The sequence below is a fragment of the Pecten maximus genome, chromosome 4, assembly GCF_902652985.1.
Source record: "Pecten maximus chromosome 4, xPecMax1.1, whole genome shotgun sequence".
In the NCBI taxonomy this organism is placed as follows: domain Eukaryota; kingdom Metazoa; phylum Mollusca; class Bivalvia; order Pectinida; family Pectinidae; genus Pecten; species Pecten maximus.
Window position 1 is genome coordinate 50991206 of NC_047018.1, and position 72089 is coordinate 51063294.

The window sequence follows — 72089 nt, forward strand, 5'->3', positions numbered from 1 at the left end:
TAGTGAGTGAGGTTGTGAGAGAGTGTTAGGTAGTGAGGGAGGGTTAGGTAGCGAGGGAGGTTGTGAGGGAGGGAGAGGTAATGAGAGAGGTAGTGAGGGAGGGTTAGGTAGTGAGGGAGAGTTCGGTAGTGAGGGAGGTTGTGAGGGACGTAGTGAGGGCGGGTTAGTTAGTAAGGTAGGTAGTGAGGGAGATTGTGAGGGAGGTAGTGAGGGAGGGTTAGGTAGTGAGGGAGGTTGTGAGGGAGTGTTAGGTAGCGAGGGAGGTTGTGAGGGAGGGAGGTTGTGAGGGAGTTAGTGAGGGAGGGTTAGGTAGTGAGGGAGGTAGTGAGGGATGGTTAGGTAGTGAGGGAGGTTGTGAGGGAGGGTTAGGTTGTGAGGGAGGTAATGAGGGGCGGGTTAGGTAGTGAGGGAGGGTAGTGAGGGAGGATTAGGTAGTGAGGGAGGTTGTGAGGGAGGGTTAGGTAGTGAGGGAGGGTTAGGTTGTGAGGGAGGGTTAGGTAGTGAGGAAGGTTTTGAGAGAGGGTTAGGTAGTGAGGGAGTTAGTGAGGGAGGGTTAGGTAGTGAGGGAGGTAGTGAGGGAGGTAGTGAGGGGCGGGTTAGGTAGTGAGGGAGGGTAGTGAGGGAGGGTTAGGTAGTGAGGGAGGTTAGGTTATGAGGGAGGGTTAGGTAGTGAGGAAGGTTTTGAGAGAGGGTTATGTTGTGAGGGAGGGTTAGGTTGTGACGGAGGTTTTGAGGGAGATTGTAAGGGAGGTAGTGAGAGAGGATTAGGTAGTGAGGGAGGTTGTGAGGGAGGGTTAGGTAGTGAGGGAGGGTTAGGTAGTGAGGGAGGGTTAGGTAGTGAGGGAGGGTAAGAGAGTGAGGGAGGTTGTGAGGGAGGTAATGAGGAGCGAGTTAGGTAGTGAGGGGCGGTCGTGCGTGCGCTTGTTCGGGCGGTCGTGCGGGCTGGGTTTCGTGTGCGGGCGGTTGCGGGCGGGTTCGGTCGTGCGCCGGGTTCGGTTTTGCGGGCGGGTTCGGTTGTGCGGCGGTTTTGCGGCCCGGGGTTTGGTCGTGGCGCGTTGTGCGGGGGTTGTCTTGGGGCGGTTTGGTGTGGGGGGGTTGGTTGTGCGGGGGGTTCGTGTGGGGCGTTAGTGGGGGGGTTGGTGTGGGGGGTTCGCTCGTGAGGGAGGTTCGGTTGTGCGGGGGTTCGGTGTGGGCGGTTTTGGCCGGGTTCGGTTGTGCGGGCGGGTTAGGTTGTGCGGGCGGGTTTTTTTCGGGCGCTGTCCGGGCGTCGTCCCGCGGCTTCGGTCGTGCGGGCGGTTGTGCGGGCGGGTTCGGTCTTTCGGGCGGTTGTGCGGGGCGGGTTCGGTCGTGCGGGCGGTTGTGGGGCGGGTGCGGTCCGCGGCGGTTGTGCGGGCGTGTTCGGTCGTGCGGCCGGGTTCGGTGTGCGGGCGGTTGTGCGGGCGTGTTCGGTCGTGCGGCGGGTTCGGTCGTGGGTAGGTTGTGCGGGCTGTTCGGTAGCGCGGGAGTTGTGCGGGATGGCCGGGTCCCGCGGGAGGTAGTGAGGGCGGGTTCGGTCGTGAGGGCGGTTGTGCGGGGGTTCGGTCGTGCGTGCGGTCTTGCAGGGCGGTTTGTGCGGGCGGGTTCGGTCGTGCGGGCGTTGTGCGGGCTGCTCGGTCGTGCGGGCGGGCGCGGTCGTGCGGCGGCTGTGCGCGCGTGTCGGTCGTGCGGGCGGTTGTGCGCGCGTGTTGGTCGTGCGGGCGTGTTCGGTACGTGCGGGCGGTTGTGCGGCGGGCGCGGTCTGCGCGGTCGTGCGGGCGGTTGTGCGGGCGTGTTCGGTCGTGCGGGCGGTTGTGCGGGCGTGTTCGGTCGTGCGGGCGTTCGGTCGTGCGGGCGGTTTGTGCGGCGGGTTCGGTCGTGCGGGGTTGTGCTGGCGTGTTACGGTACGCGAGGGAGGTTGTGAGGAGTGTAGTTAGTGACGGGGGTTCGGTAGTGGGAGGTTGTGAGGGCGGGTTAGGTAGTGAGGGAGGTTGTGGGGGGTGACGTCGTGCCGCGGTTGTGCGGCGGGTTCGGTCGTTGCGGCGGTTTGTTGCGGGCGGGTTCGGTCGTGCTGGCGTTGTTGGGGGGTTCGGTCGTGCGGGCGGTTTTCCGGGCGGCCGTCCTGCGGGCGCGCGTGCGGGCGTGTTCGGTCGTGCGGGCGGTTGTGCGCCGTTTTCGGTCGTGCGGGCGGGTTCGGTCGTGCGGGCGGTTGTGCGGGCGGGCGCGGTCCTGCGGCGGTCTGCGGGCGGGTTCGTCGCGCGGGACGTTGTGGCGGGCGGCGGTTCTGGGGACGTGTTCGGTCGCGCGGGCGGTTGTGCGGGCGGTTGTCCGGGGTGTTCGGTCGTGCGGGCGGTTGTGGGGCGGGCGCGGTCCTGGCGCGGTAGTGAGGGAGGTTTTGAGGGCGTGTTAGGTAGTGAGGGAGGTTGTGAGAGAGTCTTAGGTAGTGAGGGAGGGTTAGGTAATGAGGGAGGTAGTAAGAGAGGATTAGGTAGCGAGGGAGGTTGTGAGGGAGGGAGAGGTAATGAGAGAGGTAGTGAGGGAGGGTTAGGTAGCGAGGGAGGTTGTGAGGGAGGGTAAGGTAGTGAGGGAGGTTGTGAGGGAGTGTTAGGTAGCGAGGGAGGTTGTGAGGGAGAGTTAGGTAGCGAGAGAGAGAGAGAGACAGACAGGCAGACAGACAGACAGACAGACAGACAGACAGACAGATGTATGGAGCCTTAAACGTCACTTAATAAAATTGCACGGTAAGTTATTACTCATCAATCAGATGTTCTATACAGGTGGTGGAATGTGATCGATTATGTTAGGGTGACAAAGCATATCAATGTTTTAGGTACACATGTATTCATCCTTCCGTCAGAGACGCCCCATTTGTCACGTGCGACTGTATCACACCTGTATCTTGCTTAATCAGCGATGAGATTACCTGTACATATATATACACTTATTTGAGTTTAAAGCAAAGTCAATAATGTCTATCGAATATAATTATAGTCCCTGTGAAAATAAAAAAATTACTAGCTTTTAAAGGAATCCGTCCATAAATACACAACCACATCGATAAGCATAGCACAGGGGCTTGGAACGAACACATGCCACATATGATAATATGTATGTTGTTACACAAACATTAAAGGTAATCGCCTGAAGATAGCCGATACGACCATTGAAATCGCTAGTGGTAATTAATTGAATTTTCCTTGTTTATTTATATTTATACGCTCCCTCACACACGCACACTCACATTCACACATGTAACTATAGCCTGTAGGTTGTTGTGACTTACCATGTAACTATAGCCTGTAGGTTGTTGTGTAACTATAGCCTGTAGGTTGTTGTGTAACTATAGTCTGTAGGTTGTTGTGTAACTATAGCCTGTAGGTTGTTGTATAACTATAGCCTGTAGGTTGTTGTGTAACTATAGCCTGTAGGTTGCTGTGTAACTATAGTCTGTATGTTGTTGTGTAACTATAGTCTGTATGTTGTTGTGTAACTAGAGCCTGTAGGTTGTTGTGTAACTAGAGCCTGTAGGTTGCTGTGTAACTATAGCCTGTAGGTTGCTGTGTAACTATAGCCTGTAGGTTGTTGTATAACTATAGTCTGTAGGTTGTTGTGTAACTATAGTCTGTAGGTTGTTGTGTAACTAGAGCCTGTAGGTTGTTGTGTAACTAGAGCCTGTAGGTTGTTGTGTAACTATAGCATGTAGGTTGTTGTGTAACTAGAGCCTGTAGGTTATTGTGTAACTATAGCCTGTAGGTTGTTGTGTAACTATAGTCTGTAGGTTGTTGTGACTTACCATGTAACTATAGTCTGTAGGTTGTTGTGTAACTAGAGCCTGTAGGTTGTTGTGTAACTATAGCCTGTAGGTTGTTGTGTAACTAGAGCCTGTAGGTTGTTGTGTAACTAGAGCCTGTAGGTTGTTGTGTAACTATAGCCTGTAGGTTGTTGTGTAACTAGAGCCTGTAGGTTGTTGTGTAACTATAGCCTGTAGGTTGTTGTGTAACTAGAGCCTGTAGGTTGTTGTGTAACTATAGCCTGTAGGTTGTTGTGTAACTATAGTCTGTAGGTTGTTGTGACTTACCATGTAACTAGAGCCTGTAGGTTGTTGTGTAACTATAGTCTGTAGGTTCTTGTTTAACTATAGTCTGTAGGTTGTTGTGTAACTATAGCCTGTAGGTTGTTGTGTAACTATAGTCTGTAGGTTGTTGTGACTTACCATGTAACTAGAGCCTGTAGGTTGTTGTGTAACTATAGTCTGTAGGTTCTTGTTTAACTATAGTCTGTAGGTTGTTGTGTAACTATAGCCTGTAGGTTGTTGTGTAACTATAGCCTGTAGGTTGTTGTGTAACTATAATCTGTAGGTTGTTGTGTAACTATAGTCTGTAGATTGTTGTGTAACTATAGCCTGTAGGTTGTTGTGTAACTATAGCCTGTAGGTTGTTGTATAACTATAGTCTGTAGGTTGTTGTGTAACTATAGTCTGTATGTTGTTGTGTAACTAGAGCCTGTAGGTTGTTGTATAACTATAGTCTGTAGGTTGTTGTGTAACTATAGTCTGTAGGTTGTTGTATAACTATAGCCTGTAGGTTGTGTAACTATAGTCTGTATGTTGTTGTGTAACTAGAGCCTGTAGGTTGTTGTGTAACTATAGTCTGTAGGTTGTTGTGTAACTATAGTCTGTAGATTGTTGTGTAACTATAGTCTGTAGATTGTTGTGTAACTATAGCCTGTAGGTTGTTGTGTAACTATAGTCTGTAGGTTGTTGTGTAACTATAGCCTGTAGGTTGTTGTATAACTATAGTCTGTAGGTTGTTGTGTAACTATAGTCTGTAGGTTGTTGTGTAACTATAGTCTGTAGATTGTTGTGTAACTATAGCCTGTAGGTTGTTGTGTAACTATAGTCTGTAGATTGTTGTGTAACTATAGCCTGTAGGTTGTGTAACTATAGTCTGTAGGTTGTTGTGTAACTATAGCCTGTAGATTGTTGTGTAACTATAGTCTGTAGATTGTTGTGTAACTATAGCCTGTAGGTTGTTGTGTAACTATAGTCTGTAGATTGTTGTGTAACTATAGCCTGTAGGTTGTTGTGTAACTATAGTCTGTAGGTTGTTGTGTAACTATAGTCTGTAGGTTGTTGTGTAACTATAGTCTGTAGATTGTTGTGTAACTATAGCCTGTAGGTTGTTGTGTAACTATAGCCTGTAGGTTGTTGTATAACTATAGTCTGTAGGTTGTTGTGTAACTATAGTCTGTATGTTGTTGTGTAACTAGAGCCTGTAGGTTGTTGTATAACTATAGTCTGTAGGTTGTTGTGTAACTATAGTCTGTAGGTTGTTGTATAACTATAGCCTGTAGGTTGTGTAACTATAGTCTGTATGTTGTTGTGTAACTAGAGCCTGTAGGTTGTTGTGTAACTATAGCCTGTAGGTTGTTGTGTAACTAGAGCCTGTAGGTTGTTGTGTAACTATAGCCTGTAGGTTGTTGTGTAACTATAGTCTGTAGGTTCTTGTGTAACTATAGTCTGTAGGTTCTTGTGTAACTATAGTCTGTAGGTTGTTGTATAACTATAGTCTGTAGGTTGTGTAACTATAGTCTGTAGGTTGTTGTGTAACTAGAGCCTGTAGGTTGTTGTGTAACTATAGTCTGTAGGTTGTTGTGTAACTATAGTCTGTAGGTTGTTGTGTAACTATAGTCTGTAGGTTGTTGTGTAACTATAGTCTGTAGGTTGTTGTATAACTATAGCCTGTAGGTTGTTGTGTAACTATAGTCTGTAGGTTGTTGTGTAACTAGAGCCTGTAGGTTGTTGTGTAACTATAGCCTGTATGTTGTTGTGTAACTATAGCCTGTAGGTTGTTGTGTAACTATAGCCTGTAGGTTGTTGTGACTTACCATGTAACTATAGCCTGTAGGTTGTTGTATAACTATATTCTGTAGGTTGTTGTGACTTACCATGTAACTAGAGCCTGTAGGTTGTTGTGTAACTATAGTCTGTAGGTTGTTGTGTAACTATAGTCTGTAGGTTGTTGTGTAACTATAGTCTGTAGGTTGTTGTGTAACTATAGCCTGTATGTTGTTGTGTAACTATAGCCTGTATGTTGTTGTGTAACTATAGTCTGTAGGTTGTTGTGTAACTATAGCCTGTAGGTTGTTGTGTAACTATAGTCTGTAGGTTGTTGTGTAACTATAGTCTGTAGGTTGTTGTGTAACTATAGTCTGTAGGTTGTTGTATAACTATAGTCTGTAGGTTGTTGTATAACTATAGTCTGTAGGTTGTTGTATAACTATAGTCTGTAGGTTGTTGTATAACTATAGTCTGTAGGTTGTTGTGTAACTATAGTCTGTAGGTTGTTGTGTAACTATAGTCTGTAGGTTGTTGTGTAACTATAGTCTGTAGGTTGTTGTATAACTATAGCCTGTATGTTGTTGTGTAACTATAGTCTGTAGGTTGTTGTGTAACTAGAGCCTGTAGGTTGTTGTGTAACTATAGTCTGTAGGTTGTTGTGTAACTATAGTCTGTAGGTTGTTGTGTAACTAGAGCCTGTAGGTTGTTGTGACTTACCATGTAACTATAGCCTGTAGGTTGTTGTGTAACTAGAGCCTGTAGGTTGTTGTGTAACTATAGCCTGTAGGTTGTTGTGTAACTATAGTCTGTAGGTTGTTGTGTAACTATAGTCTGTAGGTTGTTGTGTAACTATAGTCTGTAGGTTGTTGTGTAACTATAGTCTGTAGGTTGTTGTGTAACTATAGTCTGTAGGTTGTTGTGTAACTATAGTCTGTAGGTTGTTGTATAACTATAGTCTGTAGGTTGTTGTGTAACTATAGTCTGTAGGTTGTTGTGTAACTATAGTCTGTAGGTTGTTGTATAACTATAGTCTGTAGGTTGTTGTATAACTATAGTCTGTAGGTTGTTGTATAACTATAGTCTGTAGGTTGTTGTGTAACTATAGTCTGTAGGTTGTTGTTTAACTATAGTCTGTAGGTTGTTGTGTAACTATAGTCTGTAGGTTGTTGTATAACTATAGCCTGTAGGTTGTTGTGTAACTATAGTCTGTAGGTTGTTGTGTAACTAGAGCCTGTAGGTTGTTGTGTAACTATAGTCTGTAGGTTGTTGTGTAACTATAGTCTGTAGGTTGTTGTGTAACTAGGGCCTGTAGGTTGTTGTGACTTACCATGTAACTATAGCCTGTAGGTTGTTGTGTAACTAGAGCCTGTAGGTTGTTGTGTAACTATAGCCTGTAGGTTGTTGTGTAACTATAGTCTGTAGGTTGTTGTGTAACTATAGTCTGTAGGTTGTTGTGTAACTATAGTCTGTAGGTTGTTGTGTAACTATAGTCTGTAGGTTGTTGTGTAACTATAGTCTGTAGGTTGTTGTATAACTATAGTCTGTAGGTTGTTGTGTAACTATAGTCTGTAGGTTGTTGTGTAACTATAGCCTGTAGGTTGTTGTGACCTACCATATAACTGTAGCCTGTAGGTTGTTGTGTAACTATAGCCTGTAGGTTGTTGTGTAACTATAGTCTGTAGGTTGTTGTGTAACTATAGTCTGTAGGTTGTTGTGTAACTATAGTCTGTAGGTTGTTGTATAACTATAGTCTGTAGGTTGTTGTGTAACTATAGCCTGTAGGTTGTTGTGTAACTATAGCCTGTAGGTTGTTGTGACCTACCATATAACTAGAGCCTGTAGGTTGTTGTATAACTATAGTCTGTAGGTTGTTGTGTAACTATAGTCTGTAGGTTGTTGTGTAACTAGAGCCTGTAGGTTGTTGTGTAACTAGAGCCTGTAGGTTGTTGTGTAACTAGAGCCTGTAGGTTGTTGTGTAACTAGAGCCTGTAGGTTGTTGTGTAACTATACCCTGTAGGTTGTTGTGTAACTATAGTCTGTAGGTTGTTGTATAACTATAGTATGTAGGTTGTTGTGTAACTATAGCCTGTAGGTTGTTGTGTAACTATAGCCTGTAGGTTGTTGTGTAACTATAGTATGTAGGTTGTTGTGTAACTATAGCCTGTAGGTTGTTGTGTAACTATAGCATGTAGGTTGTTGTATAACTATAGTCTGTAGGTTGTTGTGTAACTAGAGCCTGTAGGTTGTTGTATAACTATAGCCTGTAGGTTGTTGTGTAACTATAGCCTGTAGGTTGTTGTGTAACTATAGCCTGTAGGTTGTTGTATAACTATAGTCTGTAGGTTGGTGTGTAACTATAGCCTGTAGGTTATTGTGTAACTATAGCCTGTAGGTTATTGTGTAACTATAGCCTGTAGGTTATTGTGTAACTATACCCTGTAGGTTGTTGTGTAACTATAGCCTGTAGGTTGTTGTGTAACTATAGTCTGTAGGTTGTTGTGACTTACCATGTAACTATAGCCTGTAGGTTGTTGTGTAACTATAGCCTGTAGGTTATTGTGTAACTATACCCTGTAGGTTGTTGTGTAACTATAGCCTGTAGGTTGTTGTGTAACTATGGCCTGTAGGTTGTTGTGACTTACCATGAAATTCGAAACAAACAGAAACGTCAGAATAAACCAGGAGACATTTGTAGGATAAGATCTCCAAAATCAAATTTGTTTCACAACTGGTCTAGAGCAATGATAGAATTTCAAAACAATAGGAATAATTATAGGACGTTTTGCTCAAGGTGTACCTAGCTTTATAAAATATTCAAATGGCAATGTCACTGAGGCAATCGAAATATAAAATTGTTCTACTAATATTTCACTAATAAACAAACCAATACGTAAAAGACAAATACTCGTGTGATCATGACTCCCCAGATTGGTACACAAACTTAAAACATTCACATAAGAAAAATTAGACAGTTATATTTTGACATTCCTCAAGCTGATATATATTTTTTTATAAAATCGTTTTTATTGAACTTAAGATGTCAACAAAGCTACAGGCCTCGATAATTTAGCCGCAACATTTGATGATGCAAATATTTAAAATTTGAGGAAGGAAAAAACTGTCAGGATTGCTACTAATAGATATGTGTCTCATTGCGCATTCACAGGTCAGCATTAATTAGCTGGTTACTGGTTTACCGCCTACAATGGAACATGACTCCGCATATACTTTTCATTATTCTAAACCCATTGCATTTTTCTCGCCCAGTCGTCTTTCCGCCACTTTCAAATTCGGAAAACTGTAAAAGTAAATGTTTCAAGAAAAGTTGTGTCTCTTCTGATACATGTGTCAGAATAATATCAGCCTGTTGAGTGTTTGATACGAGAGGACTGAAGGCATTCCTTTGATATACGCCAGATTTATTCGGAGAGCCACAAAGATCATGTAGAGACCCCGACCTCACTACAATGTGCTTTGTGTTGGGATGCGATCAGGGGATTACTGGAGTTAATATAGTAATAGATAGTATCTAGATTTAAGCCCGCCTCACTCAAATAGCTCGATTTATATACATACTATCCTTGGCCATCTTCAGAGATCAAATTATTCCCCACAACATTTGGTCTTTTGTCAAATTCCTCTCATACATGTACCATCAGTTCCTTTATACGTTCCCTTCACATCTGACAGCGGTGACTGGAAGGCCTCCCCTTACATCGCCACGGGTCGAATTAACTCGTGTACAATGATGAACGACTACATTTATTGAGAAACATGTAAAGTCTAAATTGTGATTTACTCAGAGGCTTGGTACGGACCCGAGTCGGGTTCCACTCCATACTTTGATAACCCTATATTATCAAATATTTGTTAATCATATTTCTGATTTGTTTACAGTAGAAGATGTCCCCACTGAATTATGTGATGGATTCTAAAATACAACAATGAAACATGTTTTACTGTAGTATCGAGATTCATAGGTGAAAATGTACTGTGTACAGGGTAAGTGTGAAACAGTGCTAATTGCTATTTTTTTTAGACATGGTTCGATTGAGACATGGACGTATATTGTTGTTTTCGAACTCCGTTTGTTTTGTTTTCCATGAATCAAAGCCTCGTCACGGACGTCATGACCATGACAGGCAGGTCATTTCAAGACTGATAAATAAAACCCAATTTTCATGCATTTCCAGTTCAAAATAAAGCGCCTTGATAAAAAAATACGAATAGCCTTAAGGAGAGGAACTAGCAGATCTAAGTACATTGTCTAGCCCAGGTATTGGACAGATAGACACATATCATTGAACAGGTCCGATTGATGATTCGGACCCCGATCGTCTGTGTGAAGTGTGGTGTCCACAAAGACCTACATTGTAGACATTAGTTAGAGTGTGAGAGCCAGGGTGTAATTTTACCTACCTAGCTCTATGAGTACGCTACATTAAACAATGTAGACGTGTTATTATGTCTGATCTAAAATGTGAATTGGACAATTCTGATAAGGTTCGGAATCGGTCTAGATGTTGAGGTCGGGGTTGGACCGATATAACGTACAGCAACAAGCGTAACCATGGAAACCAACAAGTATGACATAAGTATGGAGTGTGATGCCGGAAGTATGAAGTTTCAACTTCCGGTTTTGTGAAGAGATAGGCTGGTCCAGTATTACATATGTATGACATGATTTGCACGTGGTTACTGTTGTTGACCTTCACATTCAAGTGTCGCACATGTTGTATCCGAGATCATATTTAAGACCCGTCTATGATATGGTACGTGGATTTGATGAATCGGTTAAACTAAAACACAAGAGATAACCTTGAGCTTCGGTAGGTAGGGTTATCATGTTAATGATGTAAGTTGAGCTATCAGGGGAATGGATGTAATTCGTGTTCCTTAAATCGTCTGTACCGTGGCTATAGTTACGGAATGAGGGCTGGGTAGCAATGGATCATTCCTATAGAATCCTGCAGACTCTTGCAATTGTATTTCATCGGAATCCTGGAGACGCTTGTATTACACGTTACATTAGCGTTACACCCATAAAGTCACGTGATCAATGGTATACAAATAAAATGCACTGTGAATGACAAAACCGTACTATTTTTGGCATCGGGTATTGTATGTATGGTTTCCAATTTCATAATCTTTGCAAATTAATATTGGAAAACCGGTTAAATTAACATAAACATAAACGTACTAATATCCAGAGTGTTATGTAGTATCTTGTTTACGTATAGATGTAAATCACACAGCGAGTATGATCAGTATAATGACGGGGAGAATTAGTTTGAAATGTCCATCACAGAAAATTAAAAGTGGTTGTTTTTTGTCTGGGCAGATATTAAGGTATACAGAGAGCTATTTTAATTGTTGTTTAATTTTGACAACAAAACATGTACCTGTTTTGAAATGTAGGCATGACGGCGAATAATCAGTCGCTTCCATAGTAGAAATATTTATCTGTTTGTTGTTGTTGTTGATGAAAAATTACACCTATGGAAGGTCCAAAATGTTTAGTGTTTAGCGCCAACGGAATCACCTGTTTTGATATATATGTTGGTATTTTTTTATGTTTGAAGTTTCTGAAGGTACACAACTGTTTTTGTCTGGTTTGAAAGTATTCCCCGGAGAGTTAGCAAACCTGGACATGTACGCTATTCAATGTTTTGTATCGTTTAAATGAGTATTTTCAGTTGATAAATGAACGCTATGTACGGTGGAATGTTGGTACACGGAAGGCAGAATAACTCTGTATTCACCAAGACGGCGGGGAAGCAGTCCTTTTATACAGTACAATACTTAATACATACATTCTTCACTTTATGAAAACTCACTCGTCAGTTTAAAGTTACAGTATGATAAATTGCACACGGAGGCATGCTATGGCATAAAGAGGGTAAGCGTAAAGGTTCGTAATACAGATCTGACAGCATGGGACTAAATACCCAGCACTCGCTGGTCACTCTCAGGCCTGACACTGGCAATTTCACCAACACTAGATTAACATTTATCACGTTTTCTCGATTTCTGAAAAAAAAAATGAGATTAATAACCAGTCTATATTAATGGATTACCAAAGTCTGTTTACATGAATTACCAAGTCTAGTTGGTGGCCGCCAGATCTTATTGGTGGCCGGCAGATCTTATTGGTGGCCGTCAGATCTTATTGGTGGCCGTCAGATCTTATTGTGGCCGTCAGATCTTATTGTTGGCCGTCAGATCTTATTGGTGGCCGTCAGATCTTATTGGTGGCCGTCAGATCTTATTGTGGCCGTCAGATCTTATTGGTGGCCGTCAAATCTTATTGGTGGCCGCCAGATCTTATTGGTGGCCGTCAGATCTTATTGTGGCCGTCAGATCTTATTGGTGGCCGTCAGATCTTATTGGTGGCCGCCAGATCTTATTGGTGGCCGTCAGATCTTATTGGTGGCCACCAGGTCTTATTGGTGGCCGTCAGATCTTATTGGTGGCCGTCAGATCTTATTGGTGGCCGCCAGATCTTATTGGTGGCCGTCAGATCTTATTGGTGACCGTCAGGTAAGTGGCAAGTGCCACATAACAAGTTTCACTGGTTGCACTAGCAGGCTTTCGTAGCAGATGTATCAAGGATAACCTCTGCACGTGAAAATGCTTCTTCAGCAATATATTCCAGGTGAACAAGGAGACGATTCCCTGCCTATGTGTGTACACATGTGTCGCAGCTTCACACGATAACCAGCGTGGTACACAGACCCTAGTGGTACACAGACCCAGTGTGGTACACAGACCCTAGTGTTACATTGGTTATAAATTGGAATGACCGGGCACTTTGTTTCACGTGATGTTACAGACAATGACCAAACCAGCGGATCGTTTGTCATCCTTGTCACCTGTCATCATGCACGTGTCTTGATCAGGTGGGGAACATCATCGCCTATGTCTCACGGGTCGTTGACGGGTGTCCTCTCTCACCTATTGTCATGTGACAGGTGACCAATCTCAACCCGCAACCGCCACTAAATAGCATATAAAACGTTTCAGCGAACAGGAAGCGAGCAGTTTACACGAGTTAGACATATTGCACGGACAGGGGAGATAACTGATAGATATGCACGATGTGAAAGATGCCAATAAATTGTGCATGGGTGGGGTAATTCTGTTGATCCCAGTCTCTAGGTACAACTGTATGAGTTACATATCATTCCGCCGTGTGGGTGTTACACTCCTTGTGTGGTAGATCTTATCGGCCTGATCACACCTACACCTAATGAGTCCGCCATCAATTCTACCCAATAAAGCGCCCCTGGTCTCTAAGCACCCCAAGATTCTAAATATCTACATCTTTTATCCGGAGTCATATCATTTTTAAATGATATGTTCCAAAAATATATTGTACGTAGCATAGCCCATATCGCGCTTTTACAGCCTGTTTTTTACATTATTACGCCGAGAACTAGATCTGCTAGATAGTCGACGTAATGTATATATCCTCGTTAAAAGGCCACGGAACAAACTGAATTAAAATTTCAATTCACACATATACATTAAGCACATAACAACTGAATTTCATAGTTCTGCATTTCCAGGGGATAGTTAAGTGCTATAAATGAAAAGGTGAAAACAAAAATAACAAAAATAAAAACGGTGCGACTATGCAATAGTGGCAACGCGCGTTATTCAGCAAAAACACATAAGTATAGTTTTACGTGGCATGTGCCAAAACAAGTTAAAGCTAGGTCGGTGCTGTGTTTGATTTATACCCATTTGAGTATATGGTTGAGGGAGTTTCATAACACTGACATGAACGCTTGCAGGTTGGATATTTCTTTAGTCAGCTGGTTTGTATGTCCGTCTCTTCCTACTCACGGTTTATCGCCCTTGAGCAGCAAGATTTGTTTCAGGCGGGACCTCGATGTAGAAACTGGCGGCTTTCTTACTGGACAACACAGAAAAGGTCCGTCGCGTGCAATTCGCACGAACTGGGGACAGTGTCCTCCTGCTCTTAAAATACAAGGACGTTGATCTATATACACAGCACACATGATGATCGATATCAGAAAATTGAATTTCTTTATCAATCAAAATTTGAAACGTGCATGCTAAGCAACCTATGACGTACACAGCACAGAATTGTTCTATTTTAGAGTCCGTGCATGACCTATGACGTACACAGCACAGAATTGTTCTATTTTAGAGTCCGTGCATGACCTATGACGTACACAACACATAATTGTTCTATTTTAGAGTCCGTATATGACCTATGACGTACACAGCACATAATTGTTCTATTTTAGAGTCCGTGTATGACCTATGACGTACACAGCACAGAATTGTTCTATTTTAGAGTCCGTATATGACCTATGACGTACACAGCACATAATTGTTTTATTTTAGAGTCCGTATATGACCTATGACGTACACAGCACATAATTGTTCTATTTTAGAGTCCGTGTATGACCTATGACGTACACAGCACATAATTGTTCTATTTTAGAGTCCGTGTATGACCTATGACGTACACAGCACATAATTGTTCTATTTTAGAGTCCGTATATGACCTATGACGTACACAGCACATAATTGTTCTATTTTAGAGTCTGTGTATGACCTATGACGTACACAGCACATAATTGTTCTATTTTAGAGTCCGTGTATGACCTATGACGTACACAGCACATAATTGTTCTATTTTAGAGTCCGTGTATGACCTATGACGTACACAGCACAGAATTGTTCTATTTTAGAGTCTGTATATGACCTATGACGTACACAGCACAGAATTGTTTTATTTTAGAGTCCGTGTATGACACATGACGTACACAGCACATACTTGTTCTATTTTAGAGTCCGTATATGACCTATGACGTACACAGGACATAATTGTTCTATTTTAGAGTCCGTATATGACATATGACGTACACAGCACATGCTTGTTCTATTTTAGAGTCCGTGTATGACCTATGACGTACACAGCACAGAATTGTTCTATTTTAGAGTCCGTGTATGACCTATGACGTACACAGCACATAATTGTTCTATTTTAGAGTCCGTGCATGACCTATGACGTACACAGCACATACTTGTTCTATTTTAGAGTCCGTATATGACCTATGACGTACACAGCACATACTTGTTCTATTTTAGAGTCCGTGTATGACCTATGACGTACACAGCACATAATTGTTCTATTTTAGTCTCAATGTTTGACCTCTGATGTTTACAATATAAAATTGTATCTGTGTTTGACCACTGATGTGAACAGCACAGATTTGTTATATTTTAGTAACCGTGTGTGAACTTTGATATAGCAAATACAGAACTGTCTTCATTGCTGTCTGTGGTTAGCCTATAGTGTACACAATACAGAATTGTCCAATTTTAGTATACTGGTTTGGCCTGTGACGAGGAAAATACAGAATTGTCTTCATTTTGGTATCTGTGTTTGGGCTATGACGTACAGACTTCAGAATTGTTCTATTTTAGCATTCTTGTTTGTCGTGTGACGTACAATCTGTGTTCTATTTTCGTATCCAATTTGATGTACACAACATAAAGTTTCCACACCTACATGATTGTTCCGTCTTTCTATTTAAATCACTTCCTTCATTGTACTCTCCATTTAGAAAACCTTTTTTTGTCATTTGTCGTCACGATGTTGTCTGATCATAAGTCTATTCCTCGATGTGTGCGACTATATAACCTATAAAAACCTGATGTAGCACTTTTATACCCTGGTAAACATCTTTTAGAAAATATTTTCGATAACAGTTAACAAGCTTTGTTAAATTTGCTTATATATTTTATCTGAGAAATCAATCCTTTCAGATTTTAGGGCTATTGGGTACATTGTTTGATGGGTACCCGAGTAAAACGTTTACCTTTAAGTTCACTGTCCCAATATTAACCTGACCAGGGGCCATCTATCTTCTCCTCGGTAAAGATGACAGCTTCTTAAAGGCGTATGTCCGCGACCTCTTCTACGAAAAAAATGAATAAAAAGCTATCGCCATTTCACTCTAGAACTGCCTGTTTGTGACCTTGACTTGATATTCTAGTGTACTGGAGTGTGCAGGAACACAAACAATAGTGTTAGAGACCTAACATACGGTGACTTGTACAAGCATATTCATTTCTCAATTGATGAAATGAGTTTAATGGGACCTCTTGCGAGGTAAAATGAAGACTAAGTGACGGTTTTCATCACAAATTATAATTCAATGAAGGAGTTTGTTGGTCACATAACAAAAATACGTCAAACGTCATGATTCAAATATTATTTCAACAGGCGGCAGTGAAATATAAAAATTGACGATAGTCTCAACCATGCGCATGGCGCCAATTTGAAACAATGGTAAGTCATGATGATTACATGTGTGTTCATAACGCGGTTATTTGTTACTCTTACAACTGAATATACGATTAAGTATTGAATCAGATTTTTTTTAAATCTCAAAGATATGAGCTGCGAAATAAAAATTATTCCCTGCTCGTAAGACTCGTAATACAAACGGAACGCGTTGCTTTAAAAGTAGTTTGTGATACAATGATTAACGTACCCAACATATGCATCAAACATCGCGAAAAGATGCATGTGTAACTCTATACTGGGGCATGGCGGACGAACTAGGCGTAAGGTTTTGGTAGAAAGGTAAATTAAAATCCAAATTAAAATCCAAATATATATAAATAGAAGTCATTTCCCCAAAAGAAAATGTCAAATCTACGATTCCAACAGCAGAAATGTGTATATGATCCGACAACAGTCAAACGTAAACATTCCCCAAACTTTTGGCCAGCCCGAAACTAATAAGTGAACCTTTTATTCAATTCGAAAGCTGTTGAATACAGTAACACTAGATAATTTAGGAATTCGACCCAATGGCTTCACACTTCTGATGTGGCACGAGACATTTTGCCTTTGAAAACGATAAGGTAGATGATGAGATACGATGATTGAAGACGACGATAATGTAAAAGAAAGGGTATCGTATATCTGACAGCAACATTCGACATGTCCCTAGTCACCTCGTCTGATAAATCAACGCCGACCGAGACCAATATTAACATCAGTGCGTAACATGGCGATCGACATACCGACCATCTGTACTCGTACATACCGACCACCTGTACTCGTACATACCGACCACCTGTACTCGTACATACCGACCACCTGTACCCGTACATACCGAGCACCCGTACTCGTACATACCGACCACCTGTACTCGTACATACCGACCACCTGTACTCGTACATACCGACCACCTGTACCCGTACATACCGACCACCTGTACTCGTACATACCGATCACCTGTATATATCGACCACATGTACATACCGACCACCTGTACATACCGACCATCTGTACTCGTACATACCGCCACCTGTATCCGTACATACCGACCACCTGTACTCGTACATAGCGACCACCTGTACTCGTACATACCGACCACCTGTACTCGTTCATACCGACCACCTGTACTCGTACATACCGACCACCTGTACTCGTACATACCGACCACCTGTACTCGTACATACCGACCACCTGTACCCGTACATACCGACCACCTGTACTCGTACATACCGACCACCTGTACTCGTACATACCGACCACCTGTACTCGTACATACCGACCACCTGTACCCGTACATACCGACCACCTGTACTCGTACATACCGATCACCTGTATATATCGACCACATGTACATACCGACCACCTGTACATACCGACCATCTGTACTCGTACATACCGCCACCTGTATCCGTACATACCGACCACCTGTACTCGTACATAGCGACCACCTGTCCTCGTACATACCTACCACCTGTACTCGTACATACCGATCACCTGTACATATCGACCACATGTACATACCGACCACCTGTACATACCGACCACCTGTACTCGCACATACCGACCACCTGTACTCGTACATAGTGACCACCTGTCCTCGTACATAGCGACCACCTGTACTCGCACATACCGACCACCTGTACTCGTACATACCGACCACCTGTACTCGTACATAGTGACCACCTGTACCCGTACATACCGACCACCTGTACACGTACATACCGACCACCTGTACTCGTACATACCGACCACCTGTACTCCTACATAGCGATCACCTGTACTTGTACATACCGACCACCTGTACTCGTACATACCGACCACCTGTACTCGTACATACCGACCACCTGTACTCCTACATAGCGACCACCTGTACTCGCACATACCGACCACCTGTACTCGTACATACCGACCACCTGTACTCGTACATAGTGACCACCTGTACCCGTACATACCGACCACCTGTACACGTACATACCGACCACCTGTACTCGTACATACCGACCACCTGTACTCCTACATAGCGATCACCTGTACTTGTACATACCGACCACCTGTACTCGTACATACCGACCACCTGTACTCGTACAGAGCGACCACCTATACTCGTACAGTGACCACCTATACTCGTACATAGCGACCACCTGTACCCGTACATAGCGACCACCTGTACTCGTACATACCGACCACCTGTACTCGTACATAGTGACCACCTATACTCGTACATAGCGACCACATATACTCGTACATAGCGACCACCTGTACTCGTACATACCGACCACCTGTACTCGTAAATATTGACCACATGTACTCGTACATAGCGACCACCTGTACCCGTACATACCGACCACCTGTACCCGTACATAGCGACCACCTGTACTCGTACATACCGACCACCTGTACTCGTAAATATTGACCACATGTACTCGTACATAGCGACCACCTGTACCCGTACATACCGACCACCTGTACCCGTACATACCGACCACCTGTACCCGTACATAGCGACCACCTGTACCCGTACATACCGACCACCTGTACTCGTACATAGCGACCACCTGTACCCGTACATACCGACCACCTGTACTCGTACATACCGACCACCTGTACTCGTACATACCGACCACCTGTACTCGTACATAGTGACCACCGGTATTCGTAAATAGCGACAACCTGTACTCGTACATAGCGACTTCCTGTACTCGTACATGTGTCCGTTGGTTTTTGAAGGAGTATTATTTTGTCACCCTTTAAACATCTTTAAGTGCACACCTGTGTTTGGAACGTCCGTTTGTTTTATGTTTTGTTTTGGTTTGTTTCAATTACAGAACGTCATCACGCGCTCGTCTGCGTTCGATACAATGGACCTGCGAACGACGTAATTGACTTTTTGAATGCAATCTTTTGTCTCTCTCACTTGTGGAGCGCTTTGAAAGTCCGTTTATCTTCCTTGCGAGGCGCTTCAACTGAAATGTCCGTTTATCTTCCTGCGCGGTGAGCTAAAATGGAAAAATGAGTGTTATTAATAAAAGTGTATGTGACTTATGTTCGGTATAAGATCTGTGGATTCAACTCACAAGCACATGGACTTGAGAATCAGTTACAGTCTACATGTATTTGGACCTTCCCTAGTGTGTATAGCACATTTTGAGACGTTTTGCGATGCTAGATTAAAACTCGGTAAAATGACAAACTCGGGAACTACAAATACATGTAGACTATTATTAATTTCCAAGTGCCTGTGCTCACAAGTTTACTGGGTGAGTGGGAAAAAGATATCTTTGTGTTCGAAACTAAACCACGTCCCTCTTACATAGATACAAATGCAGCGTGTGTCTGCATATAACCAATATAAAATTTGGCAAGTTTTGATAACCAAGGGAACAAAAATGATGTATTTCTTATGTGTGAGTCAGGAGCCATTGGCGGAACGAGGACAAAAAATATTACATCGTTGTCCGAGCCGTCGGAGTAAAGGGACTAATATTTTCACGGGATTTGGTTTTCTTTTTATCTTAGTGAAACAGCAACCTTTCTATAGAAGTTTCCATGGTATTTATAGAAGTTTTCATTGTATTTATAGACGTTTCCATGGTATTTATGGAAGTTTTCATTGTATTTATAGACGTTTCCATGGTATTTATGGAAGTTTTCATTGTATTTATAGACGTTTCCATGGTATGTATGGAAGTTTCCGTGGTATTTAATATTTTAGGAAGAGCAGAACCATTAGACACACGTTTGTTTCAATACCAGGTTAACACAGTAATGATACACGATGTGTTTACATGTGTAATGGGAATTACATGAGAATAGTGGGGGAATCGTGTGAGTATCGTGTGAGTATCGTGTGAGTATCGTGTGAGTATCTTGTGAGAATAGTGTGAGTATCGTGTGAGTATCGTGTGAGTATCATGTGAGTATCATGTGAGAATCGTGTGAGAATCGTGTGAGTATCGTGTGAGTATCGTGTGAGTATCGTGTGAGTATCGTGTGAGTATCATGTGAGTATCGTGTGAGTATCGTGTGAGTATCGTGTGAGTATCGTGTGAGAATCTTGTGTAAAGGGTATTGTTGATTTAGATATTGTGGGTATTTTGTGGGTAAAGGGTATTGTTGATTTAGATATTGTGGATATTTTGTGGGTAAAGGGTATTGTTGATTTAGATATTGTGGGTACCGTGTGGGTAAAGGGTATTGTTGATTTAGATATTGTGGGTACCGTGTGGGTAAAGGGTATTGTTGATTTAGATATTGTGGGTATCGTGTGTAAAGGGTATTGTTGATTTAGATATTGTGGATATTTTGTGGGTAAAGGGTATTGTTGATTTAGATATTGTGGGTATTTTGTGGGTAAAGGGTACTGTTGATTTAGATATTGTGGGTATTTTGTGGGTAAAGGGTATTGTTGATTTAGATATTGTGGGTATCGTGTGGGTAAAGGGTATTGTTGATTTAGATATTGTGGATATTTTGTGGGTAAAGGGTATTGTTGATTTAGATATTGTGGGTACCGTGTGGGTAAAGGGTACTGTTGATTTAGATATTGTGGGTATCGTGTGGGTAAAGGGTATTGTTGATTTAGATATTGTGGTATCGGAAGTCCGAGGTTTATATTTTTTCTGCTTAACAACACGAAGTATTAACCGAAATCAAAAGACTATAACAGTGTTATTATAAGATGACTGTTGATGAAACACCTGTACATTAAATGATAAAAACGGATTTGTGAGGCAATTGTAAATATTGTATTGTATATTTTAAACACTACACAATCAAAAGTCAACAGGTATATTAAAATGCATCATTAAATACACAGACGCTAATTTAAGATTCTAACAATCAGATATTGTTTATAATATTTCCCAATCGGGCAAGATATTTCACATTGTCGAACAATACCAAAGGGAGTTAATTCATAATCTAATTTTAGAAACAGACAGTCAACCAGCACTTTTGATTAGTTTTTTTTTCACGGCCAGTTAATTTAACATTTTACGGGAATCATGTGACACTATCAGAGAGTGGGAAAAATATGATTGTATGATATAATTCTAGATTTCGTGGTATTGGAAACGCTGAGATAAGCCTAGATTTCGTGGTATTGGAAACGCTGCGATAAGTCTAGATGTCGTGGTATTACACACGAATTGCTGTGAAAAAATGCACTAAAAAACAAGTAACAACTGTCAAAATAAACAGTTTCCGGGGACAACATCCTGTGAAAAACACAGCCTATAATATATTATAATCCAATTACAACTTAAGAACTAAACATGCTCTTCGGCAATATGTCCATTGAAAAGTTTCGTGCCATTTTGCAGACAGTCAAACCTGGATGATTCGAACTTCGTTGATTCGAATTTCTCGCTGTATCGAACTTTTTTGCTTGGTCCCGAATTTCCTCACTATATACATGTAACGCTACTAACGAACCTATGTATGATTCGATTTTTTACAAATCGAAGTTTTCGATGTATCGAACTTTTTTCATGGACCGATGATATTATAGGTAATTGAAATCTCATGATTCGAACAAAAAAAATTACATGTACTGACTACTGGACAGGTGTTTGTCGTGACACCCGCATCAAGGTTTCAAACATCTTGCCATTAGTTCAAAACTTTGCTGTCGTCCTGCTTTATTACGATACCGAGGAGCTAGCTTTTTGTCGGATGGCACTACAAGGGGTCACGTGACACGTGTTTTATTTTGTATGCAGTGTGTCTTTAATCCACTGCTGCAGACAAGCGTGATTTTAAGTGAGATAAGGTTATATGAACAGGCGACGACAGGGGTGATTGGTGGTCTGATCGATATAACAGACACAGCCATGGCTCCGCCATTGTTAGTGCCACCCGATCACAAGGCAAAGATTTCATTTCAATATTTTTTTGCAAAGTCATGATCAGATTAGAACTTTGATCGGTTGTATAATTATGTTAAATAGTTATTGTATTTTCGGATAATAAACAAATTACCGACCGTTTGTTGGCGACAAGTCGAAAACAAATGACAACCCCATTATCAGAAGTATCTGAAAGTGATCTCGTCCCGGTACGGAACCAAAACGAAACTTTGATCATGCTCGGTTGGACCTACTCGTGCGGACTCATGATATTATAATTGCACCAATGGGCGATTATCTATGTAAACCTGAAACGTGAATTTTCATTGCGGTACAGTTATGTCTGAAACATACCACTGATACAGAGACAATGATACTGCCGAAGTGTAAAATAAGACAAGGATCAAGCCGAGGTGGTAACGTGGGTATTGTTGATACGGGCACTGGCATTGTGATACATTTGGATAATTAGCAACACGTGACCTCTTTAAACTATATGGGGACGATCTTAGTGCTTAGATATTGTTGTCATTATAGACAAAAATGGGGTCGAAAGGTAATTCAACCATTCGGATACTTTTAATCTGTGACCAGGTTTTCGTCCTATTGATACACGAAAGCTGCGATGTAGTTGGCGGACAAGACTAAGTTATGTCGTTATCGATGTGTAGGTCTTAATTGTGGACATGAGGGTGTTGTGCTGTGTTGTGTTGTGTTGTGTTGTGTTTTGTGTTCGATAATATTCAGGACCAAGTTGGCAGATATGGCGAGGTCGTAATGATGTTTTCAACATTGTGCAGGACCTTATGGAAGCTTATATTGGTCACCAGTTGTCAAGTTAGTAACTAGAAGTTGTAGTGCTTCCAAAGCTTAATATCTCAAAAGTCCACTGTGTCAATGTTGCCATGTTCATGTAACTAAATAGAGCTGTGTTATTTATTGTAACAGCTTATACATTAACGACGTGTTAATACACTCGACTTGACTGAGAAACTATAACTCGAGTTAAACTTAGAAAGATGAAACCAATTAAGTCGTCCAAATTTATGTCTTTGGTTACATGGGACCTAATTGGCGGACATGACGGTGTGGTACCTAGTTGGCGGACATGACGGTGTGGTACCTAGTTGGCGGACATGGCAGTGTGGTACCTAGTTGACGGACATGGCGGTGTGGTACCTAGTTGACGGACATGACGGGGTCGTACCTAGTTGGCGGACATGACGGTGTGGTACCTAGTTGGCGGACATGACGGTGTGGTACCTAGTTGGCGGACATGACAGTGTGGTACCTAGTTGGCGGACATGACGGTGTGGTACCTAGTTGACGGACATGACGGTGTGGTACCTAGTTGGCGGACATGACGGTGTGGTACCTAGTTGGCGGACATGACGGTGTGGTACCTAGTTGACGGACATGACAGTGTGGTACTTAGTTGGCGGACATGGCAGTATGGTACCTAGTTAGCAGACATGACGGTGTGGTACCTAGTTGACGGACATGACGGTGTGGTACCTAGTTGGCGGACATGACGGTGTGGTACCTAGTTGACGGACATGACAGTGTGGTACTTAGTTGGCGGACATGGCAGTATGGTACCTAGTTAGCGGACATGACGTTGTGGTACCTAGTTGACGGACATGACGGTGTGGTACCTAGTTGACGGACATGACGGTGTGATACCTAGTTGACGGACACGACGGTGTGGTACCTAGTTGGCGGACATGACGGTGTGGTACCTAGTTGGCGGACATGACGGTGTCGTACCTAGTTGGGGGACATGACAGTGTGGTACCTAGTTGGCGGACATGACGGTGTGGTACCTAGTTGGCGGACATGACGGTGTGGTACCTAGTTGACGGACATGACAGTGTCGTACCTAGTTGGCGGACATGACGGTGTGGTACCTAGTTGGTGGACATGACGGTGTGGTACCTAGTTGGCGGACATGACGGTGTGGTACCTAGTTGGCGGACATGACAGTGTGGTACCTAGTTGACGGACATGACGGTGTGGTACCTAGTTGGCGGACATGACGGTGTGGTACCTAGTTGGCGGACATGACAGTGTCGTACCTAGTTGACGGACATGACGGGGTCGTAATGATGTTTCGACATTGTGCAGGACCTAGTTGGCCTTTGTCATCTCTTGTGTTGTTACACGAATAAGATTTATCGAGATGAAATGATAACTTATTTCATACAATGAATGTGTACGTAAGCTTGTTGCTCTCCCCATCAAGTTTTAAGTTGACATCACCATTAATTTAACAGCATTATCCCTATCTGGGGGACAATCCCTGACAGCTACTGATTTCGAGAAAGATTGGAGATACGAGAAAGCTATGCTAATTTCTGGATAGGACGATACGTCAGGATGAGAGTCGACGTACTATAAACCCTCCATTACACGATCAAACTGCTTTCTTAGAATTTCCCATTTCATTGCATTTTTTCTTAAATGAAGTTGCAAATCTTTTTTAGATATCAGACTTTTAACAAAATGAGGACATTATTAGGGCGGAAGTGTTATCTCTGGACGATGAACAGAAACATAAATCAGGCGACATCCTGCCACATCGCCATCAAATCACAACGATATATTAGCTGGTATTGCTATGCGATAATGTTGATGAAATCTTCTATTTCAAAACCGCATACCGGAAGTGACAAATCATTTAAAATTAAAACAAATATACTTATTTCGAAAATTCATGAAAATAGATCATATATATTTTTCAAATGATAGTTTACTTCAATGCATAACGTTCACAAGGACAAGTCTGGCAGTATAAGGTGTCGAAGTGTATCAAGGTGTCACGGTGTATGACGTGTCACAATGTATAATGTGTCACGGTGTATCATGTGTCACGGTGTATAATGTGTCACGGTGTATCATGTGTCACGGTGTATAATGTGTCACCGTGTATGAGGTGTCACAGTGTATAATGTGTCACCGTGTATGAGGTGTCACAGTGTATAATGTGTCACCGTGTATGAGGTGTCACAGTGTATAATGTGTCACCGTGTATGAGGTGTCACGGTGTATAAGGTGTCACGGTGTATGAGGTGTCACGGTGTATGAGGTGTCACGGTGTATAATGTGTCACGGTGTATGAGGTGTCACGATGTATGAGGTGTCACGATGTATGAGGTGTCACGGTGTAGTATGAGGTGTCACGGTGTTATTTCAGGTTTTAAATTGACTTTTAAAAAAATGTGGGTTTTAATTTACGTTTAAAAACCGGTGTATATTTACTTTTAAAATAGTTACTTAAAAAATGTGGTTTATACGGGGTTATATTTAGGTTTATCAGGGATTGTTCATTTAAAGAGGGTTAAATTACGGGAAAGTTCCTTATAAAAAAACTTGTAAGGTAAATGTATACAGGTTATAATGACTAAAAAGGTCACTTAAATGTAGGTATAAATATTAAATTTTAATAATTAGGGTTTATAATTTCACTTTTTTTTAAACTGAAATAATGTTCTTTATAAATTACATAAATGTAGGTATGTAACGTTTATAGTTACTAAAAACTGTAAGGTTTTAAAATTTCATTTTATATACGTAAGGTTTGTATAATTAAATTAAAACTGTACAAAAAAAAATGAGGAAAGGGTTCCTTATAACTTTTAAAAAAAACTGTAAGGAAAATTTACGTTATAAATACTTTACTAAAACGTAAGGATTATAGTTATAATACGTTACTATAAATTAAGGTAAAAACATATAAAAAACTCGTTACATAAACTTAAGGGTATGTTACAGAAATTAAATCTTATATAAAAATTGATTATTAAATAAAATAACTCAAAACTATAATACGTGGGGTAGTATACAGTATAAAAACTACGTTAAAAAAAATGAAAGGTAGTAAGAATAAACTACGTACAAAATGTAAGGTATGTACATATATAATATTTTTTTAAAAAACTGTAAGGTATTTTACTATTAAAACACTTTACTAAAAACTGAAAGGTTATTAAAATATAAACTAAAACTTACAAAAACTGAAAGGTATGTAACATAAAATTTACGTACTAAAAACTGAAAGGTTTATACTATAAAACTCTTCTTAAATGAAAAGGTATGTATACATTAAAAACTACTTTCAAAACGAAGGTATGTAACGTAAAAAATACTTTACTTAAAACTGTAAGGGTTACGTAAAAAAACTACTCTATAAACTGAAAGGTATGTGTTTAAAAACAGTCTATAACTGTAGGTATGTAATTAAAAACTACTTTACTATAACGTAAGGTTTTAAACAGATAAAAAACACTACAAAAACTGAAAGGGTATGATACTTATAAACATTTACTAAAATGAAAGGGGGAGAAAAAAAAAACAAGTTACTTAAAGAAGGGGTTTTTAACGGGATAAAAGTCCAAAAGGGGGGGAAAGAAATTAAAAAAAAACGTAAAGGTATTTTAAAAAAATTAAAAATAATTAATAAAAGAAGGTTGTTAAAAGTAAATAAAAGTTAAAAAGGTTGAAAAAAGAAAAATGTTATAAAACTGTAAGGTATACTATATAAACTACGTTCTAAAAACGTAAGTAGTACGGTATAAAAACACGTTAAAAATGAAAGGTAGTAACATAAAAAAACACTTTATAAAACGTGGGGTTTCAGTATAAAAATATTCCCTAAAACTGAAAGGTTTTAATAAATTAAACTATTTTCCTATAAACTGAAGGTATTAACGTATAAAAACTACGTTACTTAAACTGAAAGTTTTATACTAATAAACATTACTATAAACGGGGGGGGGAGTATAATTTAAACTACTTACTAAAAACTTAATGTAACAGAAAAACTCGTCCCTAAAATTTAAGGTTATATGTATAAAAACTATTTATTTAAAAAACGTGGATGATACAGATATAAACTACGTCACTATCAAACTGTAAGGTATGTATACAGTATATAAACTACGTACTATAACTGTAAGGTATGTACAGTATATAACCTACGTTACATAAACTGTAAGGTATGTACATATATACATACGTTACTATAAACTGTAGGTATGTATACAGTATATAAACTACGTTACTATAAACTGTAAGGTATGTATACAGTATATAAACTACGTTACTATAAACTGTAAGGTATGTATACAGTATATAAACTACGTACTATAAACTGTAAGGTATGTATACAGTATATAAACTACGTTACTATGAAACTGTAAGGTATGTATACCAGTATAAACTACGTTACTATAAACTGTAAGGTATGTACAGGTATAAACTACGTCACTATAAACTGTAAGGTATGTAAATATAAAACTACTGTCACTATAAACTGAGGTATGTACATATATAAACTACGTTACTAAAACTGTAAGGTATGTATACAGTATATAAACTACGTACTATAAAAACTGTAAGGTATGTATACAGTATATAAACTACGTTACTATAAAACTGTAAGGTATGTATACAGTATATAAACTACGTTACTATAAACTGTAAGGTATGTATACGTATATAAACTAACGTTACTATAAACTGTAAGGTAGGTATACAGTATATAAACTACGTTACTATAAACTGTAAGGTATGTATACAGTCATATAAACTACGTTACTATAAACTGTAAGGTATGTATACAGTATATAAACTACGTTACTATAAACTGTAAGGTATGTATACAGTATATAAACTACGTTACTATAAACTGTAAGGTATGTATACAGTATATAAACTACGTACTATAAACTGTAAGGTATGGATACGTATATAAACTACGGTCACTATAAACTGTAAGGATGTATACAGTATATAAACTACGTTACTATAAACTGTAAGGTATGTATACAGTATATAAACTACGTTACTATAAACTGTTAAGGTATGTATACAAGTATATAAACTACGTCACTATAAACTGTAAGGTAGGTACAGTATATAACTACGTTACCTATAACTGTAAGGTATATATACAGTATAATAAATACGTTACTATAAACTGTAAGGTATGTATACAGTATATAAACTACGTTACTATAACTGTAAGTATGTATACAGTATTATAACTACGTTACTATAAACTGTAAGGTATGTATACGGTATATAACTACGTTACTATAAAACTGTAAGGTATGTATACAGTATATAAACTACGTTACTATAAACTGTAAGGTATGTACCGTATATAAACTACGTTACTATAAACTGTAAGGTATGATACAGTATATAAACTACGTTTACTATAAACTGTAAGGTATGTATACAGTATATAAACTACGTTACTATAAACTGTAAGGTATGTATACAGTATATAAACTACGTCACTATAAACTGTAAGGTATGTATACAGTATATAAACTACGTTACTATTAAACTGTAAGGTATGTATACAGTATATAAACTACGTTACTATAAACTGTACGGTATGTATACAGTATATAAACTACGTACTATAAACTGTAAGGTATGATACAGTATATAAACTAGTCACTATAAACTGTAAGTTATGTTACAGTATATAAACTACGTTACTATACACTGTAAGGTATGTATACAGTATATAAACTACGTCACTATAAACTGTAAGGTATGTATACAGTATATAAACTACGTTACTATAAACTGTAAGGTATGTATACAGTATATATAACTACGTCACTATAAACTGTAAGGTATGTATACAGTATATAAACTACGTCACTATACACTGTAAGGTATGTATAACAGTATATAAACTACGTACTATAAACTGTGAGGTATGTATACAGTATATAAACTACGTTACTATAACTGTAAGGTATGTATACAGTATATAAACTACGTTACTATAAACTGTAAGGTATGTATACAGTATATAAACTACGTTCACTATAGACTGTAGGTATGTATACAGTATATAAACTACGTTACTATAAACTGTAAGGTATGTATACAGTATATAAACTACGTTACTATAAACTGTAGGTATGTATACAGTATATAAACTACGTACGTACAAAAAAATGAAAAGGTTTACAGAAATAACTACTTTTCTAAAAAATTTAAAGGGGTATGTACAAAATTAAAAGTTACATAAACGTAAGGTATGTATATATAAAACTAGTTACTATAAACAAAAGGTATGTATACAGTATAAAACACATAACGAAAGGTAGTATACATTTTAAAAAACTACGTTCTAAAACTGTAAGGTTGTATACTTTAATAACTACGTTACTATAAACTGTAAGGTATGTAAAGTATAAAAACCTCGTCACTAAACTTAAGGTATGTACGTATATAACTACTTTAAAAACTTAAGGTGTTCTATAAACTACGTTACTTAAACGAAAGGTAGTAAAAATAATAAACACTTACTAAAAACTGAGGTATTTTACAGTATATAAACTCGTCTATAAACTTAAGGTAGTTACGTATATAAATACGTCATAAACGAAAAGGTTGAAACTATAAAAACTACGTTATAAAAACTGTAAGTAGATACTATATAGTATGTACAGTATATAAACTACGTCACTATAAACTGTAAGGTATGTATACAGTATATAAACTACGTCACTATAAACTGTAAGGTATTGTACAGTATATAAACTACGTTACTATAACTGTAAGGTATGTATACAGTATATAAACTACGTCACTATAAACTGTAAGGTATGTATACAGTATATAAACTACGTCACTATAAACTGTAAGTTATGTATACAGTATATAAACTACGTCACTATAAACTGTAAGGTATGTATACAGTATATAAACTACGTCACTATAAACTGTAAGGTATGTATACAGTAAATAAACTACGTTACTATAACTGTAAGGTATGTACAGTATATAAACTATGTTACTATAAACTGTAAGGTATGTATACAGTATTAAACTACGTCACTATAAACTGTAAGGTATGTATAGTATATAAACTACGTTACTATAAACTGTAAGGTATGTATACAGTATATAAACTACGTTACTATAACTGTAAGGTATGTATACAGTATATAAACTACGGTCACTATAAACTGTAAGTATGTACTAGTATATAAACTACGTTACTATAACTGTAAGGTATGTATACAGTATATAAACTACGTACTATAAACTGTAAGGTATGTATACAGTATATAAACTACGTTACTATAAACTGTAAGGTATGTAACAGTATATAAACTACGTTACTATAAACTGTAAGGTATGTATACAGTATATAAACTACGTCACTATAAACTGTAAGGTATGTATACAGTATATAAACTACGTTACTATAAACTGTAAGGTATGTATACAGTATATAAACTACGTTACTATAAACTGTAAGGTATGTATACAGTATATAAACTACGTTACTATAAACTGTAAGGTATGTCATCAGTATATAAACTACGTACTATAAACTGTAAGGTATGTATCAGTATATAAACTACGTTACTATAAACTGTAAGGTATGTATACAGTATATAAACTACGTTACTATAAACTGTGAAGGTATGTATACAGTATATAAACTACGTTACTATAAACTGTAAAGGTATGTATACAGTATATAAACTACGTCACTATAAACTGTAGGTATGTATACAGTATATCAACTAAGTACTATAAACTGTAAGGTATGTATACAGTATATAAACTACGTTCACTATAACCTGTAAGGTATGTATACAGATATAAACTACGTTCACTATCAACTGTAAGGTATGTATACCAGTATATAAACTACGTTACTATAACTGTCAGGTATGTATACAGTATATAAACTACGTTACTATAAACTGTAAGGTAGGTATACAGTATATAAACTACGTTCACTATAAACTGTAAGGTATGTATACAGTATATAAACTACGTTACTATAAACTGGTAAGGTATGTATACAGTATATAAACTACGTCACTATAAACTGTAAGGTATGTATACAGTATATAAACTCGTTCTAAAACTGAAAGGGTATGTACAGTATAAAATCGTTCTATAAATTTATATTACGAATAAACTACTTACTAAAAACTGTAAGGTAGATACATATTAAACACGTACTAAAACGAAAGGTATGTTACAGTATAAAACTACTTTACATAAACTGTAAGGATTACGTATTAAATATTTATTTAAAAAAGTAGGTATGTAAGATTAAACTACGTACATAAACTGTAAGGTATTTTAAATATAAAAATACTTATTTAAAACGTAAGGTATTACAGTATAAAAACGTTATTTAAAACTTAGGTATTACATTATAAACTACTTTACTATAAAACTGTAAGGTATAACTAAAAAACTACTTTACATAAACTGTAAGTAGAAACAGTATAAAACTACTTACTATAAACTGAAAGGGTTGTTACGAAAAAACTACTTTACAAAAACTTAAGGTTGTATACAGTAATAAACTACGTTACTATAAATTTGTGGGTATTTATACATATATAAACACTACTATAAACGTGGGTATGTTACAGTTTTAAAAAACGTTACTTAAACTGTAAGGTATGTTAGTATATAAACTAGTCACAAAAAACGGGAAAGGAATGTATCTTTAATAAACTACGACTATAAATGAAAGGGTATGTATACAGAAATAAACTAGTTATAAAACGAAAGGAAATTTACGTATTAAACTACGTTACTATAACTGAAGGTTTTTTACATATAAAATATTTTCCTAAAAACTGAAAGGGGTAGTTATACAGTATATAAACACTTTTACTATAAACTTAAGTTGTATACGTATAAAAACACTTTCTAAAAACTGAAAGGAAAATACCGATTAACTACTTACTAAAAAACTGTAAGGTATTACAGTATATAAACTACGTACTAAAACGTAAGGAGTTACAGTTTTAAAACTCTTTTTCTAAAACTGAAAGGAGTAACAGTATTAAACAAAGTTACATAAAAAAGGTAACATATAAAATCGTTCTATAAACGTAAGGTATGTAACGTATATAAACTCGTACTAAAACTTAAGGTATGTAACAGTATATAAACTACGTTACTAAAAAGGTGGTTGTAACAGTATTAAACTACTTTTTCAAAACTGTAAGGTATTTACATAATAAACACTTCTAAACTGAAAGGATTATACGATTAATACTTTTACTAAAATTTAAAGGTTTTATACGTTAAAACATTTTCTATAAACTGAAGGATTATACAAAATTAAACTACTTTTACTATAAACTTAAGGTAGTTACATAAAAACTACGTTACTATAAACGAAGGTATTAATTTAAATAAACACGCCTATCAACTGTAAAAATTATACTATAAAAAATACGTAACTATAACGAAAGGTTTTTAATACAGTTTAACACTTCACTAAAAACTAAAAGGGTATGAAACAGTATAAAAACTACTTTTACTATAAATAAAAGGTTGTTACATTTTAAAACTACGTATATAAACTGTAAGGTAACTTAATAAACTACGTATAAAAACTTAAGGATGATAAGTTAAAACTACGTACAAAAAATTAAGTTTAAATAAAATTTTATATAAACTGTAAGGATGTATCGTATATAAACTACTTTTATAACTGAAAGGTTGTATACAGTTTTAAAACTACGTTATAAAAATGAAAGGGTATGTATACATTAATAAATACTTACTTAACTGAAAGGTATGTACAGTATATAAACTGAAGGAGAAACATTTTCTTTTTAACTTAAGGTATGTTCGTTTAAATATTTACAAACTGTAAGGTTTACAGTTTTAAAAACCCCTAAAAAACGTTGTAATAAAAACGTAAGGTAGGGTAAAAAAACAAGGTTTATAAAAAATACTTACTAAACTGTAAGGGGTTTGTTACATTATAAATACTTTTATATAAACTGTAAGTTGTAACATTTTTAAAAACTAGGGGCACAAAATAAAAGGATGTATCGAAATAAAATACGTCATAAAAACTTTTAAGGTATGTTACATAATATAAACTACGTACTATAAACTGTAAGGTTATGGATACAGTATATAAACTACGTTACTATAAACTGTAAGGTATGTATCAGTATATAAACTACGTTACTATAAACTGTAGGTATGTACAGTATATAAACTACGTTACTATAAACTGGACGGTATGTATACAGTTATTAAACTACGTTCCACTATAAACGTGTACAGGTATGTATACAGTATATAAACTACGTTACTATAAACTGTAAGGTATGTATACAGTATAATAAACTACGTTCACTATAAACTGTAAGGTATGTATACAGTATATAAAACTACGTTACTATAAACTGTAAGGTAGGATACAGTATATAAACTACGTTACTATAAACGGTAAGGTTATGTATACAGTATATAACTACGTGACTATAAACTGTAAGGTATGTATACAGTATATAAACTTCGTTACTATAAACGGTAAGGTATGACAGTATATAAACTACGTACTATAAACTGTAAGGTATGTATACAGTATATAAACTACGTCACTATAACTGTAAGGTATGTATACAGTATAAAAACTACTCCTAAACTGTAAGGTATGTATCAGAAATAAACCTTTACTAAAACTGTAAGGATGAAGTATATAAACTACGTTCTAAAAAAAAAAACGTAAGGTATGAAGTATAACTACTTTTTAAAACGAAGGTTTTCATATTAAACACTTTAAATAAACTGTAAGGTATGTATAATAAATAAACACTTTTACATAAACTGTAAGGTAGTAAGTATATAAATATTTTACTATAACTGTAAGGTAGTTACAGTAAAAAAACACTTTATAAAAACTGAAAGGTATGATACGAAAAAACTACGTCATTTAAAAACGTAAGATTAAAGTAAAATAAAAAAACTTTTCTTAAACTGAAGGTATGTAAGTATAAAATTTAGTTTATAAACTGTAGGTATGTACGATATAACACGCACTATAAACTGTAAGTATGTATACAGTTTTAAACATTTTTATATAAACGGGAAATTATAAGTATTAAAACGTTTATAAACGTAAGGTAGACAATAAAACTATTTCTTAAAACGAAAGGATGTATCGTATATAAACTAGTTACAAAAACGTAGGTATATATACATTAAAAAAAAACTACGTTACTAAAAACGTAAGTATTTATACGTATATAAACTACGTCACTGTAAACTGAAAGGTTTTTACATATATAAACTACTTTACTATAAACGAAGGTATGTATACAGTATAAAAACTTATTAAAAAAAGGTTTTACAGTATAAAAATACGTTATATAAACTAAAAGGTATGTTACAGTATAAAACTATTTTACTAAAAATTTAAAGGTAGATCAGTATAAAACTACGCACTTAAACTGTAAGGTATTTTAACAGTATAAAAACCGTTACTATAAATGAAAGGGATGTTACATAATAAAATAGTCATATAAACGAAAGGTATGTTACAGTATATAAACTACTTTAACTATAAACTGAAAGGATGTATACATATAAAAACTACGTTACTTAAACTTAAGGTTTTTAAGTATTAAACTACGTTACTATAAACTGTAAGTATGTATACAGTATATAAACTACGTTCACTATAAACTGTAAGGTATGGTATACAGTATATAAACTACGTCACTATAAACTGTAAGGTATAGTACAGTATATAAACTACGTTACTATAAACTATAAGGTATGTATACAGTATATAAACTACGTTACTATAAACTGTAAGGTATGTATACAGTATATAAACTACGTTACTATAAACTGTAAGGTATGTATACAGTATATAAACTACGTTACTATAAACTGTAAGGTATGTATACAGTATATAAACTACGTCACTATAAACTGTAAGGTATGTATACAGTATATAAACTACGTTCACTATAAACTGTAAGGTATGTATACAGTATATAAACTACGTACTATAAACTGTAAGGTATGTAACAGTATATAAACTACGTTACTATAAACTGTAAGGTATGTATACAGTATATAAACTACGTTACTATAAACTGTAAGGTATGTATACAGTATATAAACTACGTTACTATAAACTGTAAGGTATGTATACAGTATATAAACTACGTTACTAAAAATATAAGGTAGTAACATAAAAAATCTTCTTAAACTGTAAGGTATGAAAACAGTATATAAACTACGTTCTATAAACTGAAAGGGATTAACAGATTAAACTACGTTACTATAAACGTAAGGTATAACAGTATTAAAACTCTTACTAAAAACGTAAGGTATTATAAGTATAAACACGTCACAAAAAACGTAAGGTATTTAATTTAAAATACGTTAATTTAAACTATAAGGTATGTATACAGTTATAAACTACTTTATAAAAGAAAGGGATGAAAAATAAAAAACTACGTTCATAATGGGGTATAATACAGTTAAAAACTACGTTCAAAAACTGAAGGTATGTTAAAAATATAAACTACCCCTTTAAAAACTTAAGGATATATACATAAAAAACTACTTTAAAACAAAAGGTATTAAATTAAAATACGTTACTAAAACGAAAGGTATGTATACAGATAAAACTACGTCCAAAAACTTAGGTAGTATACAGTATAAACTACTTTACTATAAACTAAAAGGGGTAGTAACATAATAAACTACGTCACTAAACTGTAAGGATAATCCAGTATAAAAACCGTTCATAAACTGAAAGGTATGTAACAGATATAAACTATTTCAAAAAACCGTAAGGATTAACAGTAATAAACTACGTCTATAAAATAAGGTTGAAAACGTATTAAAACGCCCCTATAAATTAGGGGGGAACAGAATTACACTTTTAATGTCCATTTTTTTTTGTCATTTCAATTAAGTAAAAGCGAAAACAATTTCGCCGAAGTCCTAATGTCGATACTTTTTAACGATATTGAAATTATCAATTAAATAAAGGAACTCCATATGCACTTTTGGCTCTAAAGACCCAATACCAGGGGTTTTTCCCTTTTTTCAGCAAAAGATTTTAAAGGGAAATTTCCCTTCGAATAGCTGATATTAACCTTAATTTTTAAAACATTTTGCTTCTCATTCTTTTACCAAAAAAGTCAGACATTTCCTAGATTTATGAAAAAAATGTGCGAAGATAGTCTGCCCTTGATGAAAAAGGGAAACGATATATCATGATCATTTTCACTTTAAAGAATCGGGGTAAAATTGACACAAGTTCAAGGGAACGAGTGATATAGCGGCATTGGTCACACAAGCGGCGTGTCACAATGTCCCACACGTAGGGGGCGTCACAATGGATTTCCCTGCTCGTTACTGTCAAAAGGAAAATTCGACAAATTGATTGGGAAACCATATTATAGGTATAATATACTTTCCGACCCCATGTTACAAAAGAACGTCTTTTTTTTGTCGCCCAACCGGTTTTTTCCCCTGACTGATAAATCGGCGATAAATTATCAAAAATGGGGGGTCCGGACGCCGTTGTTAAATTTGGGATTTTCACTGTTATCACAGTCCCATTCTAAAACCTTTTCTAATCTTACATTTAGCGACACTCAGAGGGAAATTTGTCCGTTTTTTACAAAATTTCTAAAAAATGTCCCCCTTTAACTTATTGGGAAAGTGCCTTTTACCGTTCATCACTGAAATTTTTCTATTCTTTTTTATGACGAATTTCATTTTTTAAAGATTTACATTACCTTTCTTTTCACTGATATCTGTTTCCGACCCGGCATTATTCTCACCGCGAAATATCACCTTACCATTAAAAAAGAACTAGGTCAAATTCATCATTGTATACCAGCTTCTAAAGTTACATCTGAAATTTCTACCCACAATTAACACAGTTGTTTAGATTATCAATCAGAAAAACAAAAGGTTTAATGAGATGAAAATAACTTCATGTTGAAATATTTCAATCGCAGATGTTTGTTGTCAGAGTATCCAAAGGTAACCTGTATCACTAACTGTATGTCAGGGTAACCTGTATCACTAACTGTGTGTCAAGGTAACCTGTATCACTAACTGTATGTCAGGGTAACCTGTATCACTAACTGTATGTCAGGGTAACCTGTATCACTAACTGTATGTCAGGGTAACCTGTATCACTAACTGTATGTCAGGGTAACCTGTATCACTAACTGTATGTCAGGGTAACCTGTATCACTAACTGTATGTCAGGGTATTCCTTGGTAACCTGTATCACTAACTGTATGTCAGGGTATTCCACGGTAACCTGTATCACTAACTGTATGTTATGGTAACCTGTATCACTAACTGTATGTCAGGGTATCCATGGTAACCTGTATCACTAACTGTATATCAAGGTATTGCATGGTAACCTGTATCACTAACTCTATGTTATAGTAACCTGTATCACTAACTGTATGTCAGGGTAACCTGTATCACTAACTGTATGTCAGGGTAACCTGTATCACTAACTGTATGTCAGGGTATTCCACGGTAACCTGTATCACTAACTGTATGTCAGGGTAACCTGTATCACTAACTGTATGTCAGGGTAACCTGTATCACTAACTGTATGTCAGGGTATTCCATGGTAACCTGTATCACTAACTGTATGTCAGGGTAACCTGTATCACTAACTGTATGTCAGGGTAGTCCATGGTAACCTTTCTCGGTACCTGTACATCACGAAAGGCACCTACACCCTTATATCAATGTATTGTACATTCTCTCCGGTATAGTGGTTTGTCGTTTTCCTGTTTTACTACATAAAGAATATAAAATGTGCTTCATCTGTGTCAGTTTATCCTGGGAATTATCTATCTCTATGACGCTGGGTGTGGATATGTGTGTATAGACATTACTGATTATAGAAATGGAATCAATTAAAAATTGAGTAATACAGATTGATTTAAAACAAAGACGTTATGACGTGCAATAAGTTGGGGGAAATCATTGAAGAAATACCCCGGGGTAGGTGTACCGAACGCCCCACATTGAGGATGTTTGTAGTCATTCCACAGATAACACCAATACCAGGACAGACGATACATCAAATTTGATAACATGATCTCGTCGCACGTGACACCTTGTCACCAGTCCGTGTACGCCCGAAATGCACCGTGATTGGCTGGAAAGAGCAGCGAGGCGGGATCTCTCCACAGACACAAACTCTAAAGACATACTCAAAATATCATCGTGGAGCCAATGCTGTCGCAGATCTGAAACTCAACACGAGACTCAATATATTTTCAGTGTTATCATCTTGGTTTAAAAATAGATATGATAACATTTCTGATAAAGTATATAGTATGACTTTGCTAAATCTGTCGTCACAGATAAATCATAGACACTCGCGGTGATGGCCGTATATTTAAACATTATACATTGAAATTACGATTAAAATAGCATATTTTTAATATAAAACTTTTTTTTCTAAATAGGTAGTATACTGTGTGACCTTAACATGACGAGGGGACCAGGCGCGTGCTGTTCCAGTATGTCCACGATCTCAACTATAGAGGTTTGTCCATGTATAGCATTGTAATACCCAACACAATGTAAAAGTCTAAAAAAATTAACAAAATTAGAATTTCAATGTCGAGCTGGTACGGCATTTGAATGTAGAATGTTTACATGGGCATTGTGTCAATGAGACACCAACAGCCATGGTCCTATGAGTACGAGTTAAATGAGACACCAACAGTCATGGTCCTATGAGTACGGTATAACTGAGACACCAACAGTCATGGTCCTATGAGTACGGTATAACTGAGACACCAACAGTCATGGTCCTATGAGTACGGTATAACTGAGACACCAACAGTCATGGTCCTATGAGTACGGTATAAATGAGACACCAACAGTCATGGTCCTATGAGTATGGTATAACTGAGACACCAACAGCCATGGTCCTATGAGTACGGTATAACTGAGACACCAACAGTCATGGTCTAATGAGTACGGTATAATTGAGACACCAATAGTCATGGTCCTATGAGTTCGGTATAACTGAGACACCAACAGTCATGGTCCTATGAGTACGGTATAACTGAGACACCAACAGTCATGATCCTATGAGTACGGTATAACTGAGACACCAACAGTCATGGTCCTATGAGTACGGTATAACTGAGACACCAACAGTCATGGTCCTATGAGTACGGTATAACTGAGACACCAACAGCCATGGTCCTATGAGTACGGGTTAAATGATACACCAACAGCCATGGTCCTATGAGTACGGTATAAATGATACACCAACAGTCATGGTCCTATGAGTACGGTATAACTGAGACACCAACAGTCATGGTCCTATGAGTACGGTATAAATGAGACACCAACAGTCATGGTCCTATGAGTGCGGTATAACTGAGACACCAACAGTCATGGTCCTATGAGTACGGTATAAATGAGACACCAACAGTCATGGTCCTATGAGTACGGTATAACTGAGACACCAACAGCCATGGTCCTATGAGTACGGGTTAAATGATACACCAACAGCCATGGTCCTATGAGTACGGTATAAATGATACACCAACAGTCATGGTCCTATGAGTACGGTATAACTGAGACACCAACAGCCATGGTCCTATGAGTACGGTATAAATGAGACACCAACAGTCATGGTCCTATGAGTGCGGTATAACTGAGACACCAACAGTCATGGTCCTATGAGTACGGTATAAATGAGACACCAACAGCCATGGTCCTATGAGTGCGGTATAAATGAGACACCAACAGCCATCGTCCTATGAGTTCGGTATAACTGAGACACCAATAGTCATGGTCCTATGAGTACGGTATAACTGAGACACCAACAGTCATGGTCCTATGAGTGCGGTATAAATGAGACACCAACAGCCATCGTCCTATGAGTTCGGTATAACTGAGACACCAACAGCCATGGTCCTATGAGTACGAGTTAAATGAGACACCAACAGCCATGGTCCTATGAGTACGGTATAACTGAGACACCAATAGTCATGGTCCTTTGAGTACGGTATAACTGAGACACCAACAGTCATGGTCTAATGAGTACGGGTTAAATGAGACACCAACAGCCATCGTCCTATGAGTACGGTATAACTGAGACACCAACAGTCATGGTCCTATGAGTGCGGTATAAATGAGACACCAACAGCAAGCGTCCTATGAGTTCGGTATAACTGAGACACCAACAGCCATGGTCCTATGAGTACGAGTTAAATGAGACACCAACAGCCATGGTCCTATGAGTACGGTATAACTGAGACACCAATAGTCATGGTCCTTTGAGTACGGTATAACTGAGACACCAACAGTCATGGTCTAATGAGTACGGGTTAAATGAGACACCAACAGCCATAGTCCTATGAGTTCGGTATAAATGAGACACCAACATCCATGGTCCTATGAGTACGGTATAACTGAGCACCAATAGTCATGGTCCTTTGAGTACGGTATAACTGAGACACCAACAGTCATGGTCCTATGAGTACGGGTTAAATGAGACACCAACATCCATGGTCCTATGAGTACGAGTTAAATGAGACACCAACAGCCATGGTCCTATGACTTCGGTATAACTGAGACACCAACAGTCATGGTCCTATGAGTACGGTATAACTGAGACACCAACAGCCATGGTCCTATGAGTACGGTATAACTAAGACACCAACAGTCATGGTCCTATGAGTACGGTATAACTGAGACACCAATAGTCATGGTCCTATGAGTACGGTATAACTGAGACACCAACAGTCATGGTCCTATGAGTACGGTATAACTGAGACACCAACAGTCATGGTCCTATGAGTTCGGTATAACTGAGACACCAATAGTCATGGTCCTTTGAGTTCGGTATAACTAAGACACCAACATCCATGGTCCTATGAGTACGGGTTAAATGAGACACCAACATCCATGGTCCTATGAGTACGGGTTAAATGAGACACCAACATCCATGGTCCTATGAGTACGAGTTAAATGAGACACCAACAGCCATGGTCCTATGACTTCGGTATAACTGAGACACCAACAGTCATGGTCCTATGAGTACGGTATAACTGAGACACCAATAGTCATGGTCTAATGAGTGCGGTATAACTGAGACACCAACAGCCATGGTCCTATGAGTACGGTATAACTGAGACACCAATAGTCATGGTCCTATGAGTACGGTATAACTGAGACACCAATAGTCATGGTCCTATGAGTACGGTATAACTGAGACACCAACAGTCATGGTCCTATGAGTACGGTATAACTGAGACACCAACAGTCATGGTCCTATGAGTACGGTATAATTGGGACACAAACAGCCATCGTCCTATGAGTTCGGTATAACTAAGACACCAACATTCATGGTCCTATGAGTACGGTATAACTGAGACACCAATAGTCATGGTCCTATGAGTACGGTATAACTGAGACACCAATAGTCATGGTCCTATGAGTACGGTATAACTGAGACACCAACAGTCATGGTCCTATGAGTACGGTATAACTGAGACACCAACAGTCATGGTCTAATGAGTACGGTATAATTGGGACACAAACAGCCATCGTCCTATGAGTTCGGTATAACTAAGACACCAACATTCATGGTCCTATGAGTACGGTATAACTGAGACACAAACAGCCATCGTCCTATGAGTTCGGTATAACTGAGACACCAACATTCATGGTCCTATGAGTACGGTATAACTGAGACACAAACAGCCATGGTCCTATGAGTTCGGTATAACTGAGACACCAATATTCATGGTCCTATGAATACGGTATAACTAAGACACCAACAGCCATCGTCCTATGAGTACGGTATAACTGAGACACCAACAGCCATCGTCCTATGAGTTCGGTATAACTAAGACACCAACAGCCATCGTCCTATGAGTGCGGTATAACTGAGACACCAACAGTCATGGTCCTATGAGTGCGGTATAACTGAGACACCAACAGTCATGGTCCTATGAGTGCGGTATAACTGAGACACCAACAGTCATGGTCCTATGAGTACGGTATAACTAAGACACCAACAGCCATCGTCCTATGAGTGCGGTATAACTGAGACACCAACAGTCATGGTCCTATGAGTGCGGTATAACTGAGACACCAACAGTCATGGTCCTATGAGTGCGGTATAACTGAGACACCAACAGTCATGGTCCTATGAGTACGGTATAACTGAGACACCAACAGTCATCGTCCTATGAGTTCGGTATAACTGAGACACCAACAGTCATCGTCCTATGAATACGGTATAACTGAGACACCAACAGTCGTGGTCCTATGAGTACGGTATAACTGAGACACCAACAGCCATGGTATTATGAGTTCGGTATAACTGAGACACCAACAGTCATGGTCCTATGAGTACGGTATAACTGAGACACCAATAGTCATGGTCCTATGAGTGCGGTTAACTGAGACACCAACAGTCATGATCCCACTGGTATGACGTCAATTAGACACAATCAAGCAGGGTATCGTAATTGAAGTGTTATATTTGGGCAGATGGTAAATTTAGGTTTTTTTTTCCAAATGTTACAGAAATAGAAAGTTATCTCATCCTGTAGTTGGTCCGTTTTTATGTAGCCTGCTGGGATTAACGTTCAACATACTTCTTAGGTCCCTGAGAAGACAGAAAAACCATACCGGGGTCCCGAGTGAAGAACATCAACCATATCTGATTATGTCTTCGTTCCTGCCCAGCATCCTTTACTGTTATTGAGTAAGATTGAGAGCCAGGTTATAGCTATGTATAGGTGTGTACTGGCGTTTTCTGGTGTTTACATTTCTTGATGACATTTGACAGAACTGGTACATGTTGCAGAAATAAAATACAGATATATTTAGAGTCTGAATGTTTTAGATCCTTAGGCCTAGCTGATTTACAGTGCGTTCCGTACCATTCACTGCAATTAATAAGATAACCGGTTCGTCAGCGTATCGGCTGACCACCTAGTGCCCCGCTATTTCGTTTCAGTTCGTATATTAAACATGTATACTTATAGTAATTTATCAGACGGAGTAAGATATCCAATGACTCCATAAACTAATTTTTGGAACTAAGGACTTGAATTGAAACGTTGCTCAGCTGAATATTTATAATGACGTCACACACTCTGTTTTAATGAACTATTTGGTTTCTCAATTGAACGTCATTTGCCGTAGATCTGGACCCTCCTCACCGAAGAAAGTAGAACGAATATTCATACCCTGCCTACACTGCTCTCCGGCAGGGTATGAAGTCCCTCCCATTGCCGATAGTGTAGCAAGCCCCGATGCGATTCACATCGGGCAGTATTAGCAGTGGTAACATTTTTCTCAGATAAAAAAAACACATGTAAATTGATGATTCTGGTATCTATTATGAATATTCAAGCAACAAACCTGCACATTACTTCAAATGTTTGACAATAAATAGTAAAATCCAAAACGAGCAAGACACACGGAGATATCAGTTCAAACATACCGCCATCTTTGATACAAGTGTAAAGGTCAATTTCCTTATAAGGAAATCAAAATAAGTTGATGCTAATGAGATTTCCGCGAGATTTCAACAGAAAAACAGATTCGGAGTAATATATCTCGGTAAGGAAGGTCAATTCATTCTGAAATTATTTAATTACGCAAAGTAAGATTCGCTTTCTTCACAAGAGTTACAAAAGAGTGGTTAAATTTCTCTGATTATGTATTTATTTATCGTAGTAGCTTCATCCATATATGGATCACATATTTGGGTTAGAATCCTCGCGAGAGTTCTTCGAGAAGTATCATGGCGGATCACGGAGACAACTCCAAACAGTATGATATCAGAATATGCGAATCAAAGATTTCTAGATTAGACGGTAGGCCAATACATTGCAAAATTGTATTAGAAATGTTTAATTATACGAACTATTACTCCAAAATTAAACGATATCCGCTATTTGTAGCATTTTCGAGGTTCACTGTTTTGCTACATTACGAGCAATGGGAGGGAATCGTAGCTCTGACGACGACCATCTGTCAGAAATTGTCCGTCCGTCGTCTAGAGCTACGTTATCGCAGCTACGAAGAAAGCTGCTAGTGTACAGCGAAGGTTTTTTTTATGTTCTAGATGAGGTTCGATAGTTTGGATTAGTCAGTCTGATTATTAAACACGATTACTATGTTAAATGCCGTCAAGATAAAATTCCATACTTGGAGTGCCAGATCCCAATAAGTCACATGATACTGGTAACTGGCAAATCCGTCCGCTTAAAAGCTACAATGAGAACCGTTTATATCATTATGTAGTTGGGGAACAAAACCATTACAATGTACAATTATCAGGTCTTTCCTCTCCGACTTGAAAATATTATATTTACTTGTACAATCTGCTGTCACCTTGTCTTATAAAATACCCCTCGTACTTTATCGGTAACAGATTTAGATTGTTTAGTTCATTTGCTCTGATTTTATCGATTTTTATTGAAAATTACGATTGGGGTAATGTATGTCGGTATTCTCTGCTATTTCTCTCCTTGTCTTATCGAGTTTGATTTAGAATTGAACTCCGTAAATGGGTAATCTCGACTTTTAGATATATTAGTAGAAAGTATTACACATCCAAAGAGTTGGCACGTGATTTGGACAATAGATATGACGGTTATGGTTCCTTTTATTCTCCAATATTCCAGGACGCGTATTTTTTTTAATGGAACCGATTCTGATAATCACACACACACCAAACTCTTCACGCCCCTCTGTCCGGCGACTTCCGTTAAACAAACGTGAGTGTTAATCATGTTCTCACATAAAGTATTGGATCTTATCGGACACATTATATAAGGATGGAACTGTTGATTATCACAATGCTGAGTCATAACCGTGATGACATCTGTGTGGATAGGAAAAATAAAAAACCCCCCTTTTTCGGACAAAAATTTTAATTTTTAAGGAAAAAAAGGAATGAGGAAATTTTCCCCAAAAGGTGGAAAAAAAAGGATCAAAACGTTTTACGAAAAATAAAAAAAAAAGTTAGGGGGTATGTCCGTGTAGAGGTTGGCCATCGTTAGGGGTATGTTCGTGTAGAGGGCGGCCATCGTTAGGGGGTATGTCCGTGTAGAAGGCGGCCATCGTTAGGGGGTATGTCCGTGTAGAAGGCGGCCATCGTTAGGGGGTATGTCCGTGTAGAGGGCGGCCATCGTTAGGGGGTATGTCCGTGTAGAAGGCGGCCATCGTTAGGGGGTATGTCCATGTAGAAGGCGGCCATCGTTAGGGGGTATGTCTGTGTAGAGGGTGGCCATCGTTAGGGTGTATGTCCGTGAAGAGGGCGGCCATCGTTAGGGGGTATGTCTGTGTAGAAGGCGGCCATCGTTAGGGGGTATGTCTGTGTAGAAGGCGGCCATCGTTAGGAGGATGTCCATGTAGAAGGCGGCCATCGTTAGGGGGTATGTCTGTGTAGAGGGTGGCCATCGTTAGGAGGTATGTCCGTGTAGAAGGCGGCCATCGTTAGGGGGTATGTCCATGTAGAGGGTGGCCATCGTTAGGGGGTATGTCCGTGTAGAAGGCGGCCATCGTTAGGGGGTATGTCCATGTAGAGGGTGGCCATCGTTAGGGGGGTATGTCCGTGTAGAAGGCGGCCATCGTTAGGGGGTATGTCCATGTAGAGGGTGGCCATCGTTAGGGGGTATGTCCATGTAGAGGGTGGCCATCGTTAGGGGGTATGTCTGTGTAGAAGGCGGCCATCGTTAGGGGGTATGTCTGTGTAGAAGGCGGCCATCGTTAGGAGGATGTCCATGTAGAAGGCGGCCATCGTTAGGGGGTATGTCCGTGAAGAGGGCGGCCATCGTTAGGGGGTATGTCCGTGTAGAAGGCGGCCATCGTTAGGGGGTATGTCTGTGTAGAAGGCGGTCATCGTTAGGAGGATGTCCATGTAGAAGGCGGCCATCGTTAGGGGGTATGTCTGTGTAGAGGGTGGCCATCGTTAGGGGGTATGTCCGTGTAGAAGGCGGCCATCGTTAGGTGGTATGTTCATGTAGAGGGTGGCCATCGTTAGGGGGTATGTCCGTGTAGAAGGCGGCCATCGTTAGGGGGTATGTCCATGTAGAGGGTGGCCATCGTTAGGGGGTATGTCCGTGTAGAAGGCGGCCATCGTTAGGGGGTATGTCCATGTAGAGGGTGGCCATCGTTAGGGGGTATGTCCGTGTAGAAGGCGGCCATCGTTAGGGGGTATGTCCATGTAGAGGGTGGCCATCGTTAGGGGGTATGTCCATGTAGAGGGTGGCCATCGTTAGGGGGTATGTCTGTGTAGAAGGCGGCCATCGTTAGGGGGTATGTCCGTGTAGAAGGCGGCCATCGTTAGGGGGTATGTCCATGTAGAGGGTGGCAATCGTTAGGGGGTATGTCCGTGAAGAAGGCGGCCATCGTTAGGGGGTATGTTCATGTAGAGGGTGGCCATCGTTAGTGGGTATGTCCGTGTAGAAGGCGGCCATCGTTAGGGGGTATGTTCATGTAAAAGGCGGCCATCGTTAGGGGGTATGTCCGTGTAGAGGGCGGCCATCGTTAGGGGGTATGTCCGTGTAGAGGGTGGCCATCGTTAGGGGGTATGTCCGTGTAGAGGGTGGCCGTCGTTAGGGGGTATGTCTGTGTAGAAGGCAGCCATCGTTAGGGGGTATGTTCGTGTAGAGGGTGGCCATCGTTAGGGGGTATGTCTGTGTAGAGGGTGGCCATCGTTAGGGGGTATGTCTGTGTAGAGGGTGGCCATCGTTAGGGGGTATGTCTGTGTAGAGGGTGGCCATCGTTAGGGGGTATGTCCGTGTAGGAGGCGGCCGTCGTTAGGGGGTATGTCCGTGTAGAGGGCGGCCATCGTTAGGGGGTATGTCTGTGTAGAAGGCGGCCATCGTTAGGGGGTACGTTCGTGTAGAAGGCAGACATCGTTAGGGGGTATGTCCGTGCAGGGCTCGGGCTTTGTGAGAGAGGTATTTCCTTGTAGAGGGTGGGCATGGCTAGAGAGCATGTCCGTAAGGTTGTTTCCTAGGAGGCCCGGAATCAGACACCTCTATGAGAACAAAATATCAAGTTCCTGAGAAAGCTATGTTTCTTTATGATGGGTAAGTTGTTCGAGGTTTGCAGTTTCAAAAGGTACACATGCATGTATGTTAACGAGGGATACCGTTATCAGACAGCACGAATATCTCTTTAATTTCCTAGTGATTCTTAGAAGCTCAATGGTTTAGATTTCCTTTCCATCACGATAAATAATTTCATTACATTCCATATCAGTTATATACTTTTTTAACATGAATTTAAAAGCACAAACAACTCATTAAAATGTCACTCATTCATATCCTCGACGTTTCTCATATTTCTTATCAGTCAACAGTCAAAACTCCTCCCCGAGATGGTGGGACCAACCTGATGGACTGTTTTGCGAAGCCGCAGAGAACATGAACAATCAAAAATATTGACCGGTGAACAGTCGGAAATACTCTATTTACATTTCCATAGAGAGGAGTCAGATGTCCATTCCACTTTTTGAACCTACTATTGGATAATTCCAATGTATGGTAAATCGACGTGGGATTAGTCTCTACTCTCCACGATCAAACACCAAATGGTGGCAGAGTGTTGATTTTGAGATTTTGAAGCATGCAATTTCTGGTTTTTTTTCCACATGAAGTGGTAAATGCACAGAGAAAAAGGATGAAATTTATAAGAATAAGATTGTTCGCTAAAACAGGTATTTATCAAAATAACATGTTCATGGGAATGTGCGGGACTTGATAACGAACTGAAATACTTAACTGAAGGGAGATTTTATGGAACATGTCTTTAAAAAGGGGGCGTGCTTCCGAGTAAATCGTGAAAGGGCGTGGTCACTCGTTTAGGCTATAGTTCAAAGAAGAAACGTAAGATATGGGGACAAGATGTTAAAACTCGTATCATTAAAATACTCTACTGACTCATTATACAAATAGACACGTACAGTAACTGGGGACTCGCTATTACTGAATGTGAACTAATTCACCCCAGGGCAAACTCCGACAGGTCATTGTAGACTTATTTCATTGTTCCCCTTATCAACTTACAACAATGGGTGTGAAAGGGTAAGGACCACCGTCATATGTTTTAGTTTCATTTAGAATCATTTTCAGAAGTTGTCGCTGAGGTACCTCTGACGAGATCCGGTGACCACCGGGCTAATGTTGGAGGTTTGATGGGACAAACCCTTATCTTTGAAATAGAAGATTTGACAGGATGGTGTGAAATTATACTCTCTGGAAAGTTAAGAAAACACGTATTAAACTCTCTTTGTTTGGTTTGACGAAGAGCGATCATGCAATTTCTATCTCACAGCTGAAATATGAGCTTAGATAGGCTTTGCTGTGCAATATTCTGTCAAAAAGATAACTCCAAAATTGATATGAATGGATAAATGTACTTGTAATATGAAATTGAACAATTTTCGTCTAAGATGACAATAACATGGGTGTTGTCCAGTTGTCGTCAGGTATAAAATGGTCTCATTACGCCTACTTCAATATCGTCAATTTTTTTATAAAGAAAAAAAACAACATATTGAAACGGGGTCAAGGTGAAATTTTACTTGACTAACTTGAAGCGATGTATAACCATTGCTACAAAAAAGCACGTGCCTTCAATGTGATATGATTTTCTTCCGACAAAACATTCCACTACGGGCCAACAGGTCGACGACAGCCTTAAGGGACACGTATTTCCTTTATAAATAATAATTAAAAAGTTTAATGTTCAATCTAACGAGATGTTTACAGTTACAGAAGTCCGACATCTCATATTAAATATGATAAAATTATGTCAGCTGTCGTTGTTTTAAGATGAACAGCCTTCGGCAGTGGCAAGAAATAAAAAGTCCGCTGTTCCACGTTTATATTACATTTATTGTAAACCAACCTCGGATTATATAACGTCAATTTATTTCACGTCAGATATATATTAGTAGGCAAGCATAGTCCTAATATTCGCACAAATATCATGAAAAACAGTCGGTTTTTTTTCGTTATTAATCAAGGGTCCATAACTCTGTAAAATAAAATCAGGCATAAGTGGTAATCGCCCTCGGCCAACTTCAGACTCTAAAAGGACCCCCCCCCCCCCCCCCCCCCCCCTCCGATTACAGAAACTAGACGGCCAGTTGACTACAACGTCTTATAGCATAGAGAATGGTATATATTATAATGATTTACATCACTGTCAATATAATCCCACAAAGAATATGTTTTCTAATAGGTAACTATTTTTCAGTAGTCGTCAATTGGGGCACCTCAATCATTTCTCGGAGACAAAATCCTGATTTGTTTAAGCCTGTCCCTCTCAAATCATGTTCTCGACAAAATGTTGTTGGAATCCACACCGAGACAGTTTAGAGGAGTAGCGTTACATCAAAATTAAATCATTTTCCCCGTGAAGGACCATTTCCCTGTCAACAGTCCTCAAATAAACCTTATCTAATTAAGGACCATTTCCCTGTCAGCAGTCCTCAAATAAACCTTATCTAATTAAGGACCATTTCCCTGTCAACAGTCCTCAAATTAACCTTATCTAATTAAGGACCATTTCCCTGTCAGCAGTCCTCAAATTAACCTTATCTAATGTTTAAAAATAGTTCCTTCTCCCGGTGATATTTCGAAAATTTGATTGGAATCTACATTTATGTTTATAGATAATGAACAGAATCAGAGTTTTAAACAAACATATAGCTGAGTTACCTTTGCCGCATCCAAACCTAAAAACACACACAAAAACAGAAACAAAAGCTCCGAGATATTTGAAAGAAATTACCGGCATGTTATGATTGTTGACGACAGCGCTTATGTTAAATTTATGTGTCCGTATTACCTGTAACGAATACAGGATTTAGATGTACGACTACCTGTCGACTGGCTTGTTCGGCGTAATATCCTCATCAATATTAAGTATTAAGACAAAAGGTTTGTTGATGATGTAGTTGTCATGTCTCTGCTTCTCTGGTTCCTTATTAAACTGATTTACATACAATTAAGTCTGTGTGATCACGTCACACTAAAAGTGCTCTCTCTCTCTCTCTCTCTCTCTCTCTCTCTCTCTCTCTCTCTCTCTCTCTCTCTCTCTCTCTCTCTCTCTCTCTCTCTCTCTCTCTCTAATGTATTTCGTTTCATTGTCTTCAAAACAAATCACGATCTTAAATGATAAACATAGTTTCATAGTGTACAAAACTTGGCGACAGTCATGGGTTTTACAAAGGTACATTATGTAGATCATTCTTTATTTTACTGACCTACAATATACAAATCAAATCTGAAGTTATAAGTTATTGAATACTCTACTAGGTTGAAAAAAAAATGTATTTTAATCGAGGAAGTTAACGAAATATTTTCTCGCTTCGATCGATATACTGGTCTATATAGTATAGTTGTATTCACGAAAGATAAACATGTATATAAAATGTAGGTACACTGACCGGGATGGGGGGGGGGGGGGGGGGGAGGGGGGGGGGAGCTAGATACGCGTCTGTCGTCATAGTTTCGCACGTGATTACCGTGGTTGTCATTGTGGCGCACACGAGCGCAAGGCTTACCAACTTACTAACCAGCATTACGTACGGTTTAAACGAGGAAGCTAGTTAAAAATGGATGCCAGCTTTCAAGTTCGAATGAAATAATGTCAATCCAGTTTTGAATTTGAAATTTTACTAAAGAGGTGGTAAGTATACGCCACCCCTATGACATCTAGCTTGGAGTGATGAAACTGTCACCAATAAAAAGTGGCGTGTTTCTTTATACTTCCGAGTCGTATTGTGTTTTGTGAGATACATTGTATTACACTAGTGTACATTATTCCTTACAGAAGCCCATAAGGCACATTTATCCTGCAACTGCCATCGCATTGTCGGAATACCGCCACCATATGCATTGTATATTTTTGCTGTATACGGCAGTTGCGGAAAACAGCTGTATTTTGGAATCTTAGAACGTGCGTCAATTCGACTGACCTACTGCTCACCACTTTTGTCTTTCTTTACCCTCGCCAAAATACAGCTTATATTTTTAGACACTGACCATGTATTCTCTATATATAGATTTTTTTGCCCACAGCGGCGAAAATATTTAATCTTACACGGGTCATTTAATCATGATTGTCTAATTATGATTTGATATTCGATACATACACTGTAGTTTATGATATTAATGTATTTCATCAAACTAGACAATTTCAGATTTAACTAATCACACTCTAGATCTCCAAACTCTAGACCTCCACACTCGAGACCTCCACACTCTAGATCTCCACACTCTAGACCTCCACACTCTAGATCTCCACACTCTAGATCTCCACACTCTAGACCTCCAAACTCTAGATCTCCACACTCTAGATCTCCACACTCTAGACCTCCACTCTCTAGATCTCCACACTCTAGACCTCCACACTCTAGATCTCCACACTCGCGACCTCCACTCTCTAGATCTCCACACTCTAGATCTCCACACTCTAGATCTCCACACTCTAGATCTCCACACTCGCGACCTCCACTCTCTAGATCTCCACACTCTAGATCTCCACACTCTAGATCTCCACACTCTAGATCTCCACACTCTAGATCTCCACACTCTAGATCTCCACACTCTAGATCTCCACACTCGCGACCTCCACTCTCTAGATCTCCACACTCTAGATCTCCACACTCTAGATCTCCACACTCTAGATCTCCACCCTCTAGATCTCCACCCTCTAGATCTCCACTCTCTCGACGTTCACACTCTAGATCGACACACTCTAGATCTCCAACAAACTCTAGATCTCCAAACTCGCGACCTCCACACTCTAGATCTCCACACTCTTGACCTCCGCACTCTTGATCTCCACACTCTAGACCTCCACACTCTAGACCTCCACACTCTAGATCTCCACACTCTAGATCTCCACACTCTAGATCTCCACACTCTAGATCTCCACACTCTAGATCTCCACACTCGAGACCTCCACACTCTAGATATCCACACTCGAGACCTCCACACTCTAGATCTCCACACTCTAGATCTCCACACTCTTGATCTCCACACTCTTGATCTCCACACTCTAGATCTCCACACTCTAGATCTCCACACTCTAGACATCCACACTCTAGATCTCCACACTCTTGATCTCCACACTCTAGACCTCCACACTCTAGATCTCCACACTCTAGATCTCCACACTCTAGATCTTCACACTTTAGATCTCCACACTCTATATCTCCACACTCTAGACCTCCACACTCTAGACCTCCACACTCGAGACCTCCACACTCTAGATCTCCAATCTCTAGATCTCCACACTCTAGATCTCCACTTTCTAGATCTCCACACTCTAGATCTCCACACTCGAGACCTCCACACTCTTGATCTCCACACTCTAGATCTCCACACTCTAGATCTCCACCCTCTAGACGTTCACACTCTAGACGTTCACACTCTAAACGTCCACACTCTAGACGTTCACACTCTAAACGTCCACACTCTAGACCTCCACACTCTAGATCTCCACACATTAGACCTCCACACTCTAGACCTCCACACTCTAGATCTCCACACTCGAGACCTCCGCACTCTAGATCTCCACACTCTAGACCTCCACACTCTAGATCTCCACACTCTAGATCTCCACACTCTTGATCTCCACACTCTAGACCGCCACGCTCTAGATCTCCACACTCTAGATCTCCATACTCTAGACCTCCACACTCTAGATCTCCACACTCTACATCTCCACACTCGAGACCTCCACACTCTAGATATCCACACTCGAGACCTCCACACTCTAGATCTCCACACTCTTGATCTCCACACTCTTGATCTCCACACTCTAGATCTCCACACTCTAGATCTCCACACTCTAGACATCCACACTCTAGATCTCCACACTCTTGATCTCCACACTCTAGACCTCCACACTCTAGATCTCCACACTCTAGATCTCCACACTCTAGATCTCCACACTCTAGATCTCCACACTCTTGATCTCCACACTCTAGATCTCCACACTCTAGATCTCCACACTCTAGATCTCCACACTCTAGATCTCCACACTCTAGACCTCCACACTCGAGACCTCCACACTCTAGATCTCCACACTCTAGATCTCCAAACTCGAGATCTCCACACTCTAGACCGCCACACTCTAGATCTCCGCACTCTAGATCTCCACACTCTAGATCTCCACACTCTAGATCTCCACACTCTAGACCGCCACACTCTAGATCTCCACACTCGAGACCTACACACTCTAGATCTCCACACTCTAGATCTCCACACTCGCGACCTCCACACTCGAGACCTCCACACTCTACATCTCCACACTCTACTTATCCACACTCTAGATCTCCACACTCTAGATCTCCACACTCTAGACCTCCACACTCTAGATCTCCACACTCTAGATCTCCACACTCTAGATCTCCACACTCTAGATCTCCACACTCTACATCTCCACACTCTACATCTCCACACTCTAGATCTCAACACTCTAGACCTCCACACTCTAGACCTCCACACTCTAGACTAGATCTCCACTCTCTAGATCTCCACACTCTAGATCTCCACTCTCTAGACCTCCACACTCGAGACCTCCACACTCTAGATTCCCACACTCTAATATCCACACTCTAGATCTCCACACTCGAGACCTCCACACTCTAGATTCCCACACTCTAATATCCACACTCTAGATCTCCACACTCTAGATCTCCACACTCTAGATCTCCACACTCTAGATCTCCACACTCTAGATCTCCACACTCTAGACCTCCACACTCTAGATCTCCACACTCTAGACCTCCACACTCTAGACCTCCACACTCGCGACCTCCACACTCTAGATCTCCACACTCTAGATCTCCACACTCTAGATCTCCACACTCTAGACCTCCACACTCTACATCTCCACACTCTAGATCTCCACACTCGAGACCTCCACACTCTAGATCTCAACACTCTAGACCTCCACACTCTACATCTCCACACTCTAGACCTCCACCCTCTAGATCTCAACACTCTAGACCTCCACACTCTAGATCTCCACACTCGCGACCTCCACTCTCTAGATCTCCACACTCGCGACCTCCACACTCGAGACCTCCACACTCTTGATCTCCACTCTCTAGACCTCCACACTCGAGATCTCCACACTCTAGATTCCCACACTCTAGATCTCCACACTCGAGACCTCCACACTCTAGACCTCCACACTCTAGATCTCCACACTCTACATCTCCACACTCTAGACCTCCACACTCGAGACCTCCGCACTCTTGACCTCCACACTCTAGATCTCCACACTCTAGATCTCCACACTCTACATCTCCACACTCGAGATCTCCACACTCTAGATCTCCACACTCTAGATCTCCACACTCTAGATCTCCACACTCTAGACCTCCACACTCTACATCTCTACACTCGAGATCTACACACTCTAGACCTCCACACTCTAGATCTTCAATCTCTAGATCTCCACTCTCTAGACCTCCACACTCTAGATCTCCACACTCTAGATCTCAACACTCGCGACCTCCACACTCTAGACCTCCACACTCTAGATATCCACACTCTAGATCTCCACACTCTAGATCTACAAACTCTTGATCTCCACACTCTAGATCTCCACACTCTAGATCTCAACACTCGCGACCTCCACACTCTAGACCTCCACACTCTAGATCTCCACACTCTAGATCTCCACACTCTAGATCTCCACACTCTAGATCTTCACACTCTAGATCTCCACACTCTAGATCTCCACACTCTAGACCTCCACACTCTAGACCTCCACACTCGAGACCTCCACACTCTAGATCTCCAATCTCTAGATCTCCACACTCTAGATCTCCACTTTCTAGATCTCCACACTCTAGATCTCCACACTCGAGACCTCCACACTCTTGATCTCCACACTCTAGATCTCCACACTCTAGATCTCCACCCTCTAGACGTTCACACTCTAGACGTTCACACTCTAAACGTCCACACTCTAGACGTTCACACTCTAAACGTCCACACTCTAGACCTCCACACTCTAGATCTCCACACATTAGACCTCCACACTCTAGACCTCCACACTCTAGATCTCCACACTCGAGACCTCCGCACTCTAGATCTCCACACTCTAGACCTCCACACTCTAGATCTCCACACTCTAGATCTCCACACTCTTGATCTCCACACTCTAGACCGCCACGCTCTAGATGTCCACACTCTAGATCTCCATACTCTAGACCTCCACACTCTAGATCTCCACACTCTACATCTCCACACTCTAGACCTCCACACTCTAAATCTCCACACTCGAGACCTCCACACTCTAGACCTCCACACTCTAGATCTCCACACTCTAGACCTCCACACTCTAGATCTCCACACTCGAGACCTCCACACTCGAGACCTCCACACTCTACACCTCCATTCTCTAGATCTCCACACTCGAGACCTCCACACTCGAGACCTCCACCCTCTAGATCTCCACACTCTAGACCTCCACACTCTAGATCTCCACACTCTACATATCCACACTCTACATCTCCACACTCTAGATCTCCACATTCTAGACCTCCGCACTCTTGATCTCCACACTCTAGATCTCCACACTCTAGACCTCCACATTCTAGACCTCCACACTCTAGATCTCCACACTCTAGATCTCCTCACTCTGGATCGACACACAATTTAAACCGCCTAGCTATGATATTTACGCTTGTTTCCTTCCATCTCCGTGTTTGCTGAGCTAATGGAAGAGTCAATACCGGAACAATGCTTCTTTGTTAGACAAGAATTTACCTTAAATACGTATATATACGTTAGGCATAGCGCTTTGAATTTTTTCTTTTCTTTTTTATATATTTTATATAGATTTATTATTTCATTTTTACGAGTAAGATAATCTAGATGAGAGTGCTTTAATTTTAGACAACTTTATCTGATTCATTTTTTTTTACCTGAGTTGGTATTTCATATTGAAACAGACTATAACTAAACTTCAAAGAACTTCCTACAATAACATCTCCCTTTGTCTTTACCAGAGTTGGTGTTCGGGGAATGAGACACAAAAAATCAACAAATACATTGCGAAGATATGAAATTACTGTTATGGTAGTCTGTACTATCTGGATGTACAAGATGATATTGTTCACATATTAAAGAAGTTTGTTCTGTCTTGACAACTTCTTTAATCTGTCGATGTCCTAAAAACTATCTTTTTCATGTACTGCATTTAAAATGGATTAATAAATATGTCTGTCCTTTGTTGTGATGTATTATTATGGTCAATACGCAAATATTTACAGCCGTTAACGAAAAATAATGTGTATGTACAACATGTCTACTGATGGCAGGCCCGACATCTGTATGCAAAATGTCTACTGATGGCAGCCCGACATCTTTTCAACATTCTACTGATAGGACAGGCCTCGTTGTGATGCATATATGTCATACGCAATATCCCGTTAGAAAATAATGATTTTAATCAAGGGTCCTGCAGCTGGAATTTAATGCTCAGATAGAATTTACTCTGGTCCAAACACCGGATGTTAGACATTTTGATGGGCAGGCCCGACATCTGTATGTCAAAATGTCTACTGATGGGCAGGCCCGACATCTGTATGTCAAAATGTCTACTGATGGGCAGGCCCGACATCTGTATGTCAAAATGTCTACTGATGGACAGGCCCGACATCTGTATGTCAAAATGTCTACTGATGGGCAGGCCCGACATCTGTATGTCAACATGTCTACTGATGGGCAGGCCCGACATCTGTATGTCAACATGTCTACTGATGGGCAGGCCCGACATCTGTATGTCAACATGTCTACTGATGGGCAGGCCCGACATCTGTATGGCAAAATGTCTAACGTCTGGTCATTGGTTGATAATCGTTGTTGACAGGTAAGGAATAAATCCCATTGGAGGAAAATAATAAACGGAGTAAAATTTACTGTCTACGGTCCACAAGTTAACGATACAACCACAGAGTGGACTAAAAACAAAACTATTAAAAACAAAATCGTTATTTTTAGTCACGTGTTTAGAGACTTTATACAGTGGATGAGACACCTTTGATTGTGATAAAGTGAAATAAGATCGCACGTACAGGTTAAAAAAAGTAATGTGTTTCAGATTGCTTTGTAATTATCAGAATCACATTGATAACTTAGATTTATATTGAGAATAAATTCAAAATTCATTTTAATTGTGGTAAATGTTGTAGATATGTAGAATTATAAAGGAATACAGCTATGTTTTAAAATGCTGTTTAATGCATTTTGATACATGTTCATTGCATATATATTTATTTATCTATTAGTTTTTTCAAATTTGCTGCACATCTATGATCGACCAATCTCTAGGACACAATATCTCGGACGTGTTTCAGGGCTTTGGGTCAAGGTCACTGTTACTATTACCGTGGGTCGGTAGGGGACAAACATTCGCGTGAAGCCTGATGTTCTTAGGCTCTGAATTAAATTCCGTAATTCAAAAGTTGTAACAACCACGAAGCTGCTGAATACATGTGAAATATAATTCTGGTGGTTAAGGTGTCCCGACACTTTATCACTAGCCCTCCACCTCTGGGTTGCGAGTTCGAAACCTACGTGGGGCAGTTGCCAGGTACAGACCGTAGGCCGGTGGTTTTTCTCCGGGTACTCCGGCTTTCCTCCACCTCCAAAACCTGGCACGTCCTTAAATGACCCTGGCTGTTAATAGGACGTTAAACAAAAACAAACAAACAAACAAAAACAAACCAAATTGTTCCGCGGCATGATCAGGTTCTCATCCCGAGCGCTGCTTCCGGTGACATCAGTTACGTCAACAAAAGTCATTTACCGCGCAAATGTTGGGAATTTCAATTTGATGATTTCAATCGCCGGAGTAAATTACTATGCAATCCATTGACATTTTCTAGATAAGAACTGCCATCATTTGTAATAAATCAGGCGATAATTTGTAAATAATTTCTTTGTTTCGCTTGACTTCACAATTACTAATTGAAATCAAACAATCATTTCATTTGTATCGCTTACATGAATAATTCTAATTTGTATCATAAGCTGAATGACTAATACACAGGTCATAAGTACGTTTGTATTTAAGCAGAATTTAACGGGTAAAGCGTGTTCAAGATTAAGACATTTCAGACATGGCGTTTATAACTATTGCCTATCATATCCGATGTATAATGGACTTATCGATAAAACAGATCACTGTGAAACAAATAGGAATTAAAATAGAGTATTTAAATGAATTATGCAGTTCGGAGGAAATACAAAAATCTTTTGGACCCGCCTGTGGCCTCGCCGTAATGTTATTGTTGAGTGCTTTTCAGATAAAATCTATAATATTTGTATTGAATAATAATTATGAAAGTCTTTTGGTTATTACAATGATCTTTTCCGACATAATATACTTCCGTTTATCTCTGTTCACCGTATAGTAGAAGAAATACAGAAGCAAAAACATGTCCGAATTTCAATCGGACTGTATGGTTAGTTTTAAATCTGGTTCGGACAGTGAGAAAAAAAAACCTGATAATTACAAAAATAACAAGTGTTAGTACATATTATTGTACCGAAAAAGAACTTCGATTTCCGAGAGTAAGGTTCTTACAAAAACCGTTCTGCCTTCAATACTGTTGGAATTTTGCTAATATCGAGAGTAGTTTTTTTTACAAGCTATGTATCATGATTGCCTTTCTTTTCTTTTCTTTTTTCTTTCATTTTTTATTGGAAATTATGTATTACATGTATTTTCATTATTATTGATATTTAAACTGATCGGATAAATGAAATAGCCTACAAGCAGGCGTCTTGAAATATGATATTGTCATCTCTAAATGTATATATCAATGTCGAACGAACTGTATGGATTTTACTAAAATATTGATGTTGCGGCCATCAGATGTTCTCAACTCAATTTTTTTCTATATGTACCTAACAGGCTTCCGTAATTCTTGGACGGAAAAAAATATTCAAAACCGAAACTTTGGTCACCCCAGCTGACAATGCCTCCGGAAACCGGACGCTGTTCTATCGCCGATATTTTATACTTAGCATAAATTAATGCGATACTTCAAAAGAGAGTGTTAGAAATGATGTATAGGGGTCGAAATAGGTATTTGTCCTCTGGTTTCGTTCCACATTTTTTTTGTGTCGCCCTGGCCCGTATTTTTATGTGCATCACATATAAATGCACGAATTTATACTCTTTAATGCGTTATGAATAATTCATCTATTTGATTTGACAGAAGTAATTTTTGCACCTCAGAAATTTTAATAGATTTTAATATTCATACAAATGAATTGATATAGCGTCGGTTAGATATAAACGAACTGCTGAATCTGTCAAATCAATCTCCTTTTAATATTCCTATGTTTTTTATAACTCCAGCTTCCGCTCTGTGAAAAATACCAACCTTGTACGAGAATCCTATAAAAGTATCTTTTAATTATTTGATAATAAAAACCATACAACTGCAACAAAATGGGTTGTGTTGAGGTCTCTAAAGATCTACATGTGTTAACACGAGATGCGAGTCAGTCAACCACACACTGTTTGTTTTTTCGGAGTGTTTGTTTGTTTTTATATTATCCCTACTATGTACATATGAAGACTTGATACCCAAACTAACATTACAGGCGGTAACAAGTGAAAAGAACGATTTCATTTTAAGTGCATGACAATGATAAGGTATGTGGACAATAGCCTTGTATATTTTAATCAATTATCCCTTAGACAAGACAACAGTGTTACGTCACATCCGGAGAAACACGTGACTATATACAGTCACGTGCATACCCCGGATGCGTTGAATTTCACAGAGAATAATGCGGCTTCTGTAGTTCGGAGATAAATTCGCACCCGGAAAAAGAGATAAAAATGACTGATGTCCTTCTAACCGATGTGATATAAAACAGTAATTGATTTTAATGGAGACTTGGCAACTATGATGTTCATAAAATTTAAACTGTGGGATCTGTGTGATAAAGGATAAAAGGGCCGAGCGTTATGTTACTGGTGACATAACACCGCCCTGGCGTCCCATTACGTCAGGCCACCCAGGGCACACCGTGATCCCACATCCCCCCTCCTGAATATATAAGCAGACTTTTACGAGGGGTAGAATCGAGTTTCGCTCCTCAGATTAGTAAGACATTTATTTGTGTACCGGAAATTTATTATTAATTACAATTTTGGGGTCAGTAATAAAGATTAAAAGATTAAACCAAATGTCCCCAGTGTCACGTGATCTCAAATATTCCTCGGATACTGTGATGGAGGTTTAGTCGCTATACGGTATATACTGAAAAAAAGTATGTATTAATGAGTGACGTCATTGAGTCCAATTCCTTGCCCGGAACGTATCTCCTCATCTTTGGAATTCCTCAGAAAAATCCGTGGAATTTACATGCGAAGAAATAAAGAGTGATACTATCTTTTAATGGCTCCCCTTCATGAATATTTATGAGGATGTTTTGATACACTGGTGAAATCCGCTGAATTACGTGTGAACATAGGTCTTCCCTGCTGCTATTTTATTTTCTACAGGAATTTTAATGTATGAATCGATAATTTTTACATTTCGCTACGCCCCTTTCAGAATTTTAAATCAAGTATCTTATGTATTCTGACTTTAAATGGTATAATTGGCTGTTAGAAGATACATAAGCACGTGGATTTTTTTCTACGTTCAGAACAGGAATGTCAGCATTGTCATTGTCGGCATTATATACCATACGTAATAATGCTTTACTGTATACACCATACGTAATAATGCTTTACTGTATACACCATACATAATAATGCTTTACTGTTTACACCATAAGTAATAATGCTTTACTGTATACACCATACGTAATAATGCTTTACTGTATACACCGTACGTAATAATGCTTTACTGTATACACCATACGTAATAATGTTTTACTGTATACACCGTACGTAATAATGCTTTACTGTATACACCATACGTAATAATGCTTTACTGTATACACCATACGTACGAATGCTTTACTGTATACACCATACGTAATAATGCTTTACTGTATACACCATACGTAATAATGCTTTACTGTATACACCATACGTAATAATGCTTTACTGTATACACCATACGTAATAATGCCTTACTGTATACACCATACGTACGAATGCTTTACTGTATACACCATACGTAATAATGCTTTACTGTATATACAATACGTAATAATGCTTTACTGTATACACCATACGTAATAATGCTTTACTGTATACACCATACGTAATAATGTTTTACTGTATATACAATACGTAATAATGCTTTACTGTATACACCATACGTAATAATGCTTTACTGTATACACCATACGTAATAATGCTTTACTGTATACACCATACGTAATAATGCTTTACTGTATACACCATAAGTAATAATGTTTTACTGTATACACCGTACGTAATAATGCTTTACTGTATACACCATACGTAATAATGCTTTACTGTATACACCATACGTAATAATGCTTTACTGTATACACCATACGTAATAATGCTTTACTGTATACACCGTACGTAATAATGCTTTACTGTATACACCATACGTAATAATGTTTTACTGTATATACAATACGTAATAATGCTTTACTGTATACACCATACGTAATAATGCTTTACTGTATACACCGTACGTAATAATGCTTTACTGTATTCACCTTAGGTAATAATGCTTTACTGTATACACCGTACGTAATAATGCTTTACTGTATTCACCTTAGGTAATAATGCTTTACTGTATACACCATACGTAATAATGCTTTACTGTATACACCATACGTAATAATGCTTTACTGTATACACCATACGTAATAATGCTTTACTGTATACACCATACGTAATAATGGTTTACTGTATACACCATACGTAATAATGCTTTACTGTATACACCGTACGTAATAATGCTTTACTGTATACACCATACGTAATAATGCTTCACTGTATACACCATACGTAATAATGCTTTACTGTTGTTGAAAGCATGCTGGGAACAATGGATCCAATACAAAAATAAATGGTATTTTTATCGTTCATTTCGTTTAAATGAGAAATGAGAAAATCTGACTACCATTAAAAAATCCCCACAGAAAATGTAGAATACTGCAGTCTATCACGAAATCTGACTACCATTAAAATATTCTAATAGAAAATGTAGAATACTGCAGTCTATCACGAAATCTGACTACCAATAAAGTATTCTAACAGAAAATGTAGAATACTGCAGTCTATCACGAAATCTGACTACCATTAAAATATTCTAACAGAAAATGTAGAATACTGCAGTCTATCACGAAATCTGACCACCAATAAAGTATTCTAACAGAAAATGTAGAATACTGCAGTCTATCACGAAATCTGACTACCAATAAAGTATTCAAACAGAAAATGTATAATACTGCAGTCTAACACGAAATCTGACTACCAATAAAGTATTCAAACAGAAAATGTATAATACTGCAGTCTAACACGAAATCTGACTACCATTAAAATATTCTAACAGAAAATGTATAATACTGCAGTCTAACACGAAATCTGACTACCAATAAAGTATTCAAACAGAAAATGTATAATACTGTAGTCTATCACGAAATCTGACTACCATTAAAATATTCTAACAGAAAATGTATAATACTGCAGTCTAACACGAAATCTGACTACCATTAAAATATTCTAACAGAAAATGTATAATACTGTAGTCTAACACGAAATCTGACTACATATACCAGTAGAATATTCACACTTAAAGTGCAAACCACATAATGATTATCTTCTCAAAATACATATGATCAATTTGATCAGATTGTAAGACTGTATCGCGGTATAGATAGTTTTTCATTTGAGATATGTGATTCTGTAAACTGTTAGAAAGTCTAGAGTACTCTGGCTTGTATAGTTGATGAAAAGCTGGGTACTTGTTTGGTTTGTTTGGTTTATTTTGTTTAATGTCCTATTAACAGCCAAGGTCATTTAAGGACGTGCCTGGTTTTGGAGGTGAAGGAAAGCCGGAGTACCCGGAGAAAAACCACCGGTCTACGGTCAGTACATGGCAACTGCCCCACAAACGTTTCGAACTCGCAACCCAGAGGTGGAGGGCTAGTGATAAAGTATCGGGACACCTTGGTACTTATCTAGTGAAGACGATACTTACTTCATAAACTACTTATTTTTTCCCCATTTTTTGTGCTTTTATTGTATAAGGTCAATATCGCGTTTATTCTGGAATACAAACGCATTGTCTCTGTTCAATAAACTTCCCTCTCGATTGAAATAATGTTAACCATTAACTTACTGAAAATCTGTACAAATAAGTATCAAGTCAAATGTCAAAACAGAACAAATAGATCAATAGCATTACGTAAAATCCAGTCAATAATGATTGATAACCTTGATAACTGTTATAGTGTACATGATCTGTCAATAATGATTGATAACTGTTATAGTGTACATGGTCTGTCAATAATGATTGATAACTGTTATAGTGTACATGGTCTGTCAATAATGATTGATAACCTTGATAACTGTTATAGTGTACATGGTCTGTCAATAATGATTGATAACTGTTATAGTGTACATGGTCTGTCAATAATGATGATAACTGTTATAGTGTACATGGTCTGTCAATAATGATGATAACTGTTATAGTGTACATGGTCTGTCAATAATGATTGATAACTGTTATAGTGTACATGGTCTGTCAATAATGATTGATAACTGTTATAGTGTACATGGTCTGTCAATAATGATTGATAACTGTTATAGTGTACATGGTCTGTCAATAATGATTGATAACTGTTATAGTGTACATGGTCTGTCAATAATGATTGATTACTGTTATAGTGTACATGGTCTGTCGATAATGATTGATAACTGTTCTAGTGTCATGGGCTGTCAATAATGATTGATAACTGTTATAGTGTATATGGCTGTCAATAATGATGATAACTGTTATAGTGTACATGGTCTGTCAATGAGATTGATAACTGTTATAGTGTACATGGTATGTCAATAATGATTGATAACCTTGATAACTGTTATAGTGTACATGGTCTGTCAATAATGATTGATAACTGTTATAGTGTACATGGTCTGTCGATAATGATTGATAACTGTTATAGTATACATGGTCTGTCAATAATGATTGATAACTGTTATAGTGTACATGGTCTGTCAATAATGATTGATAACTGTTATAGTGTACATGGTCTGTCAATAATGATTGATAACCTTGATAACTGTTATAGTGTACATGGTCTGTCAATAATGATTGATAACTGTTATAGTGTACATGGTCTGTCGATAATGATTGATAACTGTTATAGTGTACATGGTCTGTCAATAATGATTGATAACTGTTATAGTGTACATGGTCTGTCAATAATGATTGATAACCTTGATAACTGTTATAGTGTACATGGTCTGTCAATAATGATTGATAACTGTTATAGTGTACATGGTCTGTCAATAATGATTGATAACCTTGATAACTGTTATAGTGTACATGGTCTGTCAATAATGATTGATAACCTTGATAACTGTTATAATGTACATGGTCTGTCAATAATGATTGATAACTGTTATAGTGTACATGGTCTGTCAATAATGATTGATAACCTTGATAACTGTTATAGAGTACATGGTCTGTCAATAACGATTGATAACTGTTATAGTGTACATGGTCTGTCAATAATGATTGATAACTGTTATAGTGTACATGGTCTGTCAATAATGATTGATAACTGTTATAGTGTACATGGTCTGACAATAATGATTGATAACTGTTATAGTGTACATGGTCTGTCAATAATGATTGATAACCTTGATAACTGTTATAGTGTACATGGTCTGTCAATAATGATTGATAACTGTTATAGTGTACATGGTCTGTCAATAATGATTGATAACCTTGATAACTGTTATAGTGTACCTGGTCTGTGAATAATGATTGATAACTGTTATAGTGTACATGGTCTGTCAATAATGATTGATAACCTTGATAACTGTTATAGTGTACATGGTCTGTCAATAATGATTGATAACTGTTATAGTGTACCTGGTCTGTCAATAATGATTGATAACTGTTATAGTGTACATGGTCTGTCAATAATGATTGATAACTGTTATAGTGTACATGGTCTGTCAATAATGATTGATAACCTTGATAACTGTTATAGTGTACATGGTCTGTCAATAATGATTGATAACTGTTATAGTGTAAATGGTCTGTCGATAATGATTGATAACTGTTATAGTGTACATGGTCCGTCAATAATGATTGATAACTGTTATAGTGTACATGGTCTGTCAATAATGATTGATAACCTTGATAACTGTTATAGTGTACATGGTCTGTCAATAATGATTGATAACCTTGATAACTGTTATAGTGTACATGGTCTGTCAATAATGATTGATAACTGTTATAGTGTACATGGTCCGTCAATAATGATTGATAACTGTTATAGTGTATATGGTCTGTCAATAATGATTGATAACTGTTATAGTGTATATGGTCTGTCAATAATGATTGATAACCTTGTTATAGTGTACATGGTCTGTCGATAATGATTGATAACTGTTATAGTGTACATGGTCTGTCAATAATGATTGATAACCTTGATAACTGTTATAGTGTACATGGTCTGTCAATAATGATTGATAACTGTTATAGTGTACATGGTCTGTCAATAATGATTGATAACTGTTATAGTGTACATGGTCTGTCAATAATGATTGATAACATTGATAACTGTTATAGTGTACATGGTCTGTCAATAATGATTGATAACCTTGATAACTGTTATAGTGTACATGGTCTGTCAATAATGATTGATAACTGTTATAGTGTACATGGTCTGTCAATAATGATTGATAACTGTTATAGTGTACATGGTCTGTCAATAATGATTGATAACCTTGATAACTGTTATAGTGTACATGGTCTGTCAACAATGATTGATAACCTTGATAACTGTTATAGTGTACATGGTCTGTCAATAATGATTGATAACTGTTATAGTGTACATGGTCTGTCAATAATGATTGATAACCTTGATAACTGTTATAGTGTACATGGTCTGTCAATAATGATTGATAACTGTTATAGTGTACATGGTCTGTCAATAATGATTGATAACTGTTATAGTGTACATGGTCTGTCAATAATGATTGATAAGCTTGATAACTGTTATAGTATACATGGTCTGTCAATAATGATTGATAACTGTTATAGTGTACATGGTCTGTCGATAATGATTGATAACTGTTATAGTGTACATGGTCTGTCAATAATGATTGATAACCTTGATAACTGTTATAGTGTACATGGTCTGTCGATAATGATTGATAACTGTTATAGTGTACATGGTCTGTCAATAATGATTGATAACTGTTATAGTGTACATGGTCTGTCGATAATGATTGATAACTGTTATAGTGTACATAGTCTGTCAATAATGATTGATAACTGTTATAATGTACATGGTCTGTCAATAATGATTGATAACTGTTATAGTGTATATGGTCTGTCAATAATGATTGATAACTGTTATAGTGTACATGGTCTGTCAATGATGATTGATAACTGTTATAGTGTACATGGTATGTCAATAATGATTGATAACCTTGATAACTGTTATAGTGTACATGGTCTGTCGATAATGATTGATAACCTTGATAACTGTTATTGTGTTCATGGTCTGTCAATAATGATTGATAACTGTTATAGTGTACATGGTCTGTCAATAATGATTGATAACTGTTATAGTGTACATGGTCTGTCAACAATGATTGATAACCTTGGTAACTGTTATAGTGTACATGGTGTGTCAATAATGATTGATAACTGTTATAGTGTACATGGTGTGTCAATAATGATTGATAACTGCTATAGTGTACATGGTCTGTCAATAATGATTGATAACTGTTATAGTGTACATGGTCTGTCAACAATGATTGATAACCTTGATAACTGTTATAGTGTACATGGTCTGTCAATAATGATTGATAACTGTTATAGTGTACATGGTCTGTCAATAATGATTGATAACTGTTATAGTGTACATGGTCTGTCGATAATGATTGATAACTGTTATAGTGTACATGGTCTGTCAATAATGATTGATAACTGTTATAGTGTACATGGTCTGTCAATAATGATTGATAACTGTTATAGTGTACATGGTCTGTCGATAATGATTGATAACTGTTATAGTGTACATGGTCTGTCAATAATGATTGATAACCTTGATAACTGTTATAGTGTACATGGTCTGTCAATAATGATTGATAACTGTTATAGTGTACATTGTCTGTCGATAATGATTGATACTGTTATAGTGTACATGGTCTGTCAATAATGATTGATAACCTTGATAACTGTTATAGTGTACATGGTCTGTCAATAATGATTGATAACTGTTATAGTGTACATGGTCTGTCAATAATGATTGATAACCTTGATAACTGTTATAGTGTACATGGTCTGTCAATAATGATTGATAACCTTGATAACTGTTATAGTGTACATGGTCTGTCAATAATGATTGATAACTGTTATAGTGTACATGGTCTGTCAATAATGATTGATAACCTTGATAACTGTTATAGTGTACATGGTCTGTCAATAATGATTGATAACTGTTATAGTGTACATGGTCTGTCAATAATGATTGATAACTGTTATAGTGTACATGGTCTGTAAAGATGATTGATAACTGTTATAGTGTACATGGTCTGTCAATAATGATTGATAACTGTTATAGTGTACATGGTCTGTCAATAATGATTGATTACTGTTATAGTGTACATGGTCTGTCAATAATGATTGATAACTGTTATAGTGTACATGGTCTGTCAATAATGATTGATAAACTGTTATAGTGTACATGGTCTGTCAATAATGATGATAACTGTTATAGTGTACATGGTCTGACAATAATGATTGATAACTGTTATAGTGTACATGGTCTGTCAATAATGATTGATAACCTTGATAACTGTTATAGTGTACATGGTCTGTCAATAATGATTGATAACTGTTATAGTGTACATGGTCTGTCAATAATGATTGATAACCTTGATAACTGTTATAGTGTACCTGGTCTGTGAATAATGATTGATAACTGTTATAGTGTACATGGTCTGTCAATAATGATTGATAACCTTGATAACTGTTATAGTGTACATGGTCTGTCAATAATGATTGATAACTGTTATAGTGTACCTGGTCTGTCAATAATGATTGATAACTGTTATAGTGTACATGGTCTGTCAATAATGACTGATAACTGTTATAGTGTACATGGTCTGACAATAATGATTGATAACTGTTATAGTGTACATGGTCTGTCAATAATGATTGATAACCTTGATAACTGTTATAGTGTACATGGTCTGTCGATAATGATTGATAACTGTTATAGTGTACATGGTCTGTCAATAATGATTGATAACTGTTATAGTGTACATGGTCTGTCGATAATGATTGATAACCTTGATAACTGTTATAGTGTACATGGTCTGTCAATAATGATTGATAACTGTTATAGTGTACATGGTCTGTCGATAATGATTGATAACTGTTATAGTGTACATGGTCTGTCAATGATGATTGATAACCTTGATAACTGTTATAGTGTACATGGTCTGTCAATAATGATTGATAACTGTTATAATGTACATGGTCTATCAATAATGATTGATAACTGTTATAGTGTACATGGTCTGTCAATAATGATTGATAACTGCTATAGTGTACATGGTCTGTCGATAATGATTGATAACCTTGATAACTGTTATAGTGTACATGGTCTGTCAATAATGATTGATAACTGTTATAGTGTACATGGTCTGTCAATAATGATTGATAACTGTTATAGTGTACATGGTCTGTCAATAATGATTGATAACCTTGATAACTGTTATAGTGTACATGGTCTGTCAATAATGATTGATAACCTTGATAACTGTTATAGTGTACATGGTCTGTCAATAATGATTGATAACTGTTATAGTGTACATGGTCTGTCAATAATGATTGATAACTGTTATAGTGTACATGGTCTGTCAATAATGATTGATAACCTTGATAACTGTTATAGTGTACATGGTCTGTCAACAATGATTGATAACCTTGATAACTGTTATAGTGTACATGGTCTGTCAATAATGATTGATAACTGTTATAGTGTACATGGTCTGTCAATAATGATTGATAACCTTGATAACTGTTATAGTGTACATGGTCTGTCAATAATGATTGATAACTGTTATAGTGTACATGGTCTGTCAATAATGATTGATAACTGTTATAGTGTACATGGTCTGTCAATATGATTGATACCTTGATAACTGTTATAGTGTACATGGTCTGTCGATAATGATTGATAACTGTTATAGTGTACATGGTCTGTCAATAGATGATTGATAACCTTGATAACTGTTATAGTGTACATGGTCTGTCAATAATGATTGATAACTGTTATAGTGTTACATGGTCTGTCAATAATGATTGATAACATGGTAATTTATAGTGTACATGGTCTGTCAATAATGATTGATAACTGTTATAGTGTACATGGGTCTGTCAATAATGATTGATAACTGTTATAGTGTACATGGTCTGTCAATAATGATGATAACTGTTATAGTGTACATGGTCTGTCAATAATGATTGATAACTGTTATAGTGTACATGGTCTGTCAATAATGATTGATAACCTTGATAACTGTTATAGTGTACATGGTCTGTCGATAATGATTGATAACCTTGATAACTGTTATAGTGTACATGGTCTGTCGATAATGATTGATAACCTTGATAACTGTTATTGTGTTCATGGTCTGTCAATAATGATTGATAACTGTTATAGTGTACATGGTCTGTCAATAATGATTGATAACTGTTATAGTGTACATGGTCTGTCAACAATGATTGATAACCTTGGTAACTGTTATAGTGTACATGGTGTGTCAATAATGATTGATAACTGTTATAGTGTACATGGTGTGTCAATAATGATTGATAACTGCTATAGTGTACATGGTCTGTCAATAATGATTGATAACTGTTATAGTGTACATGGTCTGTCAACAATGATTGATAACCTTGATAACTGTTATAGTGTACATGGTCTGTCAATACTGATTGATAACTGTTATAGTGTACATGGTCTGTCAATAATGATTGATAACTGTTATAGTGTACATGGTCTGTCGATAATGATTGATAACTGTTATAATGTACATGGTCTGTCAATAATGATTGATAACTGTTATAGTGTACATGGTCTGTCAATAATGATTGATAACTGTTATAGTGTACATGGTCTGTCGATAATGATTGATAACTGTTATAGTGTACATTGTCTGTCAATAATGATTGATAACCTTGATAACTGTTATAGTGTACATGGTCTGTCAATAATGATTGATAACTGTTATAGTGTACATTGTCTGTCGATAATGATTGATAACTGTTATAGTGTACATGGTCTGTCAATAATGATTGATAACCTTGATAACTGTTATAGTGTACATGGTCTGTCAATAATGATTGATAACTGTTATAGTGTACATGGTCTGTCAATAATGATTGATAACCTTGATAACTGTTATAGTGTACATGGTCTGTCAATAATGATTGATAACCTTGATAACTGTTATAGTGTACATGGTCTGTCAATAATGATTGATAACTGTTATAGTGTACATGGTCTGTCAATAATGATTGATAACCTTGATAACTGTTATAGTGTACATGGTCTGTCAATAATGATTGATAACTGTTATAGTGTACATGGTCTGTCAATAATGATTGATAACTGTTATAGTGTACATGGTCTGTCAATAATGATTGATAACTGTTATAGTGTACATGGTCTGTCAATAATGATTGATAACCTTGATAACTGTTATAGTGTACATGGTCTGTCAATAATGATTGATAACTGTTATAGTGTACATGGTCTGTCAATAATGATTGATAACTGTTATAGTGTACATGGTATGTCAATAATGATTGATAACCTTGATAACTGTTATAGTGTACATGGTCTGTCAATAATGATTGATAACTGTTATAGTGTACATGGTCTGTCAATAATGATTGATAACTGTTATAGTGTACATGGTCAGTCAATAATGATTGATAACCTTGATAACTGTTATAGTGTACATGGTCTGTCAATAATGATTGATAACTGTTATAGTGTACATGGTCTGTCAATAATGATTGATAACTGTTATAGTGTACATGGTCGGTCAATAATGATTGATAGCTGTTTTGGTGTAATCTGAATCCCTTGAATCTTAGTGATGTATACTTTCAGATTGTCTACGTCGAGGCATCGTGAATCGTGACACCGTACCCCTACACTTTTATTGTTAACTGTCAGGAAAACTGTTCCTTTATATTTTGTGTTGTTAAAACGAGGAACCAAACAAATTGGAGAGACAACAGAAACAAGTTATCGAATCTAAATGATGACGAAACCAGCAATTTATCTGACGTAGACAAAGCACAACGAACAAATGTACAAAGTATATTTTCATTATGTACATCGACCGTTCCCTTGCCACGTGGAATAAAACACTCCTCGAAGACAGCGTTTCGTCTATCTCTTGATTTCTTATGTATTCAATAATATACATACTAAGAATAATTCTGGTATCAAAAGACCTACAAACAATTTAACCACCTCAGATGATATGAATGTAGGGTCGCGTGTTGTTAAAGTGTTTTTGTGTTTTCGTAATATATGTATTATGACAAAATTACAAAAATATGTCAACTGATGGCTACATACCCAATGATGACGTGAGTGTACCTATACCCACTGACAACAGGGACATCTTTAACACGCTGATCAACTCTCTATATGTAAATGAGCATGCATAGGAAAATATGGCATACATACATGCGCAGACTGGGTTGTTTTGAAGAAAGGCGGACTTGCATCCGGGGATATAACCCCCCCTCCGATTACACACTACGTGTTTACCCGAGGATATCCCCAGTCTAGAGCCCCACTGATGACCAGGTGTACACATCACTTCCCCGTTCTCCGGTACAGAGCCCCAATGACACAGGTGTACACAACACGTGTTTCCGTTCTCCGGTACAGAGCCCCAATGGCACAGGTGTACACATCACGTGTTTCTCTGTTCTCCGGTACAGAGCCCC

The 72089-nt window shown here is 38.2% G+C and overlaps 1 protein-coding gene across 1 annotated transcript; it reads right to left on the minus strand.

The window, feature by feature from the left end:
- Window positions 1-1124: 1124 nt before the first annotated feature.
- Window positions 1125-56713, minus strand: LOC117326627 (adhesive plaque matrix protein-like). The gene is made up of 3 exons (XM_033883388.1): window positions 56392-56713; window positions 49585-49601; window positions 1125-2450 (listed from the first exon to the last, which is right to left on the minus strand). The coding sequence occupies exons 1-3, from the start codon at window positions 56711-56713 to the stop codon at window positions 1125-1127; spliced, it is 1665 nt and encodes a 554-aa protein (XP_033739279.1).
- Between the last annotated feature and the right edge of the window lie 15376 nt (window positions 56714-72089).

Bases quoted from the DNA above. Each gene is read 5' to 3' on its own strand.
- LOC117326627 (XM_033883388.1), bottom strand. From the start codon at position 56,713: ATGTCGGGCCTGCCCATCAGTAGACATGTTGACATACAGATGTCGGGC.